At 35.1% G+C, this 60,948-nt stretch overlaps 4 protein-coding genes across 13 annotated transcripts in view; 2 read left to right on the forward strand and 2 right to left on the reverse strand.

The window, feature by feature from the left end:
- The window catches only part of LOC125655436 (golgin subfamily A member 6-like protein 7), a 42,749-nt gene extending 40,593 nt beyond the window's left edge, over positions 1–2,156 (forward strand). For both annotated transcript variants that reach the window (XM_056144496.1, XM_048885716.2), the window contains exon 4: positions 1–2,156. This exon is cut by the window's left edge and continues 668 nt beyond it. In XM_056144496.1, coding sequence (XP_056000471.1) covers positions 1–196 — 196 coding nt within the window. In that variant the 3' untranslated portion in view covers positions 197–2,156.
- Positions 2,157–10,489: 8,333 nt separating this feature from the next.
- LOC125656887 (uncharacterized) lies at positions 10,490–18,347 on the reverse strand. Of its 3 annotated transcripts, none has more exons than XM_056144507.1 (3): positions 18,198–18,347; positions 12,637–12,845; positions 10,490–12,109 (listed from the first exon to the last, which is right to left on the reverse strand). In XM_056144507.1, the coding sequence occupies exons 2-3, from the start codon at positions 12,826–12,828 to the stop codon at positions 10,655–10,657; spliced, it is 1,647 nt and encodes a 548-aa protein (XP_056000482.1). In that variant the 5' UTR covers positions 12,829–12,845; positions 18,198–18,347; the 3' UTR covers positions 10,490–10,654. The 3 variants fall into 3 exon arrangements, with proteins under 3 accessions (XP_056000482.1, XP_056000481.1, XP_048743467.2); XM_056144506.1 differs by lacking the exon at positions 18,198–18,347 and adding an exon at positions 16,163–16,250; XM_048887510.2 differs by lacking the exon at positions 18,198–18,347 and adding an exon at positions 12,952–16,207.
- A 672-nt stretch (positions 18,348–19,019) lies between these two features.
- On the forward strand, positions 19,020–26,423 carry LOC125655882 (zinc finger and BTB domain-containing protein 49-like). The gene is made up of 5 exons (XM_048886408.2): positions 19,020–19,193; positions 21,656–22,889; positions 23,096–23,300; positions 23,712–23,920; positions 25,527–26,423. Exons 1-5 carry the CDS (start codon positions 19,140–19,142, stop codon positions 26,249–26,251), a joined length of 2,427 nt encoding a protein of 808 aa, XP_048742365.1. The 5' UTR covers positions 19,020–19,139; the 3' UTR covers positions 26,252–26,423.
- Positions 26,424–31,028: 4,605 nt separating this feature from the next.
- On the reverse strand, positions 31,029–60,685 carry LOC125655667 (dynein regulatory complex subunit 6-like). 7 transcript variants are annotated; one of them, XM_048886049.2, is made up of 26 exons: positions 60,474–60,685; positions 58,378–58,481; positions 57,281–57,377; positions 54,598–54,687; positions 51,552–51,619; positions 50,594–50,714; positions 50,262–50,295; positions 49,343–49,452; positions 47,878–47,889; positions 45,864–45,971; positions 45,086–45,181; positions 43,640–43,665; positions 42,356–42,367; positions 39,989–40,151; positions 39,487–39,587; positions 38,743–38,872; positions 38,464–38,562; positions 37,869–37,989; positions 37,107–37,269; positions 36,526–36,642; positions 36,027–36,156; positions 35,283–35,423; positions 35,069–35,149; positions 33,715–33,797; positions 32,510–32,590; positions 31,029–31,581 (listed from the first exon to the last, which is right to left on the reverse strand). In XM_048886049.2, the coding sequence occupies exons 1-26, from the start codon at positions 60,558–60,560 to the stop codon at positions 31,497–31,499; spliced, it is 2,460 nt and encodes an 819-aa protein (XP_048742006.2). In that variant the 5' UTR covers positions 60,561–60,685; the 3' UTR covers positions 31,029–31,496. The 7 variants fall into 7 exon arrangements, with proteins under 7 accessions (XP_048742006.2, XP_048742010.2, XP_048742011.2 ...); XM_048886053.2 differs by lacking the exon at positions 54,598–54,687 and adding an exon at positions 55,866–55,880; XM_048886054.2 differs by lacking the exon at positions 54,598–54,687.
- Between the last annotated feature and the right edge of the window lie 263 nt (positions 60,686–60,948).

A 60,948-nucleotide genomic window follows, 5' to 3' on the forward strand; every position in this document is an offset into this window, starting at 1 on the left:
AGATGTAGAACAACTAAAAAGGGAAATTGAAAAATTGAAAACGCAAGAGCAGGAGATGAGAAGAAATAAAGAAGGAATGGAGAAAAAGATGCAGGATCTAACAAAAGAAAAAAATGCTCTAAAATTCCAATATGACATTCTTCTTGTGAAATATAATCGAGATAAAGACGAGATTTTTCCTTTTCCCCAGCATTGAAAATTGGGAAAAAAGAACTTTATTTTTAACTACTAGTGTTCCATAATAACCATTTAGAGTTTCGTTTTCGGGAAGCAAAGTTTGTGATCAAGCGTAAAATAGGCTTTACAACGCCTGTAAACTCTGAAAAACTGATTCTGCATAACAAATTGTAATGGGGAACACATTCCTCTAATCGCAGTTTTTTCCCTGCTTTACGTCGTTCATCCGCAAATAAGACATTTCTTTTATAATTCATGATAAAATACAAAGACTAAGCAATCTTTTCATATAAGTAGTATAGTAAGATCTGTTTTAATACGTTGTTCCATAGATATATGTGTGCGTATATCAGTTATTCTCTGTTTGAATTAGTAAAGTAGTCTAGACAAGATACATTTTATGTATGCAAAATTCTATACATTTCTACATCGACATCTATATGTGTAGGTGTATTGGGTAACAGAATAAAAACAAGCATCTTCTGTCAATTATTTTGTTCGCATTGTCCATTATACAAATGAAAAGTTTATCAATATGTGATTTCAAAAGTTATTTACAATGAATCTGTAGATATTTATATAACCTCTCATACATGTCGGAAGTAGCAGTAATTTGCACAAAGAATAACTATTGAGGTTGCTTAAGGAAGGGAGAAAATAACGAACAGTGATCAATTTCATAACCCTTTCAGCAATACAAAATAGATAGTTGGGCAAACACAGACCCCTGAACACACCAGAGGTGGAATCACGTGTCTGTGAGGAGTAAGCATTCCCTGTCGACCGATCACACTCCTAGGCATCTGATCCCGCCTCTGGTATATACAGGACACAAGCAATTATATCGCTCGGGTTCGAATTTACTATTAAAGAGCAGAGGTATATAATTCTAAATATAGAATACCCAAGCTCGTCGATGCAAAAACAATAAAGCAAATTGTATATAATTCTACTATGTATTCTAATGTATTCATACATATTCAATCTACATTACTACCAAAGTTCATCCCGAAATTCCGTATACTTTAACTTATCACAGCCATTTTGACCGAAGCAATTAATTACCAAAAAAAAGAAAAGAAAGATATTAGTACACATAACGATTTATCAATATCAATCCATCATAGTACATAAAGTATGCTAATCACAAGTCTTTATAAAGATAAGAATGTCTTATTTCTATTTTTATCCAAACCATACTAACATAGGTGTTTGACGATTTATAACAATGATGATTAATTTTGGTAGTTTGACTTGTCAAACTGGCTGTGATGAGTTAAAGTGCAGACGGTTTTACAATTTTCAGTCACCTACTCCATGTGACTGAAAATTGTAAAACTTCAGTTTATATGAATTGGGGTACGAAATTCAACTTAGAAATTATATATAATGCTGCACATTATATATAATAGCTTGTTGCAATGCTCAAACACTCTGTTTGTATAGTCATATAATGTCAGGGCTCAGTTAAAATTCAAATAACGAATTTTGCTAAGCCTGCCACAGATTTTGTTTCAGTCCAGGTCCGTGGCCAATAATTAGGCTTATTGACATTGAATGATTGATTGATATATTGATTGATTGACACATTGGTGGATTGAAATATTGATTGATTGATTGAAAATATTGAGTGAATTATTGATTGATATATTGATTGATTGACACATTGGTGGATTGAAATATTGATTGATTGATTGAAAATATTGAGTGAATTATTGATTGATATATTGATTGATTGACACATTGCTGTATTGAAATATTGATTGATTGAAAATATTGAGTGAATTATTGATTGATTGACTCAAACATGCATGAACTACTGATGCTACAACATAACTATCTAAAAGTCGTTGTAGATCATGCATTTCATTACAGAGTGTATGTGATATGCATACTGATGGTTTGTATTGATATGAACATTGTCGTTGAATTGGAAATATGTTTTTATTTAGTAAAGCCATGACAAAGACTGCCAATAAGTGTTAGCGTTCTGTTATATTGAAATAATAGGCATTTTTCCTAATTCATTTCTGCATATCTTGGGAAGTATACCGAATTTCGGAACGAACTTTGGTATTAATCTAGACATGTAATAGGGATTACGAAGGCAATCTAGTGTTTCTAGATATTGCAGTAGAAGACGATCGATTTTGAATACGGATTATTCCGTCTACCTCATCAAGACATAGGGTTCACGCGGGTGTAACCTGTCGGAACGAGATACTTACACCCCTCCAAGGTACCTGATCCCACGCTGGTATGTCCAAGGAATCGTGTTTGTCCAACTCTTTATTTTGCCTTCTTTATGGAGTTATGAGATTAATCACTGAACTCTTATCAACGTCTATGGACCAAATATTGAATGCTGACTTTATGAAAAAATTCGTGAAATTTTTCTTGAATTTGATAATGATTTTTGGCATTATGTGGTGATTTTAATACCGCTCTCGATACGTACAACCTTGGTTTCCAACGATGACTCACAGTGTTAAGTACCAATATCTTCAGAATACTGCACCTACTGAAGATATTGATTGTATTGATGACGGTATACTTCTTGAAGTTTTCCTTATGAAATGTTCGAGGAATAACCATTTCATATGTTTCTATGAGAAGAAAAGGGATCAACTTAGAAAAAATCCGAAAGATTGGAATCACAAAATATACAGATATTTTTGAAGAGAAAAGGCTATTTTCTGAAGTGGTAGGAGAAGACAAATGCAAGGCCACATGATAAAATCAAGTGCTACATTGGAGAAAGCAAACAAAATATTTTTGGAATTTAGAATCACGTACATTTTATATTTATAAAGTGATAAAAAGTGTAGATATTGAAAGACAACATACAGTTGATGATCAGTTTGAAATTTTAACCAAGTCAAAACCCTTTATGGAAATATGTATGTAAATAGGTACTCTGAACTTATCGATTTAGATCTTGATTATATTATTGATCATTCGAAACATAACAAACTTGATAAAAAAAAGCATCAATGATATTGTAGAGAGCAAATATTTGGATGTCTTAAAATATGGAATATTCAAATTACTAGAGAGTGTTGGTTTCACTGCTGAGTAGGAAAAAATTGAATTGGAGCAATTGATCGTATTTATGAAAAGAGAGAATCCCTAATGTCAGAAAAACCTGATATGATTTTTATTGAGTGGATCAAGATTTTAAAAACAAACTTCAAAGCATTATTTCTACAATGCATGCATTCATCTGACCAAATCCACATTCAAAGAGGTTGTAGATTCCACCGCCACGTACTAGTTTCTTCTTAGTGTTGAGATCCTGTTTATTCTTGTTAAAGGGATATGGACACGATATTTGAGTTGAAAAGTTTCAAATTTTATTTTTCCATATTTATTGTTTACAATGCTTAACTAAAGTATTTTAATGGTCAACCAAAATTTGAATATCAGTTGTTGAGTTATAGGCATTCGCAATTCTTTGTTATGTAAACAAGGCGCATGCCATGTTTTTGTTTACATTAGACTGTTTGATAGAAAATAGCGTGTTTAAAACAAAATGAGATGTGCCAAACACTAGAAAATATTTAGTTGTGTTAGGAATTCACTTATAAATTGAAAAAAATCTTCTTTTAAACGAAACTTTTACTAGTTTATTTAACCTATGTAAACAAAAACATGACACGAGCCTTGTTTACATAACAAAGACTTGTGACCTCTGTATCTCCCATGTACCTTGCCTACTGACATTCAAAATGTTGCTGATCATTAGTAATACCTTAGTTAAGCATTGTAAACATTAAAAATAAAAAAAATTAAATTTGTAAAATTTCAGCTCAAATCGTCTCCATGTCCCTTTAAGCAAATTAAAGACATCAACGGCATCAGCATCTTTCAGAGAGAACATAAAATCCCCAATTAGAGGTTTTCATTACGCTACTTATTTATAGATAATCTGTTATTCACGTTGTGAGTAGTTTTTCTAGTTTGCTTCCCAAATTTCAGAATCGCTTGCAGCCAATACACAAGAACTTCCGTTATTTTCTGGGCATAATTAATTGACGCATTGTCGGAATTCGCGACAAGAGGTTTGTTCGTAATATAGTATTGCTGTTTTGTGATCAAGATACGCATTTCGCAAGGTCTGAGACAACTACTACAGTATCCACCTTTCTCGGTGTCATCCAGGTATAGTATTATCTTCGATATTTTTAAAAAGTTACAACTATTTCAGAGCGCCTCCTAGTGGTGTAAAAACTTTAATGCACCAGGAGATTTGTATGACCAAGGCTACCATCCACCCCAAGTTAAATAGAACTGCCAGTTGGTTGAATCTTACTGCGATTTATTGAATTTATCAAGAATAATTATGTTAACAGGGGATGCTTACTCCTCCTATGCACCTGGTCCCACCTCTGGTGTGTCCAGGGGTCCGTGTTTGCCCAACTATCTATTTTGTATTGCTTGTAGGAGTTATGAGATTGATCACTGTTCGTTATCTTCACCTTGCATCTAAAGAATAAATGACTCCATGGTTTGTATCATGGTAGAATAAAAGCTAGTGAAGCAAGGCTTAAAGTAATTCCATCCTCCTGTGATGTCATCAGATTTTGCAAAATCAACGATTTATTTAGATTTATGCATGATAGGAACATAAATTTTGTTGGAGTCTTTTCCTATAGTTATTGTAAAAAATCTTGTTAAAAATGAAATATTTCAAAAGTCTTAAGTTATAGATGAATAATCAATGATACGTTTCAAAATATTGAATCCAAGGGCAATAACTCTGTTTATATTGATTTCTTTACCAAGTCTATTATGCGATGATTTCCTTTATTTTTTACAGACATTTTGTATATTTTTGTGAAGATACAATTTCATGAAATTGTTATGAATGCTACTATATCGTCATAACCAGTTTGTATGGAATTTTAATATCCCTGTTTAAGGAAAATTGCAATTTTCTGACGGTATATATGATTCTGTTTATGTACGTTTCACATCTTAAAAAATGTGATGTATTTTATTTGATAATTTGTTACTTTTAACTCTAATGAATGGAAATAAATACACATTTTAAACTTGTATCAGATAAAACTGCGAGTATGGAATTACCTTAACTTGCATAATTGTCCATTGTACTGAACGTATCTGAATGCTCCAATTCTTTATATCACCGAATACTTTGCATCTGTGGCTAGGGTGTTGGTGACCAGAAGATCCTGGTTTTGAGGCCTACTCATGTTTTGTCTGCGTCACCCTAAGACGGACAAATAGGTAGTGACAAACGCTTTGCATTCAGAAGTGAAAGTCATGGATCTTTATAATCGTGTTTTGGTTTTGCGACATCGAAATCGTCAGGTCAGGTCAATGATTATGTAGACGCCCTGGTGTTTTTTTTCAGCCTTTGCAGGTTTGTTTTGGTGCTACTTTGTCTTTGTTTTCTTTACATTAATTTGACTTTCTTTTCATCTTATTCTCATGAACTAATGCATTTATGATATCATCAAAACGTAATAATTTATTAAAATGTAATAACATTATGTAATATGCATCCCCTTTTTAGATGTATGGTTCTGAAAAATGGTACCTTGATACCGTCTATCATTGTCTATGCCGCCAAACCAGGTCGAATGATTATATGTCTAATTTATTATATTTACCAAGAGGTAAAACTGAAAATTGTAAACGTTCATACAGCTACTCTTCTGCATTCCTTTGGAACAAACTGTCTCAAAATGTTCGAAGATCTGGTTCGGTTAGCATTTTTAAAGCTGTGTATTTGATGGAATATTTTCATAGAAGTAGCACTTAAACATCGTGCTTTCGCTCTTTTTGTTCAGGTATGCCAAATGTAGTTGTGATATGGCACTGTGTGTGCGTGTGTCTCAAGCTATTTTTTCTTCTTTCCTTTAATGTCATGTATTCGTATTTAGGTAATAATTGTATCACTAATTAGGTGTGTCTTATGCTATATTTTCCCCCTTTTCCTTATATATCGTATTCATGTTTAGATACTAATTTTAGATGTTAATTTCATGTTTGTGTATATGTTTTAATGCAAGACCACAATGGAAACTAGCTATATTCTAATTTGTGTTATCCTGGATAAATAAAGGCTATTATTATTATTATATACAAATCACTTCGTTGTGTATATTTTTCATGCTTTATTATTCGTTACGTGCCACTTAATAACGATAAATCATCAGTATCTGAATTATATTGTGATACCAGTAGAAAATGACACGTGAAAGAATGAAAATAACCAAGAACAAGAGTAAATCAATCTGTATTTTCGTCATTTTTCAATGGCAATCTTTGCTGTTTCCGTATTTGTGCCAGACCATGAAATCATAGACACAACGAAGTACAACTTCTGCTAGTAAAGGGAGATCACATATTGCTCTGTGAAATAACGTATTTCAAAAAGGATGATTTTTAAAGAAGAAATTCTCAAAATCTGATGCCAGCGAAAATCGACGAAACACTGCAATGTGCGAGGTTGTCCGGTAACATCATAGACAAGTTATCTGAAGTAACAACTAGTCTTTAAAATTTTCGATACCTTTTAGTACATTATTCTTCAATTTAAAATAGATATACACATGCATGTTCAAAGAAAGGAATGTGGCATTTCATATTCAATGCGATATCGCCTTACGGCGCACCGATGATAATTTCAAAGTATCTGTAGTGGAAATTCTACGAAAAGCAGGATCAGCCCTACAACGATCCAGGAATTTCACTGGTGTACGCTTTGGTCCACTGAACAGGCGAGAGAACTATTTCGGACACACATAAGAGATCTGAAATTTTGTGTTAGCATGGTATGTATAATATTGTTAACTTTTTTTCACGGGTTGCATTTATAGCAGCTTCCACTGCTGCTAGTAGTGTGTGCCTATATGGTTTGGTCTATGGGTATCACGTGACTCTACGAGGAAACTCACCCATGTCATTTATATACTTAAGATCTTCTGATCTTACAATACTCTTCTGTCGTCTGCAATCGTTTAAAAATCTGTAGGCGTCCTTCCTAAATCTACATGAAAGTTATTTGCTTTACATTGCGCCGTAATGTCATCAAATTATATCGCCATTTTCTGTCGATCCCGTTTATCACTATTGCATCCTAATTGCTCAATGAAAGGTGAAGATAATTAACAGTGATCAATCTCATAACTCCTATAAGCAATACAAAATAAAGAGTTGGGAAAACACGGACCCCTAGATACACCAAAGGTGGAATCAGGTACCTAGGAGGAGTAAGTAGCCCCTGTCGACCGGTCACACCCGCCGTGAGCCCTATATCTTAATCAGGTAAACGGAGATCTCCGTAGTCAAAATCAGTGTGCCATGAACGGCCTAACAATCGGCATGAAACACGACAGACAGCATTTGACCCAATCATTGATTGTATTGGCAAACTAGATCGTTATAACGACCATAGAATTTGCGAAATGTTGATTTTAAACAAGACTATTGAAACCCTTGCACCATCAACTTGTTTGTCAGTAGCCTGCTTTGATTAATTTTAAAAACTGACCATACGCAGAAAAAGCTCTTGTTAATAATAAACTGCGAAAAATAACGCAAATCTCTTGAAATTCTCGTCATGATAAATGGTGACACAAGATACATAACAAAGATACATTGCTGGATCCAGTAAGTGCTCTACCAAGCCCCTATCTTTGCTCCTCACGAAAATGTTAACAGCTGTGAAGGAGAAACTTCAAACTTACTGTGCGACTACATATGCCAGAAGTGGTGTTAATCAAATGTGGATTCTAAAAAATTCTAAAGAACTTTTAGTAAACTTGAAATCACAGAATTTTTCCCAAATCAATAGCATTAAAACCTATGACATTTCAACACTGTACACGACCATTCCTCACGATAAATTAAAGACTAGACTTTTTGACATCATGGACAGTTGCTTCTTCAACAAAAACGGAAAACGGAAATATTCATATCTAGTGATCAGTCATTCAAAAACTTACTTTGTTAAACACCACTCTGATTCCACGCACAAGTACTCTGAAGTTGAAATAAAAAATATGCTGGAGTTCCTCATTGACAATATCTTCGTGGTCTTTGGTGATCAGGTCTTCCAACAGTCTGTTGGAATTCCCATGGGCACGAATTGTGCTCCTTTGTTAGCTGACCTGTTTTTATATTCATATGAAGCAGAATTTATTCAAAAACTTCTACGTGAGAAGAAAAAATCTCTCGCTGTGACCTTGAATTCGACTTTTAGATATATCGATGACGTTTTGTCTATTAAAGAGACACTACAGCTCATTTTCCACATTTTAATGAAGTGTTTTTTAAACCATATATTGATAAAATGATAAAATTCACATCGATACTGACAATTTTGAACATTTGGGATGCATCAATTTACTCTCAACTGCGCGTTGAAGATCGTCCGGAATTCAAAGGTTTCTTCATGCTGACTCGGACTTTTGAATGCTTATTTACATCACGTGGTTTTGAATGACAGCAAAGGTGTTGTGTAGGAAATTATCTAAATTCCCCTTCAAGGGGGTCCACACTCACCTTTCAAGTACATAAGATTATTCCCTGCTCCTTATAATAACTAATTATCAATAATTATTTCAACAGAAACCCTTCCATGTTCCCATTGACCAGCTGTTGACCGATGTTTTTACAACTAACACGTGTCGTGTTCAGATAAAAACGTACTTACTTTTAAACGTAGTGTCTTCGCAGCTAGTCTCAATGGCAGATTTAGGGGGCCAGTATCCTCCCTCCCATTTTACGCCATAGATTGTGAATGAAAATCAAAATTTTGCACCCGAATGGCCGATTACTTTGGCTAATCTTTGACTTTCACACCCCTCTTCGGAAATCCTAGATCCGCCACTGAGTTACATGCGCGTTTCTCCGAGCTCTCTGTTTTCCAACGTTCATACTGATCCTTAGGTAAATTTTGTTTCACGCATTAGTTTTATCTCATTCTATTTTTACCTCTTTTCTCACAGAATCTGTCAAAATGCTAGATCTATCAACTACACTTTCTCTCACTGGACGACATGCTGCACTGTTTACTGTCTATGCGCATGCGTCTGAAGACTAAAAGGAGGAGACTCGATATTTTTTGTATAGGCCATCAAAAAGTATTAATTTTTACGTTAAAACGATAATTTTTAACTTTAGATAAGTGTTATTTTCGTGAAGTTCATACTTTCAACAATGCAACAAAAATTGAGAAAGCGCTGGGAAAATTGTCATTTCATGATTTTTGCGCAAAATGAGCTGTAGTGTCTCTTTAACAATGATAGCTTTCATTCATATGTCGATTTGATATATCCCTGTGAGCTGGAAATAAAGGACACCACAGAGTCGTCCACTTCTGCTTCATACTTAGATATTTTATTGAAAGTAGACATTAACGGCAAACTAACAACTCAACTGTATGACAAACGGGATGATTTCAGCTTCTCCATCGTCAACTTCCCACATTTATGTAGCAATATTCCATTATCACCTGCATATGGTGTTTATATATCTCAACTGATTCGATATGCAAGAGCTTGTTCTGGGTATAGTCAGTTTTTAAATTGAGGTAAGCTACTAACAAACAAGTTGATGGTACAGGGATTTCAACAGTCTCGATTGAAGTCAGCATTTCGCAAATTCTATGGTCGTTATAACGATCTAGTTCGTCAATACAACCTCGCATTGGGTCAAATGCTGTCTGACGTGTTTCATACCGATTGTTAAGCCGTTCTTGGCACACTGATTTTGACTGCGGATAACTCCGTTTATCTGATCAGGATATGGGGCTCACGGCGGGTGTGACCGGTCAACAGGGGATGCTTACTCCTCCTAGGCACCTGATCCCACCTCTGGTGTGTCCAGGGGTCCGTGTTTGCCCAACTATCTATTTTGTATTGCTTGTAGGAGTTATGAAATTGATCACTGTTCGTTATCTTCACCTTGCATATATATGATAAACCTGATTTATTTGATTAGTTTGATTTTGAGAACATTACTTGCGTATTCTCTGATAAAATCTCGAGTTTTGGAGGTGTGCTGTAGGAGTATACTTTGCATAGATTCGAGTATAATAAAATTCTTATTTTGTCCATGTTTTATGACGTCATGCATATGCTAAAATATGTTTAACGCGTGCCGAAAATTTTAACTCAGTGCGTACTTTATTTTGAACACATTACAAACGCATTAACCACGATTTTGCAGGATAATCCTCATAAATGTTAGGTAAACATTAAGAGTGAAATAGAAACGTGTCTACATGTTAGTTGTGTTTGATCCCCCTAAATGATAATAAACTAAACTAAACCAAAAACACAGTAAACCCATATTTTAACATTCATATATAAGGAATAACGAAAAACAATCATCGGGAGTGAATGCGGGTCTTGCAAAGTTAATTAAACCGCTGATTGATTGATTTCAAGTGTGGCATAATGATTCTGCCGTAGCTAAGTCTTCTTTTCAATTGACTTGAAGTTCATCCTTTGTACTGATACATGCAGATAGATTTAGGCAAAGAGGAATGACTGCCACAGTATAATTTGCCATTTTGGTCCACACAGATACCAGCTGGACACTTCATCTCGGGAGCACAGGCAAGGAGAGACAACAAGTGACCATTCTGATCCAGAATGTGGATACTGGAATTCTCTGTGTTAAAGGAATCGCCATTGGTGACGAATATGTGCCCGGCATTGTCAGTGCAAACACCGTACGGTAGAAAGGCGGTTTGATGTGGCATTCCTTCGTATATGCAGCGGATGTTACCAGTTGTTCTAACAACAACGAGAGCCTCCTTGCCAAAATCCGAAACGCAAATATCTCCATTCTTGTTTTCTGCGAGATAATGTGGCCATTGAAACATGCTTCCTTGTTTGCTTTTCTCGATATCTCTTAACTGCACTCCAAATTTATCGTATTTCGTCAACTTCGCCTCCCTGTCTTTTTGCAATCCTACTATAATGTCATCATTCATCTTTGAGCAGAGGATGCTTAGCGGTTTCCATTTTTCTGTATTGATGAACTTGATACCATTTTGAGGGGTAACTTTCACGATGCTGTTTGTGTCCTTTTCAGCATAGAGTAGTTCCCCCTTTCTGGAGATGCTGTGGTAACCATCGACGGCTTTGAGAGTGGTTAACTTCAAAAGTGCGTTTCCCAGTCGATCACACTTGACGATGTTCCCCATATCATCGCTGATCCATAAATGGTTCGAAGAAAGGAGAGAGATGTGATAGCAGCAACTCAAACCCAGTTTATCCAAACGAATCTCGTTTATTTTGGTCAATGTTGGACTCCCATTTTCTTCAGTATTAATTTCTGGATCCTCTGGCAATATTGAAAGAAGTTCAGCTTCTATGTCATCCAACTCATCGCCCGCTACAACCTTTAGTTCGCCAAACAGGCTTTGGATTTTATTCGATTCAAGTAGTCCTGGAGTAAATTCAAAGGTTTGAATAATTGGCAATTTCGGCATGTTCTCTAACTGGGTCAACTTACCCTTATTGTGAAACGAAATCAGACTCCTTGGTTCTTTTGATTCCATATGAGACTTGTATTCATCGCGGGCTTTTTCAAGGTCTGCTTGATACGCTTCCATTATTTTATGTTGGTCTTGAAATCCGTCTGTGATCAAAGCCTCCAGTTCATCCATTTTCTTCGTCTCCTCCGTCAGCATGTTGTCTACCATCCGCTTAATGGCTATAGCAGACGATGTCATGGAAGAACGCGCATTCTTGAGTTTTTTCTTCATGATGTCTTCGTTATCTTTAATCTCCAGACTTTTTCTTTGGGACGTTGGAATACAGGTATTCTCAAGGATGGACACGACATCAAGACATTTCTCCAAGACTTCGTTGAACGTTTGTTTTAGGTTTAGAAAATGGTGGTTGTAGTGATGCCTATGTGTTATACATTGTGAACACACGGGTGTCTACAAAATAAAAGTAGCTAGTAAATGATTGATTGATAGTTATTTCATCTGTAATTTAGAGGGGTTTTCATTTCAATATGTTTCCCTTCAAAAAAAATTCCAGAAATAGATCAGCATTCGCTTTCTCGCTTGAAATGTGCCCTTTATGTGTCAGCAGTAGTGGTAGAAAGGTTAATGAAGCTAACGAATGTAGCGTTATGGTATTGCACATAAAAATAAATGTTCATTCTGTAATACCAAGGATAACACTTGAAAGCTTTAAAGGTTATTATTTCCAACGGGTTCCTTTGATTCGAGTGTTGGCGCTAGAGGTTCATTATGTGGGAGGAAAGAGGAATTCCTGGAGGAAACCCTTGTGTCCGGCCATCGTATACCCTCTCACATACAACCACTGCCGATCACGGGGATCGAACTCGGTTCACAACGGTGAGAAGCGAGACCACTACCTCTACACTACCCAAGCACACGTACAATGCATTAAAGCGAAATATATTAATCCCCCAAATCAAATGTGATAATTAACTAACCTGACATTCCTTACAGAACAAGTCCTCGACATTTGAGGGATGTATCCAGCAGTATCTTTTAGAAGACCCATTATGTTCTAATTGATGACCAGGTGTTTCTGGGTCCTGACAGTTTTCAGATTCATGGTTCTCCTCGGGAATTGGACTGCTGGTTTGATGTGGTTGTGGTGGCTTACACATCGGTACTCCCATTTTCACTGAGTTTGTTTCTAAAATGTTAAACGTCGTCAAATTTTGAGTTAGGAGTGAGGAGGACTTGATGTCATCAAATACTGAATTATTTGTTTTTCATCTTCAAACTTCAATTAAACTTACCACGAGACCTTAGAAACGGAGGTCCCGTGATGCGACAGACGTTGGCACGTTAAAGAGCCCTCACTGCTTCGGCCCCAAACGCTAAGCATAGGTCTATATGTGTGGTACTTCACTTACAGCTGGTGATGTCTCATTATAAGTGAAATATTAATTTCCCGACGGGGATATATAAAAAACAACCTAACTCTGAAATTCTCTCTTAATTAATGTTTGTTCTGTCAAGAAATGCTAAAAACTCTTCAGATTCCTGTTCATGTTTCACTCTTAAGTTCTTGTAATTATATGTCAACGTTTCTCTTGAAACCAGACTGAGTTCTGCATTCTTTGACTGTCACTTCGCTGATATTCGACCAAATGTCAAACTTGTTGAACGACTAAATGGGGCCCGTAGAGACAGTTGAGGGGACAGTTGAGACCGAAAAATATCGACGTCCCGTGTCACAGCAGGTATGACACGATAAAGACCCCTCCTTCCTCAAAGGCCATAGTTAGCGCTGGGCCTAGGCCTAAATTTTGCAGCCCGTCAGCGACAATGGTGACGTCTCCATATAAGTGAAACATTATCAAGAGAAAAGTTAAACAATATACAATCAATTAATCAAACTTGTTGGGATATTTTTCTACATTTCCGTCATATGGAAATTGGCCTTTCACAGTAGATACTTGTTTTTAATCTACTTTTACTTACAATATCCAGTTCACCACACTGTCCTTGAATTTTTCACTGACGTCATGACGTCAATTATACCCCCGGTTTACATGCTAGCCATTTTGTATCACTCCGACTCTCACATATAGGGCAAAACAATCGGGTTCACTACCGAATATTTACATTTCTAATGTTGTTGTCATTGATGTTTTTTCCATTGTTATGGTTTAAACATATTTTATTGTAACTGAATTGAGCACAAGTTCTTAAACTTAGAACGCTCTTTCTCATATACATAACGATCTCTTTTGGTATGTATGGTAAAACAGTCATAGTAAATGTACACACAATCTAATCTGGTGCCTGTTGATCGCTTCAAGAAAAACAAATAACATATCCAACATAATTATACTAATTACTCAAAACGACCACTCTGGTAAAATTTTGTATGATAGTAAACAATTACTGTATTCGTTTTCAGTGTTACTAGTTAGAGCATATTGTAATTCAATGTGTTTCTTGCATTGGAGTAAACTTGTAGTTTTACCAGGGAAAATGTCTTTAGAACAATTTGGAGTCAAATTCTGGTCCACTTTCACATTGTTTTTAATCGTGTTGTTTTTCTCCTAATGTGAAGCGGTTCCCAACCTGTTTCCAAATAAAGAGATTCTAATAAAGCTAATCCTGGAACTATTCTTGCTGCCCTTAGTTGAAATGCTTCTAAATTTTCAGATTCGTTTTGATTTATACATCCTCCCCATACTTCCGAGGCGTATTCTAATTGTTGCCTTATAAAAGAAATGTACATCAGCGATAATATTTTACGATTAAGTTAGAATTTTTTTTTTTATAATCCCCAGCTTTTGTTGGCATCGACAAGTAATGAGCTGATACAATGTGACGAACTTCGATCTTGAGAGAAAATAATGCCTAAATGTTTACGTTGATTTACAAATTCTAATTGACACTGCAGAAAGTTAAGATTCCGATAGTCTACATTACATCCAATTGCAATGATAGCCATTTCCTCATGGATGCGATGTACATGTGCATGTAGTTGTGAACAACGCGCGCATGAATCTTGATGATTATAGTATGTCTATTTTAAAGGCTGGGAATTCCAACAGAAATGATAGTAGAATGTAAATATTTTTTATTTTCATTTTTTGAAAGTACGTGAGGGTATGAACAGCAACGCTTCACGCCTGCATACTGTGGTTTACACGAAGCGTTAACGCGATTTATGAAGTATGCTGGCGTGTAGTGTCACAGTGCACACCCTCATGTATTTTTAAAAAAAAATAATACAATATACACTTGCAATTGTGAATACCTACTCCATTTGAATCAATACTAAAAACTACACACGTCTACCAAAACATACTACATATAATTAGCATGGTTATCGTATCAATAATGACGTATAAATATGTTTTACATTAAAGAGGAAATAACTATTTTAAAAAATACCATCCTCAGGATGAGAGGTGTTTTGTACGGAAGCCGATAGGTGCCAGGGTATAGAATTAATATTTATTTAACTGGCAGTCGCCCTTTAATTTATGTGGCGGCCGCCACTTAATTTAACTGGCGGCCGCCACTTATTATCTGGCGACCGCCATATAAATTAACTGGCGGCCGCCAGTTATTTTATCTGGCGGCCGCCAATTAATTTATATATATGGCGGCTGCCAATTGCAAAAACAATGTAATTCGTATCGCTGAGTGATTTTTGGAAAGATTTAGAATAGTACGCAAACACGCAGCATCGTTTCAAAGTGTATAGGGACAGTCGGAGGAGAAATTGTCTTCTACAATTGTTGACAAGCAGAAAAGGAACCTAAAATGTCTCTTTTGTCCAAACTTCGTACTCCTAAATTGGAGGGAGGGGGCTCCGTTCATCCTTCAATTGATCAGTTCATTCATTATTACATTTTTACCATTCATTACTACCACCAAAAAGAGTGGGGTGAGGGCCAATCCGCCAATTAATCTTATTTCACATGTGAAAATAATTTAGTTTGCATGTGAAAATAATAGAAATTGAACGTTGTCAAAAAATGGAGGGTCAGCCCCGTGGTTCTACGTACTTAACAGTACAATCGAAAAACAATAATTTAATGCTCTTAATTGTATATATATATCACATACATATTACTAAGCATTGGGGAGGGATTGCACCCTTTTTATTTTGAGAGAGAGATAGAGAAAGAGAGAGGAATTGAATAACTGGTAACAACCATATAAATTATTCAAGTTGAGTGGCGACCGCCACATAAATTAAGTGGCGGCCGCCAGTTAAATAAATATTAATTCTATACCCTGGCACCTATCGGCTTCCGTGGTTTTGGTCAGTATTCTTGCCAGTATTTTTTTAAAGTGAACAATTTATGTCAACTACACGTTTTCTTCATATATATGCAATAATTACTACAACAAAATGTACATGTATAACAATTTCTGCATTTAAATGGCAAATGTAACTGAGAAAATATTATACCAAAGATTTTTTTAAATTCTATTTTGATTTTTCAATTATTCTATTATTTGTCCATTCCCTACCTTAGAAATAACACATAATCTTAGTTCCTCGTGCGTAAAATCAATAGAATACTAGAGCTCAAATCTTACAGGACATGAGAACATTATCAGAAGGATATTGATAATAACATCTAAAGTAAACTATTCTCTTCTTCAGAGTGTGCTGTAATCTCATTCTACTTCACATTCAGGAAATCTCCCGCCGTCGTGTGCATACACGAAAAGTCACAAGTGGTTTAAACGATAAAACTGAATATTTCGAACTTTATTACGAATTGAAACATTTTAAGATATTTTTAAACTGGTTGTAACATTCACGTTTCATTTGAGTACAATAGTTCTATTTGATGTGGTATTGGGAGGGTCTCTATTCGCTCCTTTAATTGAATAGTTTTATGGTAGTTTTCCTGAGGAGGGTCTCTATTCGTTCCTTTGATTGGATAGTTTTATGGTAGTTTTCCTGAGGAGGGTCTCTATTCGTTCCTTTGATTGAATAGTTTTATAGTAGTTATTCTTAGTAGAGTATCTTTTCGTTCCTTTGATTGGATAGTTTTATAGTAGTTTTCCTTAGGGGGGTCTCTATTCGTTCCTTTGATTGGATAGTTTTATGGTAGTTTTCCTGAGGAGGGTCTCTATTCGTTCTTTTGATTGGATAGTTTTATGGTAGTTTTCCTTAGGATGGTCTCTCTTCGTTCCTTTGACTAGTGACTCTTTACATGCAGCTTCCTTAATCGCAACGACGCGCAAGTTCTTATTGTAAATCATAATGCCATGGGGATCCGATAGAGAATAGGTCCTCAGTATCTCTTGCTTGTCGTTAGAGGCGACTAAATTCTTCGGATGAAAGTACAAAAACCGATGTCCCGTATCACAGCAGGTGAGGCACGATAAAGATCCCTCCCTGCTCAAAGGCCGTAAGCGCCGAACATTGGCCTAAATTTTGCAGCCCTTCACCGGCAATGGTGACGTCTCCTTCGCGAGCGGTACGTTAAACACTTTACAACCAACCAATCTTATAATTGTATCGCGGGGAAAATGTCATAATATTTTATCGTCGTAATCAAGTGATAAGTTGTGTGTGTGAAAAACAGAATTCTTGTCAACTGATATATCATTTCCTTTTGATATCAAATAACTCCATTTTTAATACATGTAATACGCCTAACTATTAGTTACATTTACGGGTTTTCGTGTCTCACTATATTCCATCTCGTGTACGGTACTCATGTTGTAAGTGATCAACAATTCAGAGGACGGGCTAGCACCACTTCAGATGGGCATTCCATGAATGGGGGTATTCATACTCCGTGCATGCAGTGAATATTTATACAAGCTGTACTCTGTAGATACATTTTGAGCACTTCCCATTGTCAGGTTTTGCACATCAGCTGCATGACAATGTTTTTAATCCACATAAAACATCAGAAATAGAAAATTACATGTTTATATTCTTTATAATCATATTTCCATCTCTATACAAACAGAAGTGTCATTATCGTTTTAAACATCCCAAGAACCCTCTGAGCAAGAACCCCAGAATACGTTCTCTCCATGTGGTCCTCCGTCTCGCCACCACACGTGGTTCATCAGCAGGAGATAGCCCTGTGGTGCAGAGGAATCTGTACTGCACAAGTTTCACTTTCCTTACACTCGTTTTGATTGGTCTGGAGCAATCCTTCATCATGGGATTCTGGTGTGAGTTTGAGTGTGTCTACACTCTTGAGTGGTCCTTGGTCACGGGATTCTGGTGCGAGTTTAAGATAAGCATAGCTTCCGTGGAATGAATTTGACTGGTTTCAACAGCTGTTCAAGGCAGTCTGAAATCCGTGGGTTTTGTCTAATCTACTTCTGATCTGCTTGGTCCATTGCTTAATAAGCTCTTCTAGAATAGGGTTCATTAGACTAGTATCTTTCTTCTGCCATACATGTACATATTCCCTTTCACACTGAAGACTTGACCCGGATCTGAATTATTTAAAAACGTTTCTACCACAACACACTTGTCAACCGCATCTAATTTCAGGACTGTTGACTCTTGGCGAACTATTTCACTTACCTTCAGAACAATACCCATAATGTATCCTGAAACATCCTCTGGTTTTATGTCCAGTTCTTCACCACTGCATTACTGCAGTCTGCAATCCGTCCTTGTTATCAGTGCGATCTGCCTCTTCATTCGGTATTAGTATTTCACTTTCTGTGGTTGTCTCCAATACATCACTCTTCGTTTGCGGCGTTGCATATATATACTGCATGAAATATTGTGTCATCGACCCATTGCGGCAAAAATGAACAAGTATTTGCATTGGCTGCTTTCAGTTTTTCAATTCTTAGGATTGTATCTTTAATCACAGGCACCTGAAGTATGGATATTACTACCCCCTCCCCTTTTCATAATTTTTTTTGTTGGTGGCAATAATTTCTCTGAAATGTATGAATTCCCAATCTATCTCATCCCTCTTTCAATTCATGCAATCGTTTCACGCTTTTTGTAAGCTTTAGAGATTGGCCTTCTACCGGTATAATACAATTTATTATACCGGTAGAAGGCCAATCTCTAAAGCTTACAAAAAGCGTGAAACGATTACATGAATTGAAAGAGGGATGAGATAGATTGGGAATTCATACATTTCAGAGAAATTATTGTCACCAAAAAAAAATTATGAAAAGGGGTGGGGGGTGGGTGGGGGTAGTAGTAATATCCATACTTCAGGTGCCTGTGCAAAGATGGGGGAAAATTCCTTTCTTCTTTCAAAATTTGTGCTCTCTTGCTCTCTCTCTCTCTCTCTCTCTCTCTCTCTCTCTCTCTCTCTCTCTCTCATCTGTTATTAAAATCATATTTCAGAACGATGCTTTTTTTCCCGGAAATTTTGTATTTATAGTCTTAGGTCCTGTTTTATGTAGCGGTGTGTGGTTCCTGTAAGATTTGAAAATGAGATAAAAAAAATAATTAATTGCAGTATGCAGTTTGAGCGTTGTTCTTCATCTTTATAGAAATATGTCGAGGCTTCATGTCACCTCTGAGGATATACTCGTTACTTATAAGTCCAAGGTACGTGAGACACTGTAGAAGTTAAGATAGACCGCGTGGCCTGGTTGTTTTACGTGTGACGTGTACTGCACGGGAGTGGGGGATTGGTGGTTTAACTTTACTTTCCTAAATTTTAGACGCTTCAACATCAGTAATATAAAGAAAATGTATTTTGTATAACTTTCGATACAGGCACCTGAAGTGTGGATACTAATTACCCCTCCCCCCCCCCCCCCCCCCCCCCCCCATTTGGTATTAGATGTATATACATGTACATATAATAGAGGGCGAAGCTCTCCCTATAGGTAACACGTATATACATGTCTAAAATGAAAATATAGAAAACTAATCAAAAATTAAACCATACCTATGGAACTTGAAAAGTTTGGTCCCAATGGCGTTGATTCGAATACTAGTGTGTGGTCATGTATTTCTCCATTTTGAATCTCGTGTACCAAAGTTCACATCGTTCTGAGATGTTATATAAAATCCGTAAAAGTATGTAAATCTTATTTTCTTAAGCATATATAGGCCTAATCACTCCTCAATTAACGGGATTGTAGGTCATGTCTCCTATGTTTGTGCATTTGCTAAATACCAACGCTGAATATGATGTCACAATGCACTGTTTACATCAGTTTAGTGTTGAAAAATCGGGAAAATTTCATAATCGATAATCAGTCATAATCGAAAGCACAGTTTCGATCAATCATCGATATAATTGGTATTTACATGTAGTTAATAATGTTTAATATTTTTGGAGTTATTTCTATTTAATTTTATGGATATGTGCAGTATACACACTAGCTGGGATCACTAAATTCCCAATTTTCAATGTGACTCGCCCCTGCACGTGTCTCAATATAAAAGGGGGAGTAACAGTCGGATGAATCTCGGATTAGATATTGATTAGTGTACAAGTGACAATCGATTATGAAAAATAGAATTGATAATCGGAATTGAAAGAGCCAAAAACGATAGACAATCGATTGCCGGCGACAATCGTTTCATCACTACATCAATTGCAAAGAGTTTTCTGCGTTTGATGAATTGGCAGATCAGAAATGTTTAAAGTTAGAATACTTAGATTGAGCTCTGTCCTCACACGTTAGGTGCTAATGGTTCGGGATAATTTTTGCTCTGTTATGGATCTAGATACTAATGCCAATATTTTTTCTTCGCCCTCAAACAGTTACGCCGTAAGACATATATATATATATATATATATATATATATATATATATATATTATATATACATTATATATACATGTATATATATATATATATATATATACAGTGGAGCCTCGGTAATCCGGACGCCATTAATCCGGACGCTTCACCTTCCGGACGATTTTTCTAGGGAACGGAATTTTTATACGTTATTTTGCATCATTAATCCAGAAATTCGCGTTCCGGATCCGGATGGTCATTAATTACTACAAAACATTAAAATGCATTGAAAATTGTACCATTAATCTGGACGATAATTTTGTTGAGGGAAGGTCTGTGTTGGTCAATTTTAGAAATAAGACATAAATTATAAAGAAAACAAGCCAAACTGTCTAATAGATGTGATTATCTGTATCCTGTCAACACCAGGTGGTGTGTGATGATATGTCAGTTAGATAGCGCATGCTGATCGAGACATTGTTTGAATTTTGTGAATAAATCTGTAGCATATTATTTTATAGTCTTGATCAATAGTCTAATAGTATTAATAAATTAAACATCATGCCGTAATGATATGATATTTATTTGTAGTGCTAATATACATGTAAAATGTAAGCATGGGCAAATACACTCCACACGTATATTTCAATTTTAATGCTTTGAAATGCATGTAAATGTTAACATTATTTTAATCTATTTACTAATGCAAATGGTTAAATCCAATGATAGAATGCGTTTGATTCATTACGCATCAATAAAGTAAGCAGATTGATTACTTATGTAATGATAGAAAATATGCGATTCAATTATACGGACGCTTCATTTATCCGGACGATTTTGCTGGGAACCAAAGTGTCCGGATTAACGAGGCTCCACTGTGTGTGTGTATATATATATATATATATATATATATACGTGAGACATTGTAGAAGTTGAGACAGACCGCTTGGTTGTTTTACGTGTGACGTGTACTGCACTGGAGTGGGGATTGGTGGTTTAACTTTACTTTCCTATAACACTTTTTGTAAGCTTTAGAAATTTGCCCTCTACCAATATCTCGAAAGCTTACAAAAAGCATGATACGATTGCATAAATCGAAAGAGGGATGAGAGAGATGGAAAATCCACACATTTCAGAGAAATTATCGCTACAAAAAAATTACCAAAAGGGGGGGGGGGGGGGGGGGGTAGTATACATACATCAGGTGCCTGTGACTTTTTTATATACATAGATAACTTTCACTGTATAAAGTGTATTGTGATGTTTCCCAGGGTATTCCAGACTAGATCTTACTCTGATATCTTGTTTACAGATTGAGGAGGCTCTACAGCTGCTGTTGCACATACCTCCCCAGTACAAGTCAGAAGCATGGCAGTTCTGGCAGATAGTGACCCAGACAGTGAAGTTATTCACCCAGGCGTCTCTTGATGAAGCTACACCTTTCATACCTCCATCTGATGTACTCACAAATCCACAAATCTCTGTACCACCTCCATTCTTCTCAAGCTCAAGGATATCACCAATCAGAGTAATACCAAGTCCCAAATCAGAGAAAGGCGTCAAATCGACGAAAGAAACTAAATCTAGTCAAAGGAAAACCAAACCTGGAGGTAAAAAGAAAGTAAACAAAAAATCTCCATCTAAAAAACAAAGTGTCAAGAAAAGGGGGAAAAAGGAAAGTCAAAAAACTTCTAGTAAAGGAAGTCCAGCGAAGTCCATGACGACAGACAATGAGGCTGAGGTCGCAGCTCAGACATTAACTGATACTTACACCACTGTGTTCACACCCATTTCTACCTTGGACTTTTCTGATCTGATCGCCTCCAATCCCAACAGTGTTCAGAGCATTCACTTACATTATGAAGATAGTAGTGAGGTAACTGTTAAGCCTGTTATTCGTCTACCCCAGGACGAGCAGATGATTGCTGTTGCCAGCGTACGAACTGTTAGCTCCCAGGGAGAAGGTGAACAAGATGACGAGGAAGCAATTGAAATGTCTGATGTTGTGTCGCAAGAGATTTTGATTGAAAACGAGGAAAAAACAACTAAACATGATGTGAAACAAAAGGAAAATAAAAGGCCCAAAAGAATAAGATACAAGAAAAATATGCGTGTGAAAAGAATTCAGACAGATCCTGATTTTGATCCAGTGGCAAAGTCTAAAATAGAGGAGTTAAAGGAAAGCAAAGAAAAGAAACGAAAGGAAGAGAAAGAAAAGAAATTGAAGAGAAAATCCATAAAGAAGCAAGGCTTTTTGTATGAGGGACATAGTTATTCGAAAGTTCCTGATGAAGTGCTGGAGGTGGTGGAGGAGGAGGATGTAGAATTCGATGGGGAAGACGTGGTAGTGGTACCTGCGCCTGTCAAGAAAAAGGGAAGAAAACCTAGAAAGATAAAAGCTGAGCCAGATCTAAAGTCTGAAGCTTTCTCCTCTCTGGCTTCAACGAAGCTTCGTCGGAAACGTAAAACTAAGGAAGAAATGAAGCAGACCACACATGACTGTAAAGAGTGTGGTATCGTACTCTCCAGCCAAGGGGCACTGGATGGTAGTACTATATACGCCATATTTGTTTGCTTGTGAATTGTAAATATGTAACTCATGTACTATTGAATTTTCATTTGAAAATCAACAGATTACATTAGTATGCTATTCAAACATCATTCTGCTAATGTATATTTTGATAATACATGAATGTAATTTTATATATTTCAATACATACGCCAGTGTAATGGTACATGTTTTTAATTTTAGTTCACATGAGGTCCCACACTGGAGAGCGTCCATTTCAGTGTACAATCTGTCCAAAAACCTTCACAACCAAAGGCAATCTCCACCGCCACTCGCTGTACCATGCTGGCATCCGACCGTTTACCTGTGAAATCTGCGATGCCAGTTTCACTGAGAACAAAAGTCTCAAAGTTCACATGAGAGTACATACAGGGGAAAGGCCATTCAAGTACGTAAAATTAACTTTCCTTTCAACTATGTATTCAATTATACAATGACGGTGATCAGTATAAGCTTTGGAAAAGGGACACAACTCATCATTAGTTGTCAATTTTCAGTTAAGGAGGTACTCTACATCATCATAATGGCTGACTTCCGTTTAAAACATGGATGAAAATATAGATATCAGCAATATTTATGTATTCATTACAAAATTTATTGCCTAGCTGAGTAGCTCAGTAGGTTAGCATGTCGACTGCTGAACTGTAGGGGTTTTGAATTTTTAAAGTAGATTTGAAAGTTTTCAATTTCAAAATATTGTTGTACATATCCTCCACTTTTCACCCATATCAACTTTCTCCTGTGTAGCATACCTCCTTAACAATGCTCATTATCAAAACATTTGCTTTTACATTCACAGATGTAAGGAGTGTGGGAAGGCTTTTTCTCAGAGTGGACCTCTGCTTGCCCACAAAAAAATCCATGAGGGGTTGAAGCCTCACCTGTGTGATATCTGTGGCAATAAGTTTCGACAAAAGAGTAACTTGATGCTTCACAAACAGAGGCACCATGAGATCAAAAAATTCAGATGCGGTCAGACAGATTGTACCATGACATTCTGTTCTAAACGTAAGCATATCATGTTCAGTGTAGCTGTAAAATAAGTGTATCTTGCTCATGTTTAGCTGTAAAATAAGTGTATCTTGTTCATGTTCAGTGTAACTGTAAAATAAGTGTATCTTGTTCAGGTTGAATGTAGATGCACAGGAGTCTGATTCAGAAGTTTTATCAATCGAATTAGAATAGAAATCCGGGAAAAAATCATCCAATCGAAAAAAAAAATAAATCGTCTTTTATTAGAATACACATAGACAACGGTGTATATTTTTTTCTGATTGGATAATTTTTTTCCGCATTTCTATTTTAATTTGATTGACTTTAGACTTCTGTGGTAAATATAGAATAAGTTTATCTTGTTAAGGTTCATTGTAGCTGTGAAATAAGTGTATCTTGGTCATGTTCAATGTAGCTGTGAAATATGTATTTCTTGTTCAGGTTCAGTGTAGCTGTAAAATAAGTGTATCTTGTTCAGTGTAGCTGTAAAATAAGTGTATCTTGTTCAGGTTCAGTGTACATGTAGCTGTAAAATAAGTGTATCTTGTTCAGGTTCAGTGTACATGTAAAATAAGTGTATCTTGTTCATGTTCAGTGTAGGTGTAAACTGTAAAGTATGTGTTTCATGTTCAGTGTAGCTGTAAAATAAGTGTATCTTATGCAGTGTAGCTGTAAAATAAGTGTATCTTGTTCATGTTCAGTGTACATGTAGCTGTAAAATAAGTCTATCTTGTTCATGTTCAGTGTAGCTGTAAAATAAGTGTTTCTTCTTCATGTTCAGTGTAGCTGTAAAATAATGGTATCTTCAGGATCGGTGTAGCTGTAAAATAAGTGTATCTTGTTCATGTTCAGCTGTAAAATAAGTGTATCTTGTTCATGTTCAGCTGTAAAATAAGTGTATCTTGTTCATATTCAGTGTAACTGTAAAATAAGTGTATTGTGTTTGGTGTAGCTGTAAAATTGGTCATTGTTGTAGCTGTAGTAATGTGTTACTTTTAGTATTATATATCTGAATGCAGATTTTTGTCAAAGAGTTTCCATCAGTATTACTGAAAAAATTAGCATTGCTTATTATACTGTATATGATATATGCCAGCATATAAATATTTATTTTTTCTCTTGAAATAGTCAACGTTCTTCATTTGATTTATTTGTGAATACAGCAAAACACGGTTACAGTGAACACACTTATAATGAATTCACACTTACAGCAAAACACGGTTACAGTGAACACACTTATAATGAATTCACACTTACAGCAAAACACGGTTACAGTGAACACACTTATAATGAATTCACACTTACAGCAAAACACAGTTACAGTGAACATGCTTATAATGAATTCACACTTACAGCAAAGTGATTTTCATTCCCTTTAGTTTTGAAACATACATTTGTATCACAAACTCATTGGATATAATGAATTATGTTCATAATGAGTTGAAATTGTTCATTCCCCATGCTTTAAGCATGTTTTAATATAATGTTGTGCTGAAATTAAACCAATGGAACAAATCATTTACGAATGTTTCCAAATTCCTGTAAATGCATGCACATGCCTTTAAGACTGTTTATATATGTGTAGCAGAGAATTAATTAATATTGTTTGTTTCTTTTACAGTTGAATTGATGAGACATGTTAGAGCTCATATTAAATTCAAGGAGTACAAGTGCAACATCTGCAATAAAACACTCAGTCGCTACCAGTATCTCAAGGAACACATGAATCACCACACAGGGGAACATCCCTTCCTGTGCTCGTTCTGTTCCGAAAGGTTCCAAGATCACAACTCTCTCCACAGACACAAACTCAAACATCACCCTGACCAAATGGACAATCGTCCCAGGACGTTGGAGAAGGTGCCAATAGAAAGCATAGAAAGAATTATCAGTCAGGGTTCAAACCCTCCCACCAAGATAGAGACGCAGGAGACGTCACCCTCCAGAGAGGACCACATCGAAATATCCACTCCTGAAAACAGTCAGACATCTCCTTCAGTCAAAATCCAAATGTCCCCTTCAGTCAACAGTCAAATATCTCATCCAGACATCAGTCCGATGTCCCCATCAGACGACATCCAAAAGATGTCTCCCCCAGATGACATCCAGATGTCTCCTTCCAACAACAGTCAGATATCTCCTCCAGATGATATCCAGATGTCTTCTCCAGACAACAGTGAAATATCCCCTTCAGACAATAGTCAAGTGTCCCAACCAGATGACATGCAGATATCCCCACCAGACGACAGTCAGATATCCCCACCAGACGACAGTCAGATATCCCCACAGAATGAGGAGGAAACTGCAGTACATGTCATTCTTAATGAATGGAGGATATATGACTGAGTCAGTAACAGACACAGAACACTATAGCACAATCTGTGATTTATCTCTAGTTTTGTATTTTAGAATTATGCACAGCATTATCCAATGAACCTGTTTTGTATCCGTCTAGACAAGTAGTCCAGCTGTACATTACATATATACAGTCAATAAACACTGCATGAAGCATCCACAAGCAATGTCTTCTTCCATTCCTAAGTTTCTCTTCTGGTGGTGCAGGAACACACTATTTATTGTTCTAGCACATTCGATTGCAAAATTATAATGAAGTGCTATTTATTGTTCTAGCACATTCAATAGCAAAATTATAATGGATTGCTATTGTTTTAGCACATTCAATAGCAAAATTATAATGGATTGCTATTGTTTTAGCACATTCAATAGCAAAATTATAATGCAGTACTATTTATTGTTCTAGCACATTCAATAGCAAAGAACAAAGTACGATTGTATACATAAAAAGGCCCAAAAATTTTCTCTCTATAAAATGTGTCTGAAATTAACCTTAATCAGCGTTTTAAGAAAGTAAAATATATGCCAGGTATAGTATGTCAACAAAATCAGAATGATATTCCTAATTGGATAGCATTATGACATCATGAATAAGACATTTCCCACCTTTTTTTTCAAAATAAGCCTGAAAACTGTCAAATGTCATACAGATTATTGCTCAAGAAAATATGTGCGCATTTGTCGAGCATAATGAAAATGATATATATTGTGTATTATTTTAAGATGAAAAACACACTTGAATATGAATTTGCTCAACGCATGAGCTGTATGTTTTCTGAAAGGAAAACCACCTGAATTTGTGGATATTTTCCTTGAAAATGGCATTTTTGCAATTTTATGCCAACTTCTAGCTCTCATCATCTGACACAAATCGTTTTGCTGATCAAATTTAGCGGATTTTGGGTTTGCTCACGGAATGCTATTTATTGTTATTGCACACTCAATAGCAAAATTATAATGAAGTGCTATTTATTGTTTTAGCACATTCAATAACAAATTTATCATGGAGTGCTATTTATTGTTATTGCACATTCAATAGCAGAATTACATGCATAATGGAGTCCTATTTAGAGTACTGACTTATAATCGGTGCTATTTTTTGGCATTCATCATGAATTAGTACACTTTACATTACCACAGTACACATTCAATATCAACATTACAGATTGTGAACATCACAGATTTTAAACATTACAGGTTATGAACATTACAGTTAATGAACATTACAGGTTATGAACATTACAGCTTATGAACATTACAGATTATAACATTACAGCTTATGGACATTACAGGTTATGAACTATACAGATTATAACATTACAGGCTATGAACATTACAGGTTATGAACATTACAGCTTATGAACATTACAGACTGTGAACATTACAGCTTATGAACATTACAGATTTTAAACATTACAGACTATGAACATTACAGATTATGAACATTACAGGTTATGAACTATACAGATTATAACATTACAGGCTATGAACATTACAGGTTATGAACATTACAGCTTATGAACATTACAGACTGTGAACATTACAGCTTATGAACATTACAGATTTTAAACATTACAGACTGAACATTACAGACTATGAACATTACAGATTATGAACATTACAGATTATGAACATTACAGGTTACGAACTATACAGATTATAACATTACAGGCTATGAACATTACACATTATGAACATTACAGATTGTGAACATTATAGACAATAAACATTAAAGATAATGAATATTACAGGTTGTGAACATTACACATTATATGTGAACATAACACATTATGAACATTACAGATTGTGAACATTATTGGTTGTAAACACTATACATGGTAAACATTACAAAGTATAAACATGACAGGTTATAAGTACAAGTACTACAGGTTGTAAACATTACAGATTATAGATATTACAGGTTAGAGTTAATGAAGAACAGTGTATGTTCAATACATGTTGTGTCTTGCACTTTTAGTGCCTAGAGTAATATTTTTACAAAATATCTAAACAGTATACACAGGCATGGTTGCACCAAAGTTCATGTGCATGCTTGCAGAGTGTATATATACAATTCATATGTCTGTAGAATGTATATACAGACTGTATATACAATTCATGTCTGTACAGTATATATATCTATACAGTATATATATACAATTCATGTCTATACAGTATATATATACAATTCATATATCTATACAGTATATATATATACAATTCATGGGTCTTTGCATTTTACACATACAATTTATATGTGTCTGGACAGTGTGTATTTATACATTTCATGTGTTTCTACAGTATATATACAATCTGTGTCTGAGCATGATACATATACAATTCCTAGGTCTATACATTGTACATGTACTATTTGTGTGTTTGTGCATTATACATATACAATGTAAATATACATGTATGTCTGTACCGTGTAAATATGCAATCTGTATAGTATACAATACAATTTATGTATTTCACTTTAGAAAAATCAGCTAGAATGATTTATGTTTCCCAGAGATTGTGGAATCCAGCAGGAGTTGAAAATTGGAAAGAGTGCATGTTAATGAATTCCATCTATCAGAGTCTGGTATCCCCTGGCAACTGAGGCATGAAAGGAAACAGACTAGCTTAGAGCCAGTGTATGTTTCTGGAGAAATAGTGTGGGTACCCCATATAGAGAGTACTACTTTAGTGTGGGTACCCCATATAGAGAGTACTGCTTTAGATATTGGTCCGATTTTTTTATGATAAAAGGTGCTAAGAGGATGATCTTTATTGATCTCTGAGTCAAAGTCACAGTTAATGGTTACCTGTAGAAATGTATTCTATATAAATAGCATACTGTTCATTCACTTCAATTTGTAGGGTCAATTTTTGTAGATTGCCAAGGTTTTCTGGTTTTAGTAGAATGTAATTTTGAGAATTTTGTTCCGTGGTTTGAGATGTCATGTGCGGTATATTTTTGAGATATCACATGCCATGTTTACCATATGGATAGTACCATTCGATTTCTACATTTTGATCCATACTTGCTAAAGAGATAGCAGATTGAAACCCTCTTGTTGATTAGGTCAAAATCGGAGACATTGATCGAATCTAATAGTGTTGTTAATACCTCAAGCACCATTCGATGTGTAACACTTCTTTTATGATAATTACAACAAAAAGAACACAAGTATAGATAAAGCTGCCCACTGATTTCTCTGGCTGCCAAGGAATCCCTATAATTAAATACATTAATAGAAAGAGTTGCTTGTCATTCTCGTACTTGCTATATACTTTGAGTACATTGTAAGTAACATAATATTGATTTAAAGTTGATGTTTGAGTATGCTATCAATTCAATCACATGAGAATAGGTGCTTTAACAGTTAGCCATTAAATATAATTTTGGTTGAAGAAAGATACATTTTAATTTGAACAAAATTAAGCTAGCAGTAGAAAGATGCATAGGTTACCAGAAATTATATTTTGTGAAGAAAAGTTGGATTAATATTTCTCATTTAAAAGAGGGGAAATAACTCATAAGAAATTTCAAGATCATTGAATGGATTTAGGATATTCATACAAAACAATTCATATTTACAAAAGTCGTAAGCAAAATACATGCATGTACATATTGAATAAGATAACATGTTTGGTGTTGCTGCACAGTTGGAGTTTTATGGATCAAATATCTTTACAAATCTCATGAACTCTTCACTCGATCACCTTCAACATCATAAACTGAGGGGTATACACAATGAAAATGTAAAGATAACAAACAATGATCAATTTCATAACTCCTATAAGGAATACAAAATAGAGAGTTGAGCAAACATGGACCACTGGATATACATATGTACCAGAGGTGGGATCAGGTGTCTAGGAGGAGTAAGCATCCTGTCAACTGGTCACACCCGCCGTGAGCTCCTATATCTTGATCAGGTAAATAAAGTAATCCATAGTCAAAATCGGTGTATAAAGAACAGCTTAACAATAGGTATGAAACATCCAACAGCATTTGACCCAATGACAGGTTGTAATGGCAAACTAGATTATACATGTATTAATGACCATAGAATTTGTGAAATGCTGACCTTAAACAAGACTGTTGATAACATCAATACCTGTATTAAAAAACATTGTTGTGGTTTGGCCTTTATGGACCATAGATATTGACCTTGTAGCTCAAGTGGGTAGAGCACCTGACTCAAAACGCAGAGGTCCAGGGTTCGATTCACAGTTCAGCCATAAATTTTCTCCTTTCCTTTTGCATTTGGTACCATAGACCAGCGCCAGGAACGGACAGGTGAAAATGTCTGTCATGGGGATATAGATCCTGGGTTAATGTCTTCAAGGTATAAAGACATTTACGGAGGGAGGAATGTGGAGGTCAGACAAGTTCGATTGCCGGTAGCCAGATAACTCCGTTGGTAGAGCACCTGAGTAGGGATTCCGGGAGCCAGGGTTAGAATCCCGGTCTGGTCCATTGCATTTTCTCCCTTTCTGTTATATTTGGTACTGGAGACCACCCCCAAGATTTGCAGATGAAAGTCTTTTTGGGGGCAAAAGAATTTGGGTTGTGTATCTTTGAGGGTAACGAGAATTTAAGAAGGTAAGGCTGTACTGGTTAAGCTATAAGCACCTTGGATATTAGCCTGGTTAGCTCAGTGGATAGATAACTTGACAAGTAATGCAAGGGTCCTGAGTTTGATTCCTAGACCAAATTTATATTTCAATATGTCATACATCGATACCTCATTGTGGCAGATGAAATCACAAAATAAGCCATGATCACGGTGTTTTATTTCATGCACCACTTAATATCAAATAAATATTAAATGTACATTTTCAAACAAAATGAGAAACATTAACAAATTAATCATAATAATTTACATTCCCACAATTATCTTCCTTGACAAATTCTTAAAAGTACTCTTAATGCCTATGAAGTTTGAAATATCACAGCAAAATGTTGATCTGATAAACACATGGTAATTGTACTTCCAAGACAACACCATCCTTCTCAGACCTTGTAAGAAACATGTGGAGAGACTATCTGTACATCTCCCAGTCTCTGTTACTACTGAGGAGAAGCACATTATACAATGTTTGTCATCCATTTGGTCTACACTTTCTCTCTAGCTCCCAATCTAACCGTCACATACACAATTACTGACTATCCATTCACAACACATCGAGTCTTCATGTTAGGACTCATTTGTATCCATAGTAACTCATTTGTATCCATAGCAACTCATTTGTATCCATAGTAAATAGGAATTTCATCATCGCTGTACTTCAGGGCCGGCACGTGTCTCATCATCTTCATGGCAGCATGTCTGAAGTTAGGAAGAACAAGCAAATTTAGTGAGCTAATGGTCCCCTGCTTCAATTCTTATAAAATACTTCATTTGTACTTTCTAGAAGGGAGAGACAACTTATGAAGACTCTCCTTACAAAATTTCAGTTATGTACTAAATCACAATAATACAGGTAATTCCAGAGAAATGAGGTTATCTTTAGTGACCTAGTGACCTTGACCTTTGATCTCAAAGTAATTGATGTCATCCTGTGATTGAGACCTTTCATGTGAAATTTCTTCATCAGTGTTGTATCTTAAATAGTATTTGAGATATCATCTGCAAACAATTTCTTAATACCTGAACCAATGACCTTAAATTGTTGACCTAAAACAACAGGGGTCAACAAGATTTTTCATGTAAGGCGTCATTACTACATATAAATTCTAAATTTTATCCAATATATCGTCAGGACAATTCACATTTTTACCTCAACAGAAGTCATCCGTAAGACATAGAGACCCTTAGAGTGAAGTTTCATTGCTAGAAATGAACTAATGAAGACAACGAACAGTAATCAAGCTCATAAATCCTGTGAAGAATACAGAATTAAGAGAGGGACAAACACTGACCCCTGGGTATACCAGAGGTGGGTGAGATCAAACAGCATTCGAAATATCATCCAGAGACCATTTCTCACAATATGTGACCGGTGACTTTGACCTTGGATAATCTCTACATCATAAAGACCCTTCTTGCAAAGTTTCATTGCTAAAGCTGGCACTTTACTTGAGATATCAGCCAGAAACTAAGGTATTGCACAAAGACAAACTGACCCAAATTAATATTCTCTGCGTTCGTGGAATCTGAGAGGAAAATGCTTTGAAGGGAAGGGAAAGTAACTTGGAGAAACAATTTTACTTGACGACACAAATAAATCATTCTTGGATGACAAACGTTTACATACTTGGTGATTCCTTTGCAGTATAACATGGTGAGGTATTTGAGTTTCTTGCAGCCTTTGCGTAGATATTTCAAAGCTTTATCTCTGAAAGAGACAAATCAAACACATTTAATATACCAGTAATACTAGAACATTTTTAGTACATGTTGAGAAGCCTTGTCTGTTGTTTGAATGATTACATGTACTTGCTGGTAAATCTATGACACACATTTCTGTTTTCTGTAATGGGTCCGGTGATGTTGAAGCCTTTTTTTTTTTATACTGGAGCTTGCAATTTTCATGAAGTATTTCAGCTTAATATGATTTTGAAGTGTAGGACCAGGTCAATTTGAAGTCTACTGATTTTCATCTATGTCTGGAGATGGTAATCTTGAAGCTTACTGCTTTTTATATTGCAGCAGGTGGTTTTGAAAATTACAAACTTTGTTTTCAAGACAGTGATTTTGAAACCAGGTACAAGTATTTACAACAGACACTTACATGATGATAATACAACCACTGATATCCAGCATGCAATGGCAGAGACACTTATGTGATGATAATATAACCATTGATATCCAGCGTGTGAAGATTACGAGACACTTACGTGATGATGATACAACCACTGATATCCAGTGTAAGATTGCAGACACTTACGTGATGATGATACAACCACTGATATCCAGCGTGTGAAGATTACGAGACACTTACGTGATGATGATATAACCATTGATATCCAGTGTGTGAAGATTGCAGACACTTACGTGATGATGATACAACCACTGATATCCAGCGTGTGAAGATTACAGACACTTATGTGATGATAATACAACCACTGATATCCAGCGTGTGAAGATTACAGACACTTACGTGATGATGATACAACCACTGATATCCAGTGTAAGATTGCAGACACTTACGTGATGATGATACAACCACTGATATCCAGCGTGTGAAGATTACAGACACTTACGTGATGATGATACAACCACTGATATCCAGTGTAAGATTGCAGACACTTACGTGATGATGATACAACCACTGATATCCAGCGTGTGAAGATTACAGACACTTACGTGATGATGATACAACCACTGATATCCAGTGTAAGATTGCAGACACTTACGTGATGATGATACAACCACTGATATCCAGCGTGTGAAGATTACAGACACTTACGTGATGATGATACAACCACTGATATCCAGTGTAAGATTGCAGACACTTACGTGATGATGATACAACCACTGATATCCAGCGTGTGAAGATGATGGCAGACACCGGAGAGATACTGGATACTCAGATTGGTGATCTGAAAAGTTCATTTTCACAGGTACATGGGAACGAATGTTTCATTGTTTTATAATGTTTTATATGGAAGAGACCTTTCCATTTCACATGCAAAGATCTATATTTAAAATAGAAACTTTAACTTACAAACTATAAATATACATTAGAAAAAATGTCTTAATTTGTTATAATATAAATGGAAAATGTGGGATAATTTCTACATGACTGGCTTTGTTGATTATACAAATTTCGTACCCAACACATCATTTTCATATCCCCATTTTACAAGAAATCATAAATTTAATCCTTGTATAATACTTCAGTCTGAAATTTTTTTTCTGTCAGATGTACATTACATGTACATGACTTGTACGTATCAATTTAACTAACGCCAGATCTCTGTCTAATTGTTTATGCACATGTAGTAATTACTTGCTATTACAACAAGGAGAAAAAAGAACCAAGGCACTTGCTATTACAACAGGGAGAAAAGAGAACCAAGGCTAAATTTCATCAGATTGCATGAATTACTCTTATTCTAATATGATGTGTACTCCTAATGGGTAATTTTACTACAAGTCTGCAAATTCTTGTAATACGTAATATAAGAAAAATTAGACTTTGTTTAAAATTTCATTGTGTCTGTGTTATTTACTGCATCACACAGTCAGCTATTCACCAGTTTACAGTCAGCTGCTCATCAGTTTACAGCCAGCTATTCACCAGTTTACAGTCAGCTGCTCATCAGTTTACAGCCAGCTGCTCACCAGTTTACAGCCAGCTGCTCATCAGTTTACAGCCAGCTGTTCACCAGTTTACAGCCAGCTATTCACCAGTTTACAGCCAGATGCTCACCAGTTTACAGCCAGCTGCTCATCAGTTTACAGCCAGCAGTTGATCAGTTTACAGCCAACTGTTAATCAGTTTACAGCCAACTGTTCATCAGTTTACAGCCAGCTGCTCATCAGTTTACAGCCAGCAGTTGATCAGTTTACAGCCAACTGTTAATCAGTTTACAGCCAACTGTTCATCAGTTTACAGTCAGCTGCTCATCAGTTTACAGCCAGCAGCCGGTCAGTTTACAGCCAGCAGCTGGTCAGTTTACAGCTAGCTACTGATCATTTACAGCCAGCTACTGACCAGTTTACAGCCAGCTGCTCCCCAGTTTATAACAGGCTACCCACCAGTTTACAGCCAGCTGCTTACCAGTTTACAGCCAGCTACTCACGAGTTTACAGCTAGCTACACATCATTTACAGCCAGCTACTGACCAGTTTACAGCCAACTACTCACCAGTTTACAGCCAGCTAAGTTTAGGGATGTTAGATAACGACAGCAGAAGGCAAGGTTCTTGATAGCACCATCTGTCAACAGCTGGAAATAAAGAAGAGTATGGGTTGAAAGGTGTTTATCTTCACTAACACCCACACCAGGTATAAGTACTCAGAATCATCTTTTTTAAATTTTCGTTTGACTTCTCACAATTTGTTGTACAGGGGAGTGGTACCTTGCAGTGTGATAAGTCCAGCCTCTCGATGTCCTTACATTGCTGTGTGAATTTCTGTAGACCCAGGTCAGTGATGTCTGCACACTCGGAGAGGGTAACGTCCCTCAAGTGGTTATTGTATTTCCCCAAAGATGACAGCCCCTGTAAATAAACAAAACAGAATACAACTCCACATACTGATGGTCATGGCTCATTTATATTGTAAATTTGTGGAATTATTTGAATTTTTGGAAGTCAATTATCATAGATTGGCAAGATTGTACCATTATGTTGGGATGTCAATTTGTGGATATGGTTTCTGTAGATTCATACATCATAGGACTTTGTGTAAGATTGTTGTGGTTTGAAATTTTTTGAATAAGGGCATCCATTGACAGCCTCAAAAATTGAGCCCTCATAAAATGTAATGACTCCACAGAATACACATGTAAGGGCCAGATATCATCTAATTGACAGGCATATTGATAAAAACAGGATCTGGAAACATATCCCTCACATGGCATACCAAGGAGTGCTTCATACAGAAACACAAAATACTGCTTTATAATACTTCATCCGAACAGTTACAGCCGGATATATCCAGAAACACTAGACACTGCTTACCTCATCCAAACAGTTACATCCGGATATATCCAGAAACACTAAACAGCCGGATATATCCATGCAGAAACACTAAACACTGCTTACCTCATCTGAACAGTTACAGCCATGCAGATATCTCCAGGGAAACTAAACACTGCTTACCTCATCCGAACAGTTACAGCCGGATATATCCAGGGAAACTAAAGCATGCAGCTGACCCAGAAGTTCTATCCCTGATTTCTCACTGATGTGTTCACAGAAACAAACACTCAGGTACACCATATTCTTAAACCTGCAATTCGAATAACCACAGTCATGATATTTCACATTAACTTTCAAAACTGATACATACTGTAAGTTGCTTTGATTTCACATTAAGTAAAATCTACTTTTAAAATTTTGATTATGAAAGCAATATGATGTTATTTGAAATATTCTGAATAATAATGTCATTCACTATAGGTTTGATTTCGTGGAAAAATGATAAATCATGAACATAGTGAAATTAAAACCATCCTGTTCATTTCCCAGTCTTTAGTATTCATATCTTCATCGCTGTTTTGCAAGTCTGGGTGTTATTTTGGAATAAAGGACTGAATCGCATCATTTTCCTTTTAAAGCGAGCGCAGTTTGGTTGCAGTTTTGACTGACAAGCACTTACTTCCTGATATTAAACATGGCCATGTCTCCCACTCGTATACAGTTAGTCAAGTTCAGTTCCCTCAGGGACCCAGCACATGATCCTTCAGCCAAGTTCTGGACGCCCGTGTTGGTTATCCTGCCAAAGAATTGTAAGCATTACTTCAGACACATAAACTATCCAGTCATTATCTCACAGGTAGAGGTGCTCTTTTTATATAAGTTATCTTTAAATCATACGAGGACTTAGAGATTTTGTTACTTATAGAAATGTTCTAATAATGCTCATTCTTATGCACTACACATGATAGTGTAGACTCCTTCTTTTACGTACTAAATACTTTTGAAATATCACGAAATGTCTCAAATTGTGAAAACATGAATTCGCAAGTAGTCTGTTGATTAAGAGTTTTTACATGTATGTCAACAATATAAAAAAAAGTGAGTAATTTTATTTCATCAGCGTTGCTTTTCGATAAAGTACCCAATAATGAATTCTTCACATCGTATATCTACAAATCTTCATTACCTGTTTTTAACATCACAAATTCAATCATATTTTGTTCTCATTAGATAAATGGTTATTGTGCGTAGATTACTTACTGCACGACATCAGCTATGTTACAGACGACAAGTTTCGTGCAGTTTGCGATTGCCTTCAGTGACACGTCTGTCAGTCTCTGGCAGTCTGCCAAATACAGATGCTCCAGGTCTGTACAGTTTTTCCCTATTGCTTTCAGGGATAAATCCGACATTCTCTGGTTACCTAAAAAAACCCAGAAATAACATGTCACACTGAGGAAAAAAACCTCTGATTAATCAAAGTGACACAAATAAGTAGAATGAGTGACTCAGTACCTTGATTATGAATCACATATAATTCATCACTATCAGTTTAAACATGTTTTCGGCAAACACAAAGTCATGATGTCTATATCAAAGTTATAGACCCAAACAGATAAACAGAAAACTTGATCTCCAAGTGCCACATTGCTCTACATGTACATGTATATGTTCATATGATGCAAAATCTACCAGCACACAGAAAAGTTTTAAAATGCAATATTTTACAATGCGCATATTCATATTACAATACTATTGCGAATTGCAAATTAATTTCACAAATTTTCGTACGACGGTATACAGTTGTGTCTGTATAGGAAATAACTAGTGTCTGTATTACATAGTAAAATATCAGCAAGAAGGCTATTAATACTGTAATGCGTTGGGGTCGATCTAACTGTCAGAAAGAACATACATTTTGTTTTTTCATCCTGACAAGTCCATTATGCTACTAAATTCTACATTACATATATTAGCATAAATCTGATCTGTGTTATCACCACAGAGATGCATATTAGTTACCTTCTACTCGCAGTTTCCGGAGATGCCTGTTGTTAGCCAGTCGTTTGAATGTTTCGTCAGTCAGCAGTGGCGATCCAAGGATGGACAGGGTGTGGATCTTGGTACATTTAGCAGCTATGGCCTAAAAAAGCATTGCATAAACCAGTACTGTATAACGTGTAAATCTTCTTTTGTTACCAATGAATACACTCTGAATCCGTGTTTTATACTGAATTGTACAGGATATCTGATTTTTGGTAAGTACTGTATCTAGTTTTATTCATGAGGCTTTCATTTATAAAAATTTTTTGAGTACACTCGCATCTTTGATGGCCATGAGTTTCTAATTTTAAAATGCTAATCTTCCAGGGTTTGGAAAGAAGAGAAGCCTATCATAAAACCTTCGCAACATGAGATTACAGTAAAACTTTAGATCTCATAACAGATTTCCTGTCTGCATTTACTAACATAATATAAACACAATATCAACCATTTTCGATAGTTTCCTATGGTGCATGCATTAAAAAAGAGTTTCGTGGAGATTTTCTGATGCAGTCATTACATGACAACGCTTGAGGAGAAGATGGAGGTACAGAATAAGACTTCAGATACTCACTATCATACAGTCGTCATTGAGAGTCGGAAACTCATTCAGAATTAGCGTCTGTAACATAGTACAACCATGTGAGAGGCTCTTAAAACCATCTGGAGTTATCTGGAAGAAGAGCATTTAATGAGAGTTACATCCTGAAGAAAATGCAAATCAATAAAAAGAATAATTTCCACTTGAAATAGTTTTTCTGACTGATTATTTAAAAATTCAAGCAGAATCTGAACTGCATCTTCAGTGAAATTCCCTCCGGATTCCTTACAGTGGATTAAGGCACCAGCTTACCTGGAGGCATCCAGACAAGTCCAGGTATTCCAGTTTCTTACTGCACTTTCCAGCAGACAGGTACTGCAGTCCGCGGTCAGAGAACTTCTTACAGTAGCCCAGACTCAGGAACTGGACATTGTGGCAGTACCTGGTCAGCGAGGAAAATGGGGTCATTTCAGTGGGTGGAGAAATGTGGTCATTTCATTGGATGGAGACACAGGCACTCAATGTTTTAAATATATACATACTATTAGATAAAAAATATGTCTTCCTATAAATAAACTGGGAATATGTTTATAGGAAGACAAATATTTTATCATATTAAATATTAAAAATGTTGAGTGCCTGTGGGTGGAGGAATGTACATGACATAACTATCATATGATACATATATCGTATGATTATAAAGTACATGTATATGTACTTTTATACCTGCATCACTTTAAGAATATAATTTTCTTACTTCCTTGACCATAAATGTTATTCGCATGATGAGAGCGGTACATTACCGGCATGTATCAAATTTTCCTGGTTTAAGTACATGTATAATTCATGGGGACTTGACTTTATACTTGTAAAGTCATTATTCTTTTAAGGAGAACAACTCAAATTAATGGGCATATAATAAGGGAAATTAAACTCTATGAATATTGAATTAACGATTTTACAAAATATGTTCTGTCTTACTGATTTCAAATTACATCGATGACTATTTTGATGATAATCAGATAAAAGACTGTACAATTTATCTGCAGTACTTACTTAGAAATGGTCCTCAGCGAAGCATCGGTAATGTGGGTGTGGGACAGATTGAGGTACAGGATAATTTTACAGCCTTTTACAACTAATTTTAGGGACTCATCCTAGAAAAAAAATTCAGATATTCATTTTATGAATAAAATGTACAAGACTTAGTATATATAAAAACACTTATAGATCTCTAAACAATTTAACAAAAAAAATTTTCACATAATATCTTTGGTTGCTTAGATTAATTAACCTCTAGTTACAAATTTAGTCATACTAATTGTCCAAGATTAAATTAAGATAAAGCGTTCTGACAAAATACTGTCTATTTATTGCATGAATTATTAACAGTTTGTTTGTTTCATTAGTAAATACAGTTGAACTTTCAAATATGGTATTTCAAATATCGGTATCTTGAATACCATGGACATGTTAAAGTACGTGCGCTGGAAGTCCCAACTACATTTTGTTTCTGGGCACGATCAAGTTCGAGATAACAAGGTTTGACGGTACTTACATCCAGACCCTTGCACTCTGACAGGTTGAGATCCTGTAGATTTCTGCATTCACTGACGGCCATGAAGGTGGAGGAGTGAAGCTGGGAACAGCCGCGCATGCTCAGGTGAATCAGGTACGGCCGACATTTAGACAGGAGTTTTGTGGTCACCGTGTCAGTCACTCTGTTAGTGAGATTTCCGAGATAGAGGCTTAGTCTATATAGAGTTTACATTTTCTCAAGAAAAAAAATGCTCGAATTACATTAAAAAATTTAGATTAAAAGCTAGGAAAATAATTAACTCAACCAACTAGCCCAAAAACTGATTTTCAAACTGTATGTAATTATTAATTTAAATATGGTACAGTAATTCATATATGAATTGTGTTTTAACTTGTATACTCGGAAGAAAACTTCTCTTCTTTAAACCTTAACATGATCAGCCATCAAAAAGAAGTCTTGAAATTAAATTTTATAATAAAAAAAATTTCATGTTTAGTTCTAACTCTATAATCTATAAAGCAAAAATGATATGAATATTATACTTGATTTCTCTAGCAATTCTACAAAGCTGTTGTTAATATTTACAAGTATTTCTCTTCACAAGAACATGGGTTTATGCTGCAGACATTTAACATGAACAAGACACTACACTTCACAACTACAGCATAATTATTTCTGACGAGACTAGAAGTAGATTTCTCTATTTCTTTTCTAGGACAGCTGCAAGAGAGGTTATATACAAAGGGCAATAACTGTGATGTATCTTGTAAGCAGTGAGTGGCTTCCCCTTCACCTGTGAAACAGTCTATTAAAAAGGATTTTTCAAAAACTCCATAATGTTCTGTGACAAAAACCTAAAGAATATTGATTAAGGAATTAAGAAAGCCAAAACATATCTAAAATTCATTAATGAAATATGATTTGTCAATACAATGAGCATCTGATTATATCTGAATGATATCATTCACTCCCATGAACCATTTAACACTGTAAATTAATTTGGATAAAATAGAGAATCTGTATGAAACACTGTATCATTAAAACTTAAATTCATTGCAAGTTAGGAATTTGTCTACGCTCTCCTATATCAGAAAATTTTGGCACAATGGATTTTTTTTTTAATGGCAGATGATGAGAAATTGCAAATATTGAAAGCTAGCTTCCAAATTTCCTTTCATATGAATCATAATTGCATAAAATAAAAATAATTATAATTAATCAAAAAGTGTCAAAAATATTTCTATGTACAGTAAAACACAGATACAGTGAACATGTTTATAATGAATTCACATTTACAGCAAAGTGATTTTCATTCCCTGCAGTTTTAAAACATATCATGAATTTATTGAATATAATAAATCATTTTTTGGTGATAATTGTTTATGGGGGAAATCGGGACATCTTATGTAATGATATGACAATGTTTTATATTTGCTAATTTCCCCCTTTGTTTGTGGACCTTCATTTTTGTTATTTTTTCCAAATGATATATTTCATTCTCAGTCCATTCCTTGTCATTTAATAAAAACAAGCTTTGGTGAGCTGTTTCTTGTAAGGAGAACTGTATGAGACAAATGTAGTTGTTTGTCCCCAGCACTTCACAATAAGCATGTTTTACTGTAATTGTTCGTCCCCCAGCACTTCACTATAAGCATGTTTTTACTGTAATTGTTCGTCCCCAGCACTTCACTATAAGCGTGTTTTACTGTAATTGTTCGTCCCCAGCACTTCACTATAAGCATGTTTTACTGTAATTGTTCGTCCCCAGCATTTCACTATAAGCGTGTTTTACTGTAATTGTTCGTCCCCAGCACGTCACTATAAGCGTGTTTTACTGTAATTGTTCGTCCCCAGCACTTCCCTATAAGTGTGTTTTACTGTAATTGTTCATCCCCAGCACTTCATTATAAGCGTGTTTTACTGTAATTATTTGTCCCCAGCACTTCACTATAAGCGTGTTTTACTGTAATTGTTCATCCCCAGCACTTCACTATAAGCATGTTTTACTGTAATTGTTCGTCCCCCAGCACTTCACTATAAGCATGTTTTACTGTAATTGTTCGTCCCCAGCACTTCACTATAAGCGTGTTTTACTGTAATTGTTCGTCCCCAGCACTTCACTATAAACGTGTTTTACTGTAATTGTTCATCCCCAGCACTTCACTATCAGCGTGTTTTACTGTACTTTTCTACTTTAAGAAAAATCTGCCCAAATATTCCACTGCCAAAGTCAGCTGATATACAATTATATAGAGTTTTTGAGAGGAAACAGTATTACACACTAGATATATATAAAGCCCGAGGCTCTGGTGTTAAATATTAAACAGTGTATATATACACAGGCTGGTAATATATGACATATAGCTTCAATAATGTGTCTCATACCCATAGGCCAATCTACATGGTCCAGTCAAAAAATCCAAGCCAAAAATAGAAGGAAAAAATCCAACACAGTTATAACACACATTTCTGGGCATGCAAAGTTTAGTGCAGAATTAATTCATGATTTTTGATATATTCTAAATTTCTTTGCGATTTTAATGGGCTGTAATGATTTTGTATATCAATTATTGCTTGATTCTACTCACAAGATGTGTATGGTGTGATTGATAAGGATGAAGGAAATTCCTAATTCTTTTTTTTCACCAGGTAATGTAATACTTAATCATATCTCACTGATTGCCTGTGTCATATTATGTGTTACAGAATTATTGTATAATGCTAATATTCAGTGTGCAATAAACATCTTTCAGACAGTAAAATAGCCCATAAAAATGGCATGCATGTTGTGCATTAATTAACCCAATCCATGATGGTTAAAATCTTAGAACACTGTAGGGTCAGTATTATTTGTGCAGGGTAGGATCAGAGGTAACAATGAATACAGGGGAAATGTTAAGGTGACCTTAAAACAGATGAACCCAATAACATGTGTATAAAACTACACAAAAAACTCATCAACCACACCCACTCTCCCAGCCAACACCCAGTCCCATCAACCACGCCCACTCTCCCAGCCAACAACCATGCAGTCCCATCAAACTCATACATAATTGCATATCTTCAATCGTGTGTGACTAATCTTAAGACCATACGATTTTCTGCATTTCAAATACATTTTCTAGCCCATTGATATTATAATATTAATTTCCATGCAATATGTGTAATACCAATTTGATAATTGCAGGTTACAGCTATTTACTTTACAATTTGAAGCTTACAAAATGTACATATTAAGTGAGAGGGGTTTTTCATTATTATATAAACACATCAAAAGAAGGAAATAAATTCAATAAAATTTTTTGCAAGCTTAACTAACATGAATATATGAGAGCTGAAACATTAGTCGAATAATACAGCCTCAGTACCTTAAAGGAATAGCTCCAAATTATTGACACATGCCATTACAATGAGGTATAGTGTAATTAAAGAGTTTAAATAAATGTATGATTTCAAACTTAATGCAGTGAAGACGAGGACTATGCATTCTGTATTGCATTTATAAACATATTTTATAAGAATAATTATGGGATGAAATATTACATCTTAAAAGTATCTGAACTGATGCTGCAATTTATCATGCGAGAAGAATTTAGAAGTACTTTGATATGAAATCTTTTCAGTAAGTGTTCTTTGGAACCTGTTTTAAATTCAGCACATAAATCATACCTGTTTCTCACTTTGCTGAAATCCAGCTGAAGAAAAAAGAAAAATTAATTCTATTTCATATGAGTCTTATCATGCAATGTACATATCAAATATGACATTTATATCAGCATCACAAATGACTTATCATTACATTGTACCTTATGTTCTGATTCAGAAAACCAGTCATAACTACACCATCACTGATCTCAGTCACAAATTAAAACTACTCTAAATCTCGATGAGAAATATAACATGGACATTTGTTTCAATCTACAGTATTGTTCTGTATGTGTTTGATTTAAGCAGATTTTGAAGACTGTCACATTACCAGTGAAATTTAACAATATCCGTTTACACCTTACCCTATGGTAGGCGATGACTGCCGCACGTTACCAGTGACATTTAACAATATCCATTTACACCTTACCCTATGGTAGGCGATGACTGCCACGTGTTACCAGTGACATTTAACGATGTCTGTTTACACCTTACCCTATGGTAGGCGATGACTGCCACGTGTTACCAGTGACATTTAACAATATCCATTTACACCTTACCCTATGGTAGGCGATGACTGCCACGTGTTACCAGTGAAATTTAACGATATCTGTTTACACCTTACCCTATGGTAGGCGATGACTGCCACGTGTTACCAGTGAAATTTAACGATATCTGTTTACACCTTACCCTATGGTAGGCGATGACTGCCACATGTTACCAGTGACATTTAACGATATCTGTTTACACCTTACCCTATGGTAGGCGATGACTGCCACGTGTTACCAGTGACATTTAACGATATCCATTTACACCTTACCCTATGGTAGGCGATGACTGCCACGTGTTACCAGTGACATTTAACGATATCTGTTTACACCTTACCCTATGGTAGGCGATGACTGCCACGTGTTACCAGTGACATTTAACGATGTCTGTTTACACCTTACCCTATGGTAGGCGATGACTGCCACGTGTTACCAGTGACATATAACGATATCCGTTTACACCTTACCCTATGGTAGGCGATGACTGCCACATGTTACCAGTGAAATTTAACGATATCCGTTCACACCTTACCCTATGGTAGGCGATGACTGCCACGTGTTACCAGTGACATTTAACGATATCTGTTCACACCTTACCCTATGGTAGGCGATGACTGCCACGTGTTACCAGTGACATTTAACGATATCTGTTTACACCTTACCCTATGGTAGGCGATGACTGCCACGTGTTACCAGTGACATTTAACGATGTCTGTTTACACCTTACCCTATGGTAGGCGATGACTGCCACGTGTTACCAGTGACATTTAACGATATCTGTTTACACCTTACCCTATGGTAGGCGATGACTGCCGCACGTTACCAGTGAAATTTAACGATATCTGTTTACACCTTACCCTATGGTAGGCGATGACTGCCGCGTGTTACCAGTGACATTTAATGATATCTGTTTACACCTTACCCTATTCCAGAGACTGGAGTGGTAGGCGATGACCTTCCAGGATCTACACACACAGGCACAGCGGGCCAGGTCTGCGATGTCCAGAAAACTAAAGACCTGGAAATGGAATCATGGAGCATTATAAAACAACAGAGAATTGGGTACATGGTGCTCCAAACAAAGAGATATTTACTTTATCAGATTGAAGGCATACTTTATGTAGCTTGTAGGTATATGTACAACATACTAAATGTATGTGCCAAATAAAGATATTTTCACATGGAAAATATTTCAAATTTCACTTATTCCTGACCATAACAAACAGCCATGCTAAATAACAGGTTGGCACACATGAGTTACTTATTCCTATAACTACTACTCTACATCATATACGTGTATAGTGTATATGTATGACCTTCATTAAGGAGAAGGTTTGTATAGGGTTTAGCCTGCTGTCTTCTAAGAATATATTAATGTCTGTGTCAATTAAACACCAAATTTCTACTGTAGTACTAACACCATGTGCCAAATTTCCACTCTGATGATGCTGTGGTAGCACAGTGTTATAATCTTGACAGTGAGCTCAATCTCGAGCTGTCTAGACAGTTTATTATTACCTTGACAGAGAGCTCAATCTCGAGCTGTCTAGAGTTCATAATTACCTTGGAAGGGAGCTCAATCTCGAGCTGTCTTAAGAGTTTATTTCCTTGACAGTCAGTTCAAACTTGAATTTCTAGAGAATTTATCATAACCTTGACAGTGAGTTCAATCCCAAGCTTTCTAGAGAGTCTATGATTACCTTGACAGCGAGCTCAATCCCGAGCTGACCAGATAGCTTGTCCTGAGCGTCTCCATCTCCTTGACCAAACGTCTCCTCATCGTCCACATTCTCTCCTCGCTCCAGCCTCTGTCGGCACAAACATAAACACATCAGTTCACGTACACTACAGTACACTCACTTCTGCTGTTAGTACTATATGGCTTTTAAGCATATAATAAATTAAATATTAAAATGATTATATTTTGGTTGAAGTAATATAGATTTTAGTTTTTGAGACAATTATTGCTGCCTTGGGGTATAAAGTTTAAGATAACTGCTCAAAATGATGCGGATATAAAATTTTGTCAGTAATTATTGAATTAAATAGGAAAATTTAATCAAACTCTCTAATTCTCATCACTTATATGCAAGATAAGAATGTTCACATTTTAAAAAAATGTTTTTGTTAATTTTATATAACAGAAAAGTAATGAGGGAATATGCTACAATGTCAGATAGCAAAGAAGATAAGGAGACAGAAGATACACAGGTCACCAGTCGGAGAAGGGAGGTAACTTGCACTGAGATATTTGTTGACGTTAATTACATTTTTAACAGTTCATCTTTATGAATATAATATGCCTTTATGTAATCAATGCATGCTGTAAAATTTAGCGGCAGCTATGCGCAAAATATGCTAATTCAGTTGTGAATGTAAATGAAGCAAACTTTCTCTATTATCAACAAGCAAAGTTGATACCTAAACTAATAACAGATTAATATACGCAGAGATAAAAATGTTCATTAACTTACTATCCTTAAGACACTCTAGTTTCTTTCAGATTAATTCGTCAAAAATTTGTACTAAACTTTTAGATACTGAATCGAATTCAGACAAGGAATGTTTTTAATAAAAGAATTACAGCATTAATTGTACCGACTGGGAATTTGTAGAGAAAAGTCCATTCTAAGTTCTATGATTAAGAGAGAAAAGTTAGGAGGGGGGGGGGGGGGGTATAAACTGGTAGAGGGGTCAGGATGTGGGTGTTACTTTGTGGAGCTCTCAAGGTCACTTCAAGGACAAGAATCAATGGATCAGGACATTATACATCACAAACAGGAACACATGATGAGGGATCCACTGAATTAATCAATTTTGTCTTAGCTATCCTTCACCATATTTTTCTAACAGTATAGGCATTATAAATTTAGTTCTGGTATTATAAAGTTCAACCAATTGACAATTGAGTTTTGAGATTTAATTCTGTATCTATTGATTGAACATTCAGGGGAACTAAATCAATCATGTGTTACTGTTTGGGATATTCTGAATTTCCATCTAACGGGACAATCAACACTTCACATCTACACGTGTATTTTTGTTACACATGTAATCTACGACTACATGTCGTTAGCATGTATCTAATTATCTATTTGTTATCCTAGTATTCAATATTTTAACTAACTACTATTTAAAACAATTGAAAACAATTACCATGGCAATTGAACTTACATTTTGGGGCAGGGGGGAAGGGGCTTACTTGATAATATTCAGAACCTTTGCATGCTTAGCAATGAGAACAAATTGTACAAGAAAATCTTTCTCTTCATACAGTATGTATTACCATTTAGAGACACACTGAATTTTGATTATACCTTTAGAAACTTCACATCACCTTGTCATCTTTATAAATAAATAATATGTCTTTAAATCAGGCAAAAGACATAAAATGCTTAAATCAGAAAAATATAAAATATTCTCAAAGAAGATTCTGAATACCATCTTCTAATAACAATTTTTCAAATTTGCTTTTCTTGCAGAAATTTTTTTTTCTAAATAAATTTTGCTACTTATATCAAAACATCTGGAGAAAGAGAATGACAAATTTATACAGTTTTATTATACTTTACATGTGTCGTTTGATTTTTGCTCTACTTCAAAATCGCAATAATGCGGACAAAATTTTACGCAGCACGCAGGTTAATGAAGCTAATTCACAGCATGCAGTGTCAAGCAGCAATACATTGTACATCAAAATAAAAACAACGTTACCCGCAGGCTGATCTTAAAAAAGTGAATGTGAAAGCACCAACATAAATTAGAATTCAAACAAAACCTACACATACACAATATAATACAGTGCTTGGTATATTCTATTGCTGGGAAGTTTACGAAGCTGGATGGAGGGGAATCCCCACGGGTAAGACCTACAGCTAATACTGGCTTAACCTTCGTCTCCCACGTTCATTTCAGCGATATTTGCATCTAATTTCGTTATAAGCAGACCTGGTTATTGCTGACTAAGTTTGATATATAATTATATATAAATATATATATATATATAGCAAGTGTAATTATCTACTAATATATTGTCTTGTGGCCCTGAAAGAGGAATTTGTGCAGGAATATAATATATACAAGTAGAATACGGTTTTATTGTTCCAAATTTTTGTAGATTTCATTAAATTTATTAATAACCTCCCATTTTATAAAAACGGTATACTTTCTATGTTATGCGTTTAAACAGAAATAGTTCTATTCTTAGTGCAATTTGTATTAAGATTGTTATTGGTGAATTTGACTTTAAAGTTAACAGAAATAGTTACTCTACTATATCAAACCGTTCTTTAGGTTGGGAGAGAAAACTAGTTTTCGGAAAATAATATCATTGACAAGTACATGTATTTTTATTGTTATCTCAAATTCACTGGTTATCAGAGAAGCGATTCACAACATGGTGACCGTTGATGACGGTCCGAGTTGTGCAACATTGACTAAGATATTTCAGGAGGAAACTTTACTTTAATATGACTATCTTAATAGGTTAGATTACAAAAAAACCCAAAACCAGTAGCAATAGGTGAGAGTTCATGAGCAGTTAGTTTTACAGCCAGCCCCATTAGATCTAAAAATAAAACTGAGAAACAAAGCCCAAAGTCCAAACGACACCAAGACGTGTCTCTACTGACCAGCGTCATCTGTGTACCAAAAAATAAAACGCTCAGAGTTACATGTGTGTAGTTGTACAGGACATAGGATCGAATTTACGAATTTATCCTGAATATTCAAAACGTAAAATATAAAACTTTTACTACACATTTACCGGTATCTAGTATACTTCCTCAAAATATTACATGCATATCACAACTTTTTCTACCAAACAATAATCATTACAAGCGAAGACTATCATATTCAGGCTAAATAACAGCTGTATAACACTTTGATAGATATATATATATCATTCATTTCAAAAAAAAAATATTGCAACTAAAAGCTACTATTGCATTTTCCGGACATGCGAACTCTCTTTTGCCCTCTAAAAATGACTCCTCCTTACGAGATGAAGTGCTGTTACAGATTTTAGAGCAGTACAATGAACATGTTTAAGATCTGACACATTGTAAATTACAAAAGTGATTAACAAAATGTGAAACCATGATATTGTTTCATACAGTTGTTTAAGGACTCAAGCCTCAGCGCATATATAAGGAGAGGGCGGGGCTTGCTCCAGATTTACCTCGAAGTACTCCCGCTGGTCCTTGTTGCGTTTGGCCACAGCCCGCCATTCTCTAAATAACACAATCCCCACACTGACGAAGTAGATCCTCTTCAGCTTGTGATAGGCCACTGTAAAACAATGTCATATTATGGTGCGCGTGCTCTCGAATAATTAGAATATGAAAAGTAAGTCCTCAAGCTTTCTCTTATCATCTTATCAAATCCAGTACCATTACTGTACATCAATACGACACAATTACTGTCCATCGACATGATACGATTAGTGGAAATACGACTACAGTAGACTGATACAATTATTATTGACTGTTATGATATTATTAATGTCGAATAATGTGATACAATTAATGTCGACTGATGTGATACAATTACATGACCAATACAATTAATGTCGACTGATATGATACGATTATATGATATCAATAATGTCGACTGATATGACACGATTACATATTAATAATGTCGACTGATATGATACAATATATATTACATGATATTATTAATGTTGACTGATATGATACGAGTGCATGATATCAATAATGTTGACTGATATGATACGATTACATGATATTATTAATATCGACTGATATGATTCAATTACATGATACTAATAATGTCGACTGATATGATATGATTACATGATATCAATAATGTCCACTGATATGATATGATTACATGATATTATTAATATCGACTGATATGATTCAATTACATGATACTAATAATGTCGACTGATATGATATGATTACATGATATCAATAATGTCCACTGATATGATATGATTACATGATATTATTAATATCGACTAATATGATATATGATTACATGATATTACTAATGTCGACTGATATGATACGATTACATGATATCATTAATATTGACTCATATAATATGATTAATGTCAACTGCTCACTACTTACTAGCTTGACATCCTTTTCTATATCGTAACCAGTCCTAAAACATTTCAAAACAATTCATTTCCCTGGTAATTTTTAATCATTTACTGCATTAATATATAAACAATTCATTTCCCTGGTAATTCTTAATCATTTACTGCATTAATAAATAAACAATTTACTGCAATCGGGACAGCTCAAAGTTCAACTTGACAATTTACAAATCATAAATCATGAGAATTAGACAATTTGATCCACAGCTTTACACCGCTGTCTCTGTGTAGTGATCTAGGAGATGCAATGAATATCTGACTTGGAGATTTTCCTTCAGGAGCTAAATTTAATTTGATGCTTACCCTCCACACATTCAGATGAACTCTCAGGATCCTATGAGCATGATGAAGTGCAGCCCGGTTCATCTTTTTCTCCATCGCCTGTTTCTTCTTTTTCTTGTGCAGATAATACTGCATCCAGGCACTGAAATGTCCTCATATTTAACATTATCTTAATCAATTCATATCTATTTGCTATTTAAGGTTTTGATGTTTGTTGCTCAGACAGAGGTACAACTCTCGGGCAAGAGAATACTGCCATTCTACCCAGAGTACAATATATATACCTCATTCTTTCTTACCGGTACATGTATCTCAAATTCTACAGAAGTTTTTATCATTCAATTATCAACTCCCACATACTGAATATAAAGTAGCTAGGTTAACAAAAATCTGTGGACATTTTGTTACATCTACAAGTGTTGACAGACAGACACACGGACACATTGGTCATTGTAGGAGGGGTTTCCACACCTTCGATACGAAGTCCTTACAAAATAAGTCCCACTGACAACCTCAGGATGTTCTCTATATTGCTTACACAGCCAAAGTATAACATAAAAGAACCATCCCGATTGGCTATAACAGTCTGAGATAATTGCATATATTAGATGACTGTTGAGTGTTCCTAAGGAATACCTAATTGCATATGATTGATGTGTGTAAGTGATGTTCATTATTTTGTATTGATTATACATTAGCCACAGGATTTATTGAAAATGTGATACCAGTGTGCATATAATTGGCATCAAATTGCAAATCTTCACTTGGGCCACAATTAATTACTGATAACTATGATTACTGTAAGTCACTATATATAAGACACTAATACTAGTATATACTGATCCTCACAGGAGCCAGCGGAGGGTTAAGTTTGGTCTAGAGCTACATGCATAAGACTACATTATATAACAGTAGATTTTCATAATTATGTTTATTACAAATTTTATAATGATCGGCTCAGTTTAGAATTAATTCTTACCTAAAACACATGTTTTTTAGACTCATGTTGTAATGACCATAAGCTGTGGCATACATTTCAGGAGTGGGCTGAAAAAACCAAACAAAGCTGCGATTATTTTTTGTTTTCACTTTCTTCAATTTAACTGGATAAAAGAAATAATAAAGCGAATCAATGCTGTAAATCAAAGCAACAACGATATTCTTATTACTTTAACTTGGAAAAAAAGATTGATTTTTCAAATTGCTGACTTCAGTTTATTTAATTTGTTTGTCAAATTTAAATGATTGATGATAAAAGAATCGCAAATCAAGAAATATATCTGCTGTAAAATAAAGCACCAAGAGAAAATAGCATATCATAACTTATAAAATAAAATATTAATCTTACTAATCATGTAGTTGTAAATTTCTCAACTTTTAAATTTTAAAACATATCAATATATACCGATATCACTGCATGTGTACAGTCACTTATACTTACTTCTTGAGGCTCTGACATACTAATTTCCATATATTAAGGTGATCAGTATTTATATGACAATAACCATCCAATTCTTGCTGTATATCATTAATAGTTTAAATTCTGTGAACTGTCTTAATGTTTCCTGCACTGAGCCAAGTCATACCTGTAGGACTCAATTTACACTGTACCCACAAAATCAATACTACAGTTCCCTGGATTTTCACTGTTCTAACAAATCCAGTCACCCTGTTAATATTTTATGACTGCATGCTTCTTAAGCAAAGTTACAAATCTATATACACACATTAACAAGCACTTGTCTCTACATCGACACCTTTCCCACCTACATATCACACGATCATCTAATTCTAAATGTATGTCTTCTACCACTATAAAACACTCCGATAATCTGTCTATTATCTGCTGGGTCTAAGACATAGAATAATATGTTAGAGAGATTGGACAGAGAAAGGTATCCCATAATCCATTACTACTATCCCATAATCCTTTACTGCTATATCCCATAATCCTTTACCACACCTCTTTACTGTGACTTAGACTACCAATGATGACAAGGGAGCATATCTCTATAAGGGCTTACAGCAAAGAGGTACCAAGGTTCCAAGATACACATTAAGGAGTATTGCATAAGATCCTGCATTTCCTAGTAAAGCAGTTGAAGGAATATGTCAGACCCTAGTGAGAAGAAAGCTGGTCACATGACCTGTAGTCTGAACAATCAGAGAGGAATTATCTGACCTCAGTATCCAGAGCATGTAAGATGTGAAATTGTGTCAATCAGTAATGTGTAGTTCTATCATTATATCATTTTTATATTAAATTAAATGTACATCCATAGTATTTCATTCTTTGTTGATCTACTGTCCATTTGGAATTTAATTGTGTTGCAGTACTACATGTACTTTAGTACGAGTATTATGAATTATTAATCCTTTGATTAAGATCTGTCACTAAATGATCTGTTCTTGACCTGTGATAATCAATATCCTTCTTTGGTTTCTCTTTCCTTTTCTGATAAATCTAACTGCTACATAATTTCAGCAAGAGGCCTGTGGACCATGACACTAGCCTGGCTGTGATTAATCATTTCATTATACGCATGAAGTCTGTCTATTATATATGAAGGCATTGCCACCAAGGCAAGTCTGAAAACTCTGTGATTGAGTCATTCAGCAGTAATTTGACCTTGACATGTATTACTGGTATAAATCAGTTCACTTGTAGGACTTCACATTCATGTACACAGATTCTGACCTTTAATAAACTTTTCACTTAATACATCTAAATGTGACTTCATCATCCTATAACAGTTCAAATGATAGGGTCAGTGTTATAATTTAACCTTTGGTCTTAATATATGACTTTGAACTTTATCTTACAAGAGATTTTGACTATGGCATTTCGCTTCACTAAATATGAAGTTTTTATTTTGTATAGGTCAAAGTGTTATGACCAAGGCTACAGGTACAAATAGGAAACCCCTAAATATGCATGATCCCACATTTTCTTACTCAAGGATTTAACAAAATTTAGCCTGTCGGAGTGTAGATGCCCATTTTGGATTTTCAACCCCTCTGGAATGATAGTGACAAACTGTCATAAGTAAATAAACATCTTACGCAAAGTTATTGCTAAGTAATCAGAAAGTCCACTTGAGACTAATTAATGGCTTAAATGATCTAATGAAAATTGAATATTTTCTACTCTGCATAATACCGATAATTGTAAACATTTGGTTGGTCAATGTGTGTGGTGAATTCTGTGCGAAATTATCAAGGTATAAAAGAAGTTCATGGACATTCCATTTTGCTTTTTTGTTATTAAAATCATGCAATTCATCATATCTGATCTAATATTATCAAAGCATGCATCTTTTTTTCTAATTGTGCTTAATTGTCATTATAGAGTACACAAATGGTTTGTAAACTCCTTCAGATAAATGTATGCTCATGCAAATTGCCCAGTGTACGTGTTTGTACAGGTTTGTGACAATGATTAAGGAAAGCTAGAATATTGCCATTTTCAGATGTTTCATTCTCTATGTGATCCCATGCATGCTATTAAGGTCTCCAACATGCAAGTTTTCTCAGCTGTAAGGAAATGCAAGGCTGCACACTGGATTGACAAACATGAATTTTGTTAAACGAGTTATAGAAGACAAGTTCAATTTCACAAAATCCAAACTTCACTCATCAAACAGTCATCCTTGAAAGCAAAACCGAAGTGTTAATGGTAGAGACATTCTCTAGATTATATCTAAATACAGCAGTCTAAATTTTTTATTTAATCATTTGAACTTTTTCTCGACTTACATGTAAGCCATTGATGAGTGTACATAGGGATACACTTTCAAAATTTGCGCAACCAAAATCAAACACTTAATAAACATATATGGACACATTTTTTTCTCACTCATTTTCTGGATGAAGCAATAGTTTAACAAGATCTCTCAATCAACTCTACGAAAACAGAAGTCAGTTTGCAGCCCAACATATGAAATGAGTTAAATGAGAACTGGACACCATTCCACGTGTGAGAGGTGAGGCTATGACAAGTATAAAGCTTAAAGAATAGAGCAGACCCAGATTGTACGGTTCTTGGTAATGCCTTCAAATCGGCCACCAAAATACCCCTGTCCTCTCTGAATGTTGACGGGAATGTCTATATAATCCTACAAAAATTCAGTCTACAAATTAAAATAACACAGTACATTGTCTTGCACCATACATAAGACTTGTTTCAAAGTTACGTGCCAACTATGGCTATTCAATCTTGGAATGAAAGTCTACATGAAACTTAATTAGTGTAACAAATGTGCACATAAATGTTTACAAAATGATAGATGACTCCCAAAATTGATAGCTTAATTAACGACTACTATATAATGCATACATTCAGACTCCATGCACCCAAATATTTTGAAAGATGTGATTATTTAAACATATCTGTGTAAAGGGGAAAACACAGCCAATTGCGCCTATATTGTTAATTTAACATTAAATGAATTTTAACCTTAAATTAATTTAACATTATTTTAATGTTAAATTGACATTAATAGATAATTCATTGTTTAACGTCAAATGTGTTAAAGTTAAATTACATTAAATGCTTAATGTTAATTTAACAATTTAATGTTAAGCTGTGTAGGGGCCAAACCCACATATATACTTATAGACTCAGTCTTGGATTTCTCGAAAAAATCCCAAACTTAAGTTTGGGTTTTCTTTTAATTGAACAGTCAAAATATGAGTAAAATCCAAGTTTCGATTTAAGTTTATTTCAAGAAATCCAGGCTGGGTCTTTCGTGTCTGAAAGACATGGGCGTCTTACAGTGTATGGTCTCATTGTCTGGTGACTTAATTAAGATGGCTTTCTCCCTAGATATCAAAATTACCCATTCAACCTCTTTGAATGGGTATACTTTGTATATATTGATTAGCTGAAATCAATGTGCTTGGAATATAAGATTGTGAGCATTATAACATGGTTAATAAAGTTTTTAATTCTTTTAAAGGTATTAGAAAATTTAAAATATATATAATTGTAATACACTGGTACTATGTACAGTATTTTGCTGTGAGAATAAGTTAATCAAGGAATATGTAATGATATACAATTGAAATGTATATTAATAAGCGTTAGTTATCTGAGCTGAAAATATTTTTGCACATTGCAGTTCTGCTAGAAAAATATAAAAATTAAATGTTAATATTTTCTCATTAAAAAAGAGGAAAAGTCTGTATTTTGTGGATATAAAAAAAATTAAAGTATCAGTATAGATCAGCTAGCTTTTAATTGTGTTCAGCATAAAAGTTGTTTTGAAAAATTGATAAGTGCAATGTTTTGTACCATGTCCTTTTCATCCTAGAAATGGGAAAAAATTAAAAGCAAAAATTTCAACAAACAATACACTAATGAAAAATCATAATTATATCAATTCTGATGAAACGTACATTTAAAAAAAAAAACAGGATTGAAGGATTTGATTTAAACTCTCAACTGGAAAATGAATATGTACAAGTATAAGTAAATAACTGAGAAAATGAATAAATAATATGAAAAAACAGTATACAATGGATTTAATGGGTATTATATTGTTTTAACTATACTGGTTAAAATGCCATAATTCCCACATTGCATAAAATCAAAAGGAGAAAATTTTCAATCCATCAAGAATTCAAAATAACAAAAACTATAAATATTGTACTAGATATTTCCATATAGTTCTGCACCTGTATGTGATAAAAAAAAAAAAATTATCTTACTGAACCAAATCACCAGAAAAATTCTGTATCCTACACTTACAAAATACAGGCGAATGGGAAAGTCGGGAAATCGTTTCATAATTTCAAGCTAAAAGTGAACACACTTTAATAAGGTAGACTTCTAAATATATATCACAATTTTTTTTATCAGTCTCAATAGTGTTGTGTAGACCCTATAGGGAATATGGTATTAAGGATTTCAGTGAATATCAATTGTTATTTTGGGTTTGGTTGGTGAACATGATTATATGGGTATGGTAATATGAATTTAGACTATACATGTATCAATATAATAACTGTTAACAGAAATACAATCCAGTCCCATATAGGGTGTGCTTTTATCATTTTGTTTCACATGAATTAAACTACATTATATTTCATATTAAAAACATATGGATTGACTTTAAAGAAAAAGCATGTAAACATGCATGAACAATGCAGCACAGGAAATGATTTGCTATTTCAAAAATTCATATTGCACATGAATGGAAACCTATAATTGGATGGATTTACATTTTTTAAAGAAAAACCACTAAAATTACATCTCAATCAAACAATGCATCAAATAAAAAAAAAAAAGAAACATGTTCTATGTATCGGACTGACTTTCTATTAGAATAAATATGATATCTTCATACCTCCCCCCTTTTCACTGACTATATATATATGCATGCTCTGTTATAAATGACATGTGACCAAGAAAAATGGCTGCCTATTCCTGCTGCCTAATCCTATATATGTATTTATTGTTCATATATACATGAATAAATTACTGTTCAAATCAAATCAAGTATAATAGATATACAAGAACTATTACTTTGGTGTTTAATTACCTGGCCATATTTTTTCAGTTTTATATCATGATTTATTCTCATGCATATGTCTAGCTTTATGTTTTGTGACACAGCCAAAACAACATGTAATATGTGAGGAAATGCTTCAGCATATATATCTAAAATTCTCAATAAGGACATGATAACCACAGCATGGATTACTTACAATCATACTCTCGTCGTCAAGGTTGAAGATGAAATCCAAGTTGCTCTCTGTAATGATTTTATTTGGAGGCCTCATGTGTTCTTCCACAAACATATCCCTACAAAATGACAGAAGTCATTGTAGTACTCCATCTTTAACTTCCACAGAACTCATTGTAGTACCCCATCTTTAACTTCCACAGACTTTTCTTGATATTAAACTGATATATAAAGTACATGTATTAATTACTAAATAATGCCTACAAATTTACACCAAGAAATTCAGTGGAAGTACGTTCATATGTGTAATGACATATTGATTCAAAAACTTTCTAATCATTTTGTTCTACTTTTGAATCATTTTGTAGTACATTTTTTCTACATATAAAACTTTCTAATCATTTTGTTCTACTTTTGAATCATTTTGTAGTACATTTTTTCTATATATAAAACTTTCTAATCATTTTGTAGTACATTTTTTCTACGTATTTATGAACTGTAGTAAGGAGTGGAGGACTGTTAACCAATGCTCTAACTAACAGGAGTATCCACAGAGCCAAAGTCATTTAAAGAAAGACAACTAGTCTATAAGATAGAATACAATAGACCCTATACTTTCTAATGAACTGATAGTTCGCTTTTAATGTGTGTAATCAATCTGTAACAGATGGGGCTATATGGACCATGGATATTGGCCTGGGTAGCTCAGTGACTGGTTAGAGCACCTTATTAGTGATGCAGGGGTCTCAGATTCGATTCCCGGCCCAGCCATAAATTTTCTCCCTTCCTAAATATATTACATTTGGTGCAGTTGACCACCCCTTCAGGTGAAAGTCCTGCCAAAAGCAAAAAAATCTGAGTTGTGTGTCTTTGAGAGTGAAAACAATTAAGGAGGGAGTAAAATGTAGTACACCTAATTAAGTCTATATGGACTATGTGGATACTCAGTGCATAGAACACCTGACTAGTAAGGCAGAGGTCCCAGGTTTGATTCCTGGTCCAGCCCAAAATTTTCTCCTTTCCTATATTACAATTAAATAACACCAGATCTGATAACTTCATATTATTGAATACTATTAAAGATGTACTACAATTTCAAACTTGATAGGATTCAAATACCAATTAAGCTCATCAATTCCATTTTCTTTCAGGCATCTGAGTTTATCAAGGATAAACTGAAGTGGATCTCCAGGACACATAACTGCTAATCCTGTGAGAAGGGCCTGCAATGTAACAATAAGGTCAATCAGACAGTGAAACACAGGAATATCAACCTGAACAGAGACACATAGCAAAAAATAACAGTTGTCCAAAGTCTCACATTATCTCATGGCCTGTGGTACTTTGATAAAAATGCACAATTTATGCTCTGATTTAAAATTCATTTTACCATTTTGATAATCAAAGATCTATATTAATTTCGTCCAAATCCTATCAAGAAAACATTTAAATATATTTCTATAACAGAAAAATTAAAGCGTGGTCTCAAGAGGGCAACACATGCTCTGAAAGTCGACCAAATCAGCAAGATTTTAGCTTGCAATTTTTTTTTAAATTTGCCTCAATTATCTTTTGTTTAAACTTCACTTCACATCAGTTCATCAAACCAATTAACAGTCTATGCGAAAGACATCGGACCGTCGGACCTGACCGATGTGCAGTGCCTCAGGTCCGATGTGTCATTTTTTACACCGGACCGGAATGTCCGATGTCTCAGTATTCGGTTTTAAGCTTTATTATTTTGACGCGGAGTCAATTAAATGTTTGTTATAAGTAAAAAATATCACACAAATCCAAATACGTAAATGAATGTGATTAAACCGCATGGACCGTCTAAAGTATTATGCGGGAGGGATCCCTGGTATAGTATTACTAGTATAATAAATAAGATTTCCTTGGTTTTGCATTTTCACGTGTTTCTCTTTTTTACATTAGGTTTTTCGGTCTGACAAAATTTGGTTCGGTCCGGTGTGTTCATTGATTACACAGGACCGAATGTCCTGTGTGGTCCAAAAAACTTTCGTATAGACTGAATTAATATATAAAAATTGATAATTTATAGGTGCATGAGCCCATGAAATTAAGAGGTAAACACACTGCTGAAGGAGTGGCTAGTCTCACGTTATATAATGCCTCTGATATATGATGCTGGTCATATCACGTTAAAAGAATAAAAATACTTTCATATTGGGCATTTAATTCTGGTAAATATACACAGTGAACACTTTGTGAATTAACTTAAAATGAATAAAAGTTATCATGGAAACACATCACATCACCTCCCCTGGTCCATGGAATTAGCAGAAACGCCGAAAACTCAAGGTAATTACCAAAAACACCCCCAAAAATGCCAAAAACACCAATAATCATTAAAACACATATACATGATATTAGATCATATTTACAGAGTGTATATACATGTACATTCCCAAAGTTTTGTTCAAATTGATAGAAAATTGAATGATTTATGGCTAATCTTTATCAGCATGTATAGATGCTCCACAATAGTTGCCGTGCTATTTATAGCAACTTCATCGGACATATTATATCTAATCTTATTGTAATGGAAAAATATATTTGTCACATCTTCAAAACAGAAATGATGGTTGCAATGTGAATGAATTTTATGAAATGACAAATAACCACCTCCTTTGCCAACGATGTCGCCGAGAAATGCAATTTCAAAACTTAGCCATAAATCATTCAATTTTCCAATGTAATGGTCAACCTAGTTCGATCGCCAGTGGCCAGATAGATCAGATGGTAGAGCACCTGAGTGGAGATTCAGAGGGACCGGGTTCGAATCCCAGTTGGTCCATTGCATTTTCTCCCTTCCTTCCTGTTCCACTATCAATATGAAACTTTGGTAACAAATGCGCGTACATGAGATTTACCTAACACCCTGTAAGTGAATTTTAATGATACATTGATGGGGGTTGGGGGGTACTTTCTGTGGAGTTTTTGGTAATTACCTGATGCTTTCGGTATTTCCTTGAATTCCATGGAACCCTCGCTACTGTACTGTATAATCATAACTATTAAACTATTCAATAGTTTATTGACAGTATTGTTGCTGTAAACAATTTTGCTTTTTACGTCACAAATACGTATTTCATTCGGTAATATAACTAAATAAATTGTACATGGCCTTTATCCTCTGTAAATTTGCTGCTTCGGGTTGTTACTACATTTCCCTGCACGCACCTACACCTTACCTCGTATATATCTGGGAGCTTGTTAGAGCGAAGATAACGCTTCAATTCGGGCGTCTGCCCCTTCATTGAGGCAGCCATGGTTGCCATTTTTGTAACAAAAAAGAAAACTGTGGTACTGAACTACAAGTTAATCAGTGCAGAATGGGAAAAAAGCATTTCAAGTTGGAAAGAACAAACATCCCGCCATATTGTTTGGTAGCAACAAGATACCCGGATGTTAGGTTAGATAATGGGAAGTTTGGTTAATTCGTTCTTTATAAATTCGGGGGGGGGGGGTCATATTGTTTATGCATTTATATATATATATGAACATTGGACATGCATATTTACATTCTCAATGTGTTTGCCTTCGATATCTTTACCATAATTGGTTAAAAAGCTCAACAGAGCTTGTGTTGACTTATTAAATGTATACGGTATCGACTTCAAATAAAATTTACTGTACTACATTTAAGTTTATTGAAAAGATAGCCAT

This window comes from Ostrea edulis, chromosome 7 (genome assembly GCF_947568905.1).
Source record: "Ostrea edulis chromosome 7, xbOstEdul1.1, whole genome shotgun sequence".
Classification (NCBI taxonomy): Eukaryota; Metazoa; Mollusca; class Bivalvia; order Ostreida; family Ostreidae; genus Ostrea; species Ostrea edulis.

Bases quoted from the DNA above. Each gene is read 5' to 3' on its own strand.
- LOC125655667 (XM_048886049.2), bottom strand. From the start codon at position 60,560: ATGGCAACCATGGCTGCCTCAATGAAGGGGCAGACGCCCGAATTGAAG. The intron at 58,482-60,473 runs GTAAGGTGTAGG...GTTACATTGCAG, and splicing joins AGCTCCCAGATATATACGAG to GCCCTTCTCACAGGATTAGC. The intron at 37,270-37,868 runs GTAACTAATATG...GGGTTTTTTTAG, and splicing joins CCGGAAACTGCGAGTAGAAG to GTAACCAGAGAATGTCGGAT.
- LOC125656887 (XM_056144507.1), bottom strand. From the start codon at position 12,828: ATGGGAGTACCGATGTGTAAGCCACCACAACCACATCAAACCAGCAGT. The intron at 12,110-12,636 runs GTTAGTTAATTA...TTTATTTTGTAG, and splicing joins TGTTCTGTAAGGAATGTCAG to ACACCCGTGTGTTCACAATG.
- LOC125655882 (XM_048886408.2), top strand. From the start codon at position 19,140: ATGTCGAGGCTTCATGTCACCTCTGAGGATATACTCGTTACTTATAAG. The intron at 19,194-21,655 runs GTACGTGAGACA...TCTTGTTTACAG, and splicing joins TCGTTACTTATAAGTCCAAG to ATTGAGGAGGCTCTACAGCT. The intron at 22,890-23,095 runs GTAGTACTATAT...TTTTAATTTTAG, and splicing joins CAGCCAAGGGGCACTGGATG to TTCACATGAGGTCCCACACT.